This window comes from Chelon labrosus (assembly GCF_963514085.1).
Source record: "Chelon labrosus genome assembly, chromosome: 16".
Classification (NCBI taxonomy): domain Eukaryota; kingdom Metazoa; phylum Chordata; class Actinopteri; order Mugiliformes; family Mugilidae; genus Chelon; species Chelon labrosus.
In genome coordinates, this window is record NC_140349.1 from 10,408,400 (window position 1) to 10,480,488 (window position 72,089).

At 40.3% G+C, this 72,089-nt stretch overlaps 3 protein-coding genes across 7 annotated transcripts; 2 read left to right on the plus strand and 1 right to left on the minus strand.

Annotated features, from left to right (window-relative positions):
• The first annotated feature begins 6,899 nt into the window (after positions 1–6,899).
• Positions 6,900–11,031, plus strand: LOC311501037 (uncharacterized protein). Its single transcript, XM_084562689.1, has 2 exons — positions 6,900–6,940; positions 9,175–11,031. The coding sequence occupies exon 2, from the start codon at positions 9,209–9,211 to the stop codon at positions 10,733–10,735; it is 1,527 nt and encodes a 508-aa protein (XP_084418815.1). The 5' UTR covers positions 6,900–6,940; positions 9,175–9,208; the 3' UTR covers positions 10,736–11,031.
• A 2,933-nt stretch (positions 11,032–13,964) lies between these two features.
• Positions 13,965–21,631, plus strand: LOC311501627 (uncharacterized protein). 3 transcript variants are annotated; one of them, XM_084563571.1, is made up of 6 exons: positions 13,965–14,113; positions 14,864–15,697; positions 17,817–18,011; positions 18,109–18,176; positions 18,252–18,331; positions 20,197–21,631. In XM_084563571.1, the coding sequence occupies exons 2-6, from the start codon at positions 14,992–14,994 to the stop codon at positions 20,387–20,389; spliced, it is 1,242 nt and encodes a 413-aa protein (XP_084419697.1). In that variant the 5' UTR covers positions 13,965–14,113; positions 14,864–14,991; the 3' UTR covers positions 20,390–21,631. The 3 variants fall into 3 exon arrangements, with proteins under 3 accessions (XP_084419697.1, XP_084419695.1, XP_084419696.1); XM_084563569.1 differs by having other exon boundaries at positions 18,109–18,331; XM_084563570.1 differs by having other exon boundaries at positions 13,989–14,006; positions 18,109–18,331.
• A 6,134-nt stretch (positions 21,632–27,765) lies between these two features.
• On the minus strand, positions 27,766–53,970 carry LOC311501657 (myocyte-specific enhancer factor 2D homolog). 3 transcript variants are annotated; one of them, XM_084563613.1, is made up of 12 exons: positions 53,183–53,970; positions 45,129–45,507; positions 42,432–42,635; positions 41,653–41,790; positions 40,575–40,791; positions 39,817–39,873; positions 39,057–39,238; positions 34,777–34,906; positions 34,488–34,680; positions 32,458–32,526; positions 30,070–30,120; positions 27,766–29,554 (listed from the first exon to the last, which is right to left on the minus strand). In XM_084563613.1, the coding sequence occupies exons 2-12, from the start codon at positions 45,180–45,182 to the stop codon at positions 29,071–29,073; spliced, it is 1,779 nt and encodes a 592-aa protein (XP_084419739.1). In that variant the 5' UTR covers positions 45,183–45,507; positions 53,183–53,970; the 3' UTR covers positions 27,766–29,070. The 3 variants fall into 3 exon arrangements, with proteins under 3 accessions (XP_084419739.1, XP_084419740.1, XP_084419741.1); XM_084563614.1 differs by lacking the exon at positions 30,070–30,120; XM_084563615.1 differs by lacking the exons at positions 30,070–30,120; positions 32,458–32,526.
• Positions 53,971–72,089: the final 18,119 nt, after the last annotated feature.

Consider the following 72,089-nt stretch of genomic DNA (forward strand, 5'->3'; position numbering starts at 1 on the left):
CTATTCTTCAAACAGAGACGGAGAGCTGTAGCTGGTGTTTAAGCTCTCCTTTGTGCGTATTTATTCATCAGATCTCCAAAGCGAACCGTACGTGTGAATGCACTGCTCTCTGTAGTCATGGTAGATAATGACAGTGTGCCCAGACGTTAGTATCACTGTGTCCTGAAGCATGAGGCTGTATGTGAACTTGCTTACTGCCTCCGCCTCCTCCACCCCCCACCCCCCTCCTCTTCCCTCCCCCCCCACCCCTCCTCTGTCCCCTAGTGTGTCTGGCTAGTGGCTCAGACACCCAGTATCCGCATTGCGTTGCAGTGCTCCAGCGAGGAAGGGGGGGAAAAAAAAAAGAGCACATATCAGCAATCTCTGCCGAGCACTGCTCTTTTCTGTATGCACACAAAGAAACGACTCCCCGGCATGTTCCCACTCAAGAGGAAATAGGAAATTCAACCATCACTGTAGATCCGTTTGCAGTATGCTGTTTTATAAAAGGTGGTCAGATCACGTATTTGCTTTCATTACGTTTCATACCTGATTATTTTTTCCTATTAACACGGCTCTAGTTTTCACCTTACTTGCATAAATATTCAGTTTGAGCACTTTCTACTCATTTTTCATGACATTTTTATTAAAGCTAATTTCCAAGTTGAATCTAATTTTAGGAGATTTTTTGTTTAGGATGAAAAAGTTCACTTGTGTGATTTTTAACGGCGTCTTATCAGCGTTTATCATACGATAGTGGATATATTTGGGAATTTGTACAGCAGAGGCGGCTGGACTGATGTGTAAATTGTCCAGATAGCAGACTGTTAATGAAATATGGAAGACGAGGAGCTGTGTTGTGGTCAGAACGGCTTGGAGGTTAATCACCTTTGGGCTTGCTGTGGCTTTGATCCTCATGCTGTGTAAAATCCACAGCCTCCTCCATCCCCTCCACTTCTCTTCCCCCCACTCATTCCCTCCCTTCCTACACACACACACACGCACACACACACACACACTCTCATAGAGATGCATGTGTGCACATCAGTGCACGAGGACAAACGTTCGCACACTCCTCGCGCACATGCCCCTCCCTCCGAACACGTTGACTCCCTCTCCTCCAGATGCACGAGTGTAAAAGCGCAAGTTCAAACACACAAACACGGAGTAACAGACACCCACGTAGAGACACTTGGCATCATGCGAACGTAGACTAGACGGGACGTCACGCCTGGAAAAAAAAAAAAAAAAAAAATGTAAGGGGTTAGAGAGTGAGGGAGAGAGGGGCAGAGACGAGGAGGGAAGGATGAAAATGAGGGGAAGGGCTGAGGCTGAGCAGGGGGGGAGGCGGGGACAGAGTGATAGAGAGTGTTCAAGCAAGAGAAGAAGAAAGAGCGAAAGCTGGAGATACTGCATGCTTGCATAAGTGTCTGTGCGTGAATATGTTTGTGCGTGATGTATGTAGGTGACACAGATTTATGAAAGGAGGGGTCATAGCGCTGTTGGTGGCTGTTGGGGGTTGGGGGAAGTGGGGGTGTTGGTAGAGCACCAGATAATGGAATCAATGCAATTGTCTGTGTGTGTTTTCCTGTGTGTGTGGGGGTGTGTGTGTGTGTGTGGCGTACCTGCCTCATAGACATTGCCTGTTTGGACTCTAATCGCTGGGAGAATTAGTGATGTGACTTGGCAGAGGGAAACAGGCACAAAACAGAGCCAGGGACAGCGCCTGAGAGAGGGATAGAAGAAGAGGAGAGACAAAAAGAGGAGAGCGAGAGATGGAGGGGTAGCGAGAGGGGGAATAGCTTTTCTGTTCGCCGCCGCATACAGCGTTCAGAGACAAGGAAGACTGTGAAGATGGGGCAGGATAGGTTTTATCAAGCGCTGTTTTCTTTACCACTGGATTAATTGTTGTTTTTTTTTTTCTCTCAGGGGGAAAAAAGGATCAATAACTCATCGTAAGAGTGTGTTGTGCTATATGTATGTGTGTGTGCGCGCGTATCTGTTTTATGTACATGCACTTGTTGTATGCATGAGCACACGGACATGAGTACAAATGTGTGTGTGTGTTCATGTAAGGAACACCGGGCAAAGGCGAATGGTGAGTTCAGAACGACTTAAGCAGGCCGTCTAACAAATCGAGACAAGCTATTCAACTGACCACGTCCACCCGCCATCTTCCTTTCATTTGTGTCCACCTTCATGTTCATTCTATTTGATATAGATGCTTCACTCCATTCTCCCTCCAGCCTCTGGTTCACATCCTCCGTTCTTTGTCTCTCGTGCTGGTGAGAGCAACAGAGGAGCTCATGAAACTGGGGCAGAGCAAAATATCTCAAAGCGCAGAGACAAAGAGGAAACGGAGAGAGAGAGGCAGTGTAAAATCTCACACAGATAGCAAAAAGGCTTCATGATCCGGGTTCCTCGGTGGAGCTGCGTGTTTTGTCTGCATGTGTTTGCACCTGGCCAGGGACGGATTTTGTAAGTTGAGTACGTGTTCGGGATGGCTGACAGGCGATAAAGCTGTCATCTGGACAGACTTACATGTGATGCAGATGGAGATTTTCAGCTGTGCAGCAGTTGTTTGAACCCTGCCTCATATCCTTCACGTGTTTATCTGCAGTGTCAGGCTTGTGTGACATTTATTTTGTCTGGGGACGAGTAAATCAGTGTTACTCCCTCAAGGCTGAACATCTTTGTCATGGGGGAGTGATTGCATAATCCTATGAGATCACAAGGCCTTTAGGAAATATAAGACGACAGTGTTGTCTGCGGCTCCAGGCACAGCTGTCTGTGGATGTTACATGCATGTGCACATTGCACAAGCAAGGAGTTGTATGTGTGTGTGTGTGAGATGTATGACCGCTCCGTCGAAGCTTATCGCCGATACAGGCGGTGGCCACATGTACATCTAATCTACAAGTCCTGACTTGTACGTTAAATTTGAGGATGTTTCTCTGTCTGCATGTGTCTGTCTTCAAATGCTTTGTCTATCTGTCTGCCAGCAGGGGGCAGCTTGTTTAATGTCTCACTGCGCAGACCAGAACTGAATCACAGGCGCAGGCTATGTCAGGAGGAAAGACAGTGCAAGGGCCTGAAAATGAAAAGCGGATAAATAATGCTACGAAAGCGATATTTATACGTTGAACCGCTACATGTGCTCAAAGTTTGTCTCTTCCCCGCAGGATGTGATCCAGTCCAGGTTGTGGAGACGTGACGAGAAAATATTTCATGTCAGACCGCATCGGCATCGAGAACAGACAACGGTAATCACCCTAAGTGACGTATAAACTGTCTCCCATCTTAGCATGTATTTTTTGTTACTTTAAAAATGCTATGTATCAGTGGTTAATATATTTTGTTAATTTAAAGGTTTAACGTTTAAACTTAATTTCACTGAACAGTGTGAAAAAACCCAAACTGAAATACTTACGTAAATGTATCCTACGTCACCGATGTGTTAAAATGTTTAGTAATGTTAAAGACATGGTGAATTTAACTGTGGGCGAGGCGGGCCAAGCGGCTCACCAGCAGCCGATCCCTTTGGCGTGCGTCGTTGTCCCTGAGACCCTTAACCTGTGATGATATGAAAGGTCACAGGTGAGGTCCTTGGGAACAATGTTACATGCATTTACTACCAAGATGAAACATCACACAGTTGCGTGGTCATAGATCATAGATCAGGTTTTAAATCATGACGTTCAAAAAAAAAATTAGACATCGTCTCATATTTTTGGCTCCACAACCGAAATAAATGAGTGAGTCATCGAATAAGACATTTTGGACAGCATGTGCTCATCTGGAGAGAATTCCCCAAACTTTCCACACATCAGAGGAAGCCAAGAGGAGGCAATGCGGCTCTCTGGAGGGGGCAGTACCTTTTGGCCGGCTTTGTGCACTGAACACAGTCATGTTTCAATAAAAAGACAGCCAAGGGTCGTGACCCCGATATATGATTCACATGGGAATTTCAAATCTGCTCGCGGAGACGGAAAGTGACGCTCGGGAGACAATACTTTGACATCAGCAGCTGTCAGTTACAGACATTTTATAGCCCCTCGGAATAATTATTAAGTTATCATTAAGAAAACATATTGATGAGGAAAAACACATGTATGGCTACAACTAACAATAATTTATATTATTATTCAGATTGCTTGTTTTGTCCAATTGTCCAAAACTTAACTGATTTTCAACCGTTTTGTTCATTTTCTATTGATGGACACGATTTGTTGTTGCAGCTCTACAATCTGTAAATGAATAATTTGCACCTCGTTCTGGATGTGTTAAAGTTGAAAATAAAAATAAGTAAATAGTTAAAAACTTGTTGTATTGTTTTTGTTTGACATCATATAAATCCAATAAGGACACTGGAAAGGACTCATTTTATTTTTTTTTAAACGTAATCTGCCTTGCTGGTGCCTTGCTCGTGGCACACAAGCAGCGTGGGATTCATTTTCGGTCACCCACTCAAGAATTTAATACGAGATAAAGTGTAGCGTAGTAAAGATCAACATGTGATTTAAGGCTCCTGCAGAGAACACAATATAACTCCTCGGATGAATAAATAAAACTGACGTGGTCCTCTTTCAGGCTCTGGCGCTGACACTCAGCCAGGGTGGCTCAGTGTTCCCTGGCTCTCAGCCCCTCCGTGTGTTTGTGCATCCCAGGACAGTTGACATTGATTGTGCAGGAGACAGACTGAGACACATTAGTACCCAGCTCGCTCCTGCTGCTGAAAAACACATTAACTGGCTGCATTGGGAGCCCTGTCTGGTAACCATGGCAAAGCACACAGGCGGGGAGGAGGAGGAGGAGGAGGAGGAGTAGGAGGGCTGAGACGGGGCAGTGGGTTCAGTGCTCAGTCTCTCAGGGGTTGTCTTTCTCAAACACTCCCTTCCTTTCCTCCGGCCACGTCTGTCATTTTCTCTCAGCCTTGTTTAAACTGACAGTTGCTCTCCCCTCCTCACACACATCTAAACACATTTGCATATTTCTTTTTTCTTCTTATTGATCATTCAGCTCTTGCTCCATACTTTAGTTCCCTATCCAAATACCCCATGCAACATAATCTGCTACTCTCTAATTTGCCTTTTTCCCAGCCAATGCCTTTTTCTTCCTTGTCAGTATGATTCCTGTTTTATAATGAAATGCAGTAAAGACTAGAGGGAGTTAAACAAAGTGGAAACATGGGATGAACTCAGCCAAAAGGGACAGAGCTCTACAAAGACTATCTGAGGGAAAACTGAGGAGCTGATGCTTCTCCACGAACAGAATATGGAAGTAGTAATGCTCATCATGTAGACGGTATAGCAGGCCTTTTGTTGTTATTATCTCATCTATCATCGGCACTACCGTGGCCTCTTTTTCCTGTGTGGCATCAATAAAGTTTGACTTATAAATCATTCAGGCTCCCTTTAATAAATAAGCTCAGATCTGCCTTTTGTAGGTAGATTTATGGATTTATGGAAATTTCCAGCTTAGTCAGTGGTACACTGAGCTAACTAACAAATAACAACAATGAGTTTTTCCATGTGAGAGGAAATTGAGATAACAATAGTTTCACATAAAAAAAATCTCAATTCAGTTACAAAACGATGGACATGTTGATTTTTATGTATAAGTGCTAGCTGGGAAAACACATGACATATCTGCAATGCCAGTTTGTGAGCAATGTATAAAGACTATAATAAAGTTTACAAACGTTAGCATAAGCTTCAGGTCATTCCAGACGGACAAAGGTATGTAAATATTAAAAGGTCTGTTTAGTTACTTGTATTTGTAAGAGGATGGATGTTCAAAAGTTAAATTATCTTGCCACATATAATAACCCTTTTACATGTCACACATGTTTTTTTTTTTGTCCCTCCATTCCTCCTATCACCGTTACCCCAATAATTATTTACACTTAACAAATTGGTCTGTAGAGGGCAGGGCAGAGCTACAGTCACGGTGCTTGGCTGAGGTAGCTGCTCATTTACTAAAAATACTCACTAATTCTCACTTTAATTGAAATTAAATAACGGTAAATAATAAATACATTTTATATGCCTTGTCTGAGTGACACCGTTCATTTCACTGCTGTACATGCCAGAGGCAAATATTATAAATTAATGTAATTTATTTAACTGCACGGGGTAGATGCTGGTCTCTGTCTGATTAAATATGATTAATACATGATTAAATATTTAAAACAAGTCAGAATTATACACGGCAAACACTTAGTAACAGTGAATATGAGCCCAGTTCGTGGTGAGAAGATACACAAGTTTATATGTTGTATACACTCACTTGCCACTTCATTAGGTACAACTTCATAAAGGTAATCGTATACAGTATTTGTTTAAAATAACTGAGAGCTGTTGATTGAACTGTGTTTTCACATTGTAGTATTACTGAAATGTATTCAACACATGTTTCTATTATTTTTGCAACCCCCTTGTGGTCAGTGGGTGAGGCTAAATAACAGAAACGCTTTAAGACTTTAACACTTTTAGAGATTAATTCAAAGCTCAAAAGCACCACAAACTGCACCCAGTTGCTTTTTTCAACATAAACTGAACACTATGAAGCTAAGATTTACTGAAGGGCTGTTATATTATATTAGAAAACATTTATTTTCTCTAGTGTACCTAAAAAAGTGGCAAGTGAGCGTACTACAGACACTACAAACATCCACGAAATCGTACACGAGAATATAAATTGTATAAAGCACACTGAGGTAGAATAGTAGGATCCTTAATTAAGTCATTAAATTAAATATAAATTAAATGCGGTATTAAATAAATGCAGCTGGACACGTTAAACACACTAAATCTATACCTGGGTGGCAGCAGAGCAGGGCGGAACTGAAACTCCGCGCTCTAGTTTCTGTCAGAGCCCTCTGAACGGGACGGACGGCCGGAAGCGGTCGCAAATTTGAACAGCCATCACAGCAACAATAAACGCGCACTTTCACTTTACGGTATGTCCACTGAATCAACATTTTGTAAAAAATTAAGCTAAAATCGTGCAGAGGTTTTCGTTAAGGGGAGACGAGCACTCGGTTTGTTGCAGTGTTTAATCTGCCTCATGTCGTTAGCTACTATTTTCATCGGCGTCGATTTTGAAGCTGACTACTACCTGGAAAACAATCTGGTCCATAATCATAGCAATTGTTTAACAGCTTAATTGTAATTAAATATATTGCTCTTCAGTTACAGAGGAGAATGCATTGTGTACGTGCGGTTATTCCAGCAAGTTGCAGATGTTTACATGTGTAAATATCAGGTTTAAAACCACAACATGCTGTCATTTGCGTGCAGCAATATTAATTTTGCACGTTTAGAAGGACGCACAAGCTCCTGAGTGTTGAGTTGGTTCACTTTCCCGCCGTTATAAGATTGTTGTCCAGAAAATAGACATAGCCGTAAAAAAAACCCCCATCTCGTAAATACGACTCGCATCTTATTCACAGTATCTTAGTGGCGATTCGTGTTCCACCTTAAAAGTGGTATAACACACCTAGGGGGCGTTTTGGGGTAATTTTCAAGTTGACCTGTATATTAAAATGTGTTAGAAATAATCACAAAAATTACATTTGATTAACTTTGACTCTGTAAATAGTACTATATAGGTATAATAAGATATTAGTATCTCAACATTTTTAGGGTTAAGTCCATATGTACCCCTGGTTTGTGGTTTTTAACATTGTGGTTTTGGCACAAGCTCCGTACTTTAATGCATCTGTAATCATCTCGTGGTGTTTATACGTCTGTGTATGGTCTACGCAGATATAAATGATTTATTTGTTGTTGTTGTTTTTTTAATTAGTTGAAGCATGTAGATGGTGAACAAAAGAGGTCTGAGAATGGATCCCTGGGGTACACCACAAGACAGATTTTCAGATTAGATTCAAACCAGCTCTGTGTTGAGAAGTCCTGCCAACTTCACCAGCCTAGTGATATGTTGTGGTTGACAAGTGCTGAATGCAACACTGAGACTCTTGCGGTAGTCAAGAGAATGTCAGTCAAGACTTTTATGATTTTCAGTGTTGTGCTGTGGTTGAAATCCAGGCTGCAAATAATCAAAACAACAATTTAAGGCTAGAAATTTGTTGATTTGTTGAAAGACAAACTTTTAAATTATGTTACTAAAAAAAAAAAAAATAGAGGTTTGATACAGGCTTATGATTGATCACAGTGAACTTTTGGCTTGTGGGAAATTGAGACTGTATAAGTGTTGACTGTATTTTCAGAATACTGTATACTTGTGTCATTCGGTCAATTGTTACAAATAAGGGGTATGCACAATTATGTTTTTAACAGTGATGTTGGAATAGGACTACCTTGTGTTTTTGAACTGTCAGAATTACAAGTATGTGTTGTTGTAGGTGCCATAATGCCTCTGGAAATTAGGTTTTATATGAACTGCATTCAGCTTGTTTACACTTACTCTTTGTTTAAAAAAAAGTTTTTACCAACTCAGGCATTTTTTCTCAGTGCTTTTTATTAACAGTAATATTTCAGTTTTCTTTGGACTTTGTAAGACAGGAGAAGTAGAATAATATCAAGTAACCAAAAATAGCGATAATACATTTATGTGGCTGTACTGTTTTGAGAGGGTGTTAACAGGAAAATAATAATAATTATTCTGTATTTTAATATGCACTGAAAGTAACTTAATTTTTGAGAAAAAGAAGTTATAAATTGACGTTAATTTAATATAGTCTTTTACTTTTCATGGATTAATTTGATAGTGGTTACACACCACCCTCTGTAAGCGTTATGCCTCTTAAGGTGGACTGGAAAATTTCAATTAGAAGCTGTGAATAGGAACTGTCAACCTAAATATGTACACATAGGCATCACGTATATACACCATAACTATTTTAAAATACTAGAGAACAGGTTTATAAGATGTCATTTAACTCATAGTAAGAAATGCATTTCAACAAATTAAAGATCAATCAGAGGAAGAAATAAATATATTCAAGTGACTCTTCTTTATTATACTGAAAGTGCATTAGACAGGAAAACATATTATACATTTAAAAATAATTTCAAATAGAGAATCTGAAAATTAAAAACAAATTTTCTAGTTATGATTTTTATTATAGGTATTATACCCATATATATAACGGATATTATTGGGTGAAATGTAATCATTAAATGGTTGTTTAGCAAATATTAATTGTACTTTTATATTTTCAATAAACAGGTGCAACCGAGAGGCGCAAACCATACTTTTAAGTATGGATGAGGAAGTTAAGATGGCTGAGACAGAACAAGGGGATCCTGTGAGCATTGAAGGGGAGACCAGCACAGACATTTCCAACAACAGTCCAGTTAAAAGGGGCAGGGGGAGGCCGCAAGGCTCCAAGAAACTGAAGGTTTGTGTTACGGATGTAAACCTAATGGAGCTGGCTTCGGCTAATTCCAACGGTGGGTCCCCACCGCCCCACAGGGGAAGAGGGCGTCCAAAGCTCTCAGACACAAAACACACAGCGCAGCAAGGAGGTGACCATGCTGGCAACTCTGTGCAAACTCATAGAGGTAAAGGAAGGCCAAAAGGGTCCAAGAAACAGGCCAGTGCTGAGCACAGTCAAATGACAGAACATTCTCCTAGGAAAAGAGGCAGGCCAAAAAAATCTTCCAGCATAAGTATAGTTGACAGTGCTGCTGCCGGAGACTTACCAAACGGTGGCTCTAATGCTCCAAAAAGAGGGCGTCCTAAAGGATCAATAAAGCGCAAAGCAGAAACTTTAACAAGTGGGGAGGAGGACGAAGGCAGTTCTGTAACACCCAGAAAAAGAGGTCGACCAAAGGGCTCTCTCAATAAGAAATCCAGGATAGAGAGAGAGCTTGGCAGTGAGGGGGATGCAGAAGCTGACGGAAGCTTAAACGCACAGAGAAGGGGGAGAGGCCGGATCAGGAAGGTGGAGGTGAATAACTCTGGGGAGGCGACACAGGAATCTTCCAATGGCATTTCAAAAACACCTCGGAGAGGACGGGGAAGGCCAAGAAAAAATATTGAGCAGAAGAGCGGAGAACAACAACTTATTACAAGTGGCTCTCAGCCAGCTAAGCGGGGAAGAGGTCGACCTAAAGGCTCTTTGAACAAGAAACCAGCAGCGTATAAGGTGCACGGTAAGGTAGGCCGGCCTCGGAAAGTACTCGTCCTACCCACAAAAGGGAAGAAGCGTGGTAGACCACGACAACAACCGGCCAAAAGGGGAAGGCCAAGGAAGTATCCTCTGCCGTCGCCTGAGGAGCTAAAAAAGCCAAAAGTATGGAAACCTCTGGGGAGACCAAGGAAATACCCTCGCGTTGATCCTCCAGAGGGAGCCCCGCCAGCGCCTCGCAGAAGCCGCGGTCGACCTCGCAAGTCAGAGTCTAAGAAAGGCGCTCACTTACGCAAGACCATGCCTAGCTCTCCATCCACACCACGCAACCCTGAAGGACCTCCGAGAAAAAGGGGCCGCCCCCCAAGTACTGCAAAATCTGAAGGAGATGCACCGACACCGCGGAAAAGAGGCCGCCCTAAAGGGTCAGTCAACAAAAACAAAGCCAACCGGGAAACACAACTCGACAGCACACTCCCCAACCACTCAAAAGCAGCGGAGAGTAATTCACCTGCTGCCGGGGTGGAAAACAAAGCAGAGTCGGTAGAAAAAAACGTGGCGCACATCACAGAGACGGTGCCCGTTAAACGCGGAGACGAGACGGAAGAAACTCTCATCAGTCAGGATGTAAGCTTTGATGTTAGTAACCAGGCTTGATGAACAATCCCAGTCTGACCAAAAACATGCTGTAGTCATTGCTGTTTAAAACAACAATACATTCTTGTCAATAAAAAACATGTTTTAACATTTGTCAGTTGGCTAGCCTAGACATTCAGCAGTTCTTCTGTTTTCTGACTAACTTGTTCATGTTTTTACTGTGCTTTATTTTTATTTTTTTTATTTTTTAAATACTTAATTTCTGTCATCTGAATAAGCAGAAGTACTAATGATCTTTTTACTAGAACTGGCACGTGGAGGTAATTGTTATAGGCTGTTCCAGCTTTTATTCAGCTTTCAGATGTAGTGTTTGTCAGTTTAGTTGTTATAGTAAAATGATTGCTGGGAAATGACTTGGGGGGGGGGGGGGGGGGGGGGGAGGCCAAACAAACGTTGGAAAAGATGAGAGAGACGGAAACGGTTAAAAAGAAGCTTCTGTGCGTCAATGCACAGTGTGGTTATATGACTGGCAGATTGCATTAGAGGCCCCAAATCTCGTTTGACTGGATACGTTTTATGTTGATCCCCTTGAGTTGTCAGAATAAGAGTAAAGTTTTACATGAAGTGAAAGGGAAGTGTTTTTTTTTTTTTTTTAAACCCATATTTGGCATTTAGTAAAATCTGTTTGTGAAACAAGATTAAAATATGGATGGAATGTTTTTGTTTCTTTATTTTAAATTTGCTATAATTGACATTTTGAACACTGGTGTTGGTCTAATAATGCTGCCTTCATATTTGAACTAGGGAGCTTGTGGTTACAACATGGGAAGTGGTGTGAACACGGCTGCTAGGCAACCGTCGACGTCTAGAAGCCACTGAGGCTAACAGTTTATCATACTAACGGTCAGGTTACCTAATGTAGCTAATGCCGAGGCGTAATGAAAAGATGATGCCGTTTCAATGTCAACGTTTTTCTCGATCAAATTGTGAACTTACCGTTAACTTTCGTCACAACCGAAAATTTCTACTTTCTGTGAGGTTGCAAATACCACAAGGGTCGCTGTTCATATTCAGGTGAACACGGTACACGAGACCCTATTTGAAGGCAGCATATTTTATGATTTTATGTCAGTGTTGTGGTGACAGCATGTTTCCACTGACCTAAAGTGGCCAAAAAACATCAGTTATAGCAGGTTTAATGCAGAACGGTCTGTTGCATTACAAGAAATTTTACTCAGTGTTGGAATAACAACATATTTTTTAATGAAGGTAACGTCCCAAGAATTGATTTTTAGTCATTTGGGTTTTTCCAGATGTTGATGTGATTTTAATAATGTTTTTTTTTAATTTTTTTTTTTATGTAATTTATTTAACCTCTATTTAATCATCAAAACTGTATTGAGATTAAGAAAAACTCTTTTTTTAAGGTTAATCTTACTGGGACTCTAGTGAGTGTTTGTGAGGACAGTTTACAGGCTTTGGAGATAAATATTGTCTAAATGATGTCATGGTTTTTCTCCATGCCGTTTCACAGTTGATCGTGGCTTCATATTTGTTTTGCCTTAACTGCCAAAGCTTTGAATGTACCTTCCATTAAATTGACATGTTGTCCTGCACTGATCAGCCCCGCAACTCTTTTGTTAACTTCATTCCTCAAGAGGACAAAAAGCCTTCCTGCTTTACGTACCTTTCAGTTTGTTTGTTTTTTTTGTTTGCGCTATTAATAAGTTGCCGTCATTATTCTCTAAATGTTAAAGAGTGTAACTGTGAAGCCTTTTTTTTAATATAAATATATATTTTGGGACTCATGAGATTAAAATCAAGCAATTAGACAAGAATTTACTTGTTTTTGAGTAACTTGTATTAAGTGACATGACTTGTTCACCGTCATTACTGACAAATATATGAATGCCAAATTCTTTGAGTCACAGAGAAAGTGGCTTAAAGTTTAAACACCACCTTACATTTGACCTGGCTTTTTGAATTGAAATAATTTTAAGTGGACATTATTTTTGTGTGTGTTTCGAAAAAGAAACCAATAATTTGTTGAGATTATGGTCGAGTTGAAATAAAATCTTGCTGTTTTATTTCCCACGTGGTGGTGTGATGTTTTGATCTGTTTTCATTATTTACCCTCCAGGCAGTTTATAATGCTGTAGCTTGTAGTTGGTTAGTTGTCATTAGTGCATAGCAGCTCCACCCTCACCAGTCTTGTTTATGACGGCACTGATGCACAATGCGCATGAGTCACACTGGAGAGAGAGGTAAATTCAGACAGATGAATCACTACAGACTATAAAACCAACTACGTTAGGATCTATGAAGTAAAAACTAAAATTTTACATTTTTTATCACTTTTACATTTTCTCTCACAACTTTACATATTTAACATTTAGGACTATTTAACAGGATAGTTTGAAGGATGGTGACTGCCAAAACTGAAAAGAAATACATTAACATGATCTTAAATGCACCAAAAATAGTAACAATGGAGGTTTTAAGTAATATACAAAACATGACATAAATTGATATTTGTGTTTTAATCTGCTGTATTTATTTACCTTTGTATTATTATAATTGTCCATTTCATTTATAAACATTCATTACTTTATAAGTACTTTTGTATATTTCACATTTGCATTACTATGAATTTTCCAAAAAGTTATTTATTTACAATTTTTTCTTTTTATATATATATATTTTTTTTTTTTGCAGCTTTTCTGTTACATTGAACTTTTGACCTATTGAAAATAGAAAAATAAAGAGAAAATAAAATTAAATCAATTTGAAGGTAAATAAATACAAGCAAATAAATTAAAACAGAACGATCTATTTATGCCACATTTTAATGATTTATTAACACCTGTATTTAATTTTAATATTATTTTAGTGCATATAATGGTAAGTTAATTTATTTAGAAGTTTCTTTCAGTCTTTTCACTTTCACTTGACGGTTAGCTTAGCTTTCCTGATATGTAACATTAGCTTAAAAGAAGTTTACAAAATAAACACATTAAAAACAGTAAAAAATAAATAAATAAAAAATCATTATAGGATCATTTCTGACCTGTTAAATGTCACTTCCTGTTGCTTTGTGTCGTCGTTTCTGTCACGAGAACATCCAAAAGCAGCGACAACGTCTCTTATCTCCGACAGTTTAAAGATGGCGGCGTCACAGACCAACGTCTGTAACGTTCGCTTGACAGCTAAGGACTACAACGTGCGGTTGACGTCAGGTTCACATGCGGCGATGTTCTTTGGTACGCGGAAACACCAGCGGAGTGAGTGCTCCTCTTTTCTGGTTAATAGATCACCTGATCGCACCTGCCAGGTAACTTTTTTTCTTTTCTTCTCTTCGCTTCTGAGAAACGACTTAACTATTGACCAATACGCAAAGTTACGAGTTGTTTTCGGAGAATTGAGCGGACTAAAAACAAGGTACGTCGGTCGTTTATATTTTTGACTTTGCTGAAGTTGTTCGAGATTCAGTCGTGGACACGAAGTTGCTAAACGAGTTTTAGCTTTAACCCGAAACTAAGCTCCTCGGGGGGAACAGGCCTCAGTAGGTACACTACAGTAGCTTCCACCGTCACACCGTATATCATGAGGAAAAAAATAAATATTTAGACATTGTTTGCCACAAGCTGAAGTGTTATTGAAGTTTCCAGTAGCTTTAATCCAGGAAGTGGATCTTTAGGAATGTGTGAGTGGTATTTTTCAAAATACTGTGTTGATCAGAACAAAGATTCAGCACTTTAGTTGATAATAAAGCTAATTATTAGTTTTAAAGTTTGACTTTTCACACTAAGAAGTGTAGAAACAAGAAATAGAGCCATGTTGTTATCTCCTGCCAGTGAGCGGATACATCCAGGGTTTAGCCACAAAGTTTCCCATTCACTCTCTTGTTTGTTTTGGTATTTTGGGAATGTCATTCTTCACCAATCCCAGTGATTTATAGCAATCTTTGAATGGACTTTGCCTTGCTTATTTCTACACGCAAAACAAAGCTGCAGAAACTCAAACACGTTGTATACACTGTGTTGGGCCCGTGCAAGGACAGGACGAGCCTTGTAGGGCAACACACCCATGATAAACAGTGAACTTTGATTGATTTTCTTTCCTATCTTTTAAAGCTGTGTGTTGTTTCATACATTTTTTTTTTTTTGCCCCTTGCTCATTTCCTCACAGGGAAATCAACAAATGTGACCAAAGATGACTTGTAGTAGCTGGAGGAAGGCTCGCTAACAGTCAGACACTTTCAACACAACAGGCATTGACGGAAAACAAAGCGCGAACATTTACTTAAAAACTCGAGGATGTCTGGCCCGGGTGGTTTAAACACAGATTTAACTGAGGATGGGGCAGTTTCACCTGCTGCTTCAACAGCAGAGCCACAAGTGGTAAGTAAAAAGCAAGAAGAGGAGAACAGTGAAAAGGATGAAGAAGAGGAGAAGGAGAAGGTAGAGGAAGAAGAAGAGGAGGAGGAGGAGGAAATGAGCAAGTCTGCTCATCTGGAGCCGACCACTTTACCGTGGCCAGGAGACAAGAGGCCTCCGACGGACCACGACGATGGAGTCTGGTCAGAAAAGGATGTTTCAGAGGTTGACGAGAGGGACACGGGGATCAGCGGAGGCAGCCAGGATCTGTCAGAGGAGCGGAGCCAGACGGAGAGCGACAGGAAGGGCAAAGCCAAGTGGAGGGAAAGCATGCCCGAGGTCGAGAGGTGGAGGGACGACGAGATCGAGGTGCGTCGGCACGACAGAGGGGATGGCTCCCTCGCAGATGATGAGGAAGAAGAGGAGGAGGAGGAGGAGGAAGAAGAAGACGAGTCAAAGTGGATCTCAGAGAAAGCTGCTCTTGGTTTCACTCCACATGTCATGATAGTGAGTCCATCAGGCAAAGAAGCTCCTGAGGAGAGCCGGTCCTTCAGAGAGATGGAGGTGGAGATGGAGCCCCAGATGGAGCCTGACTCAGCCGTCCAGATTTACCCCGAGTGGACGGAGGAGGACGACGACAAGTTCTGTGAGTATCAAACTGGACTCAGGTTTATGAAGATGACAGTTTATTATCATTATTAATGATCATCATTATTAATTAATTAATAAAAAAAAAAAAGAAGAATATAACTGAGAAATCAAAAGACGGCCTTGATATTCTGTCAAACAGTGAGACAATTTAATTTAACTTTGCACAAGTTTTTAATTCCCTGCTGATTTATAAGTGAAACTCGCTCTGCAGTTTAAAGGTTTAAAATCTCAATTGTCATTTGCTTTCAAGTCTTAATATGGATTCACTGAACAGCAACAAAAAAAGCGCCACACAAACATGATAAAGTCCATAACTGCATAATAAGGTTTAAAGTAGCCTTAAGTATAGCTGAACCATTTATCATCACACTGTGTCCTTTTACGTGTCAACATCTGCAAAGCATAGATTTGATCGCACTGATGCCTGTTGCTACTCAACATAAGTTCAGTAAGTGCCAGATGCATAAATCTTATTAGTGTCTAACAGGAAACTAATTTTAGTTTCAAGTTAAACAGTTTGTAGCTGACAAATTTGGAGGTTATTTTCATGCAAGAAATAAAGTCTTTAATTTGTTCAGTGGTACAGTAATACAGGTCTGTGTCTGTTTAGGTTATTAAATTACACTAAACTTCAAAGAGATGTTCATTTATAACTTTGCTTTTAACTTTGTTGTGAAATAGTCTACCTATTAAAGTCTTAACATTGAGTTATAACTGTACATAAATATACACAAATAAATCTACATGTAGTGTATATAATAAAGCTGAAAGTACCGATGGTGCATTCAGGTGCCAGTGGAAAGCAAACTGTCTACAACTTAAAGGGGAACTACTGTTTTTTACAACCTGGACCTTATTTCTGGCATAAAATACGGTCGTTTACTCACCCATATAACTTTTGTGTAATTCATATTCCTTCAGGAGATATTTAGATCCGCATATATCCATATAGTGGGAGTGACTGGGGCACCGAAACGCAGCCTCTAAATAACGCATTATCTGCCGCGAAACTCGTTAATTTCACCAATATTTTGTTATCGTACGCTAGTGCTATTCCCCGTTTAGTCCGAAGTCTTCGATGATGTCTTCTGACCTGGATGATGTCATCTCTGAGCGCCGCGCGCACCCGCGACGGTCGGCTTGTTTACCTGTAATTTGCTACTGCTAGTTTTTTTGCAACATGGCTGAATATTTTTCCGACTCTGAGGTTCTGGACGAACCATAGCATCAATCTACAGACAGATGATGATAACAGGTAACTCCGGACTCAACGGGGAATGGCATTAGCGTATCATAACAAAATATTGGTGAAATGAACGAGTTTCACGGCAGATAATGCGTTATTTAGAGGCTGCGTTTCGGTGCCCCAATCACTCCCACTACATGTATGTGGATCTAAATATTTCCCGAAGGAATATGAATTACACAAAAGTTATATGGGTGAGTAAACGACCGTATTTTATTCCAGAAATAAGGTTCAGGTTGTAAAAAACAGTAGTTCCCCATTAAGTGCAGCAAGCGGCCAAATTGACACTCATTTAAATTTAAACGATTTCCTATCCTTCCTGACTTGGTGACTTCTTATTTTTCATCTGCTTTTATATCAAATTAGGGCAATATCAAGAAAAAGAAAAAACTGCTCTTAAATGACTGATCTTAAATCGTTTTGTTATTTTTCTTTTTTTTTTTGGAAGAAGAGAGGCTCATTATCTTTCTAAATCTGCTCTTTGTTCTGAGGAGTTTGTGACTCCAGACATTTAAGATTATTTAAGTGGATTTCTTGTTTAGTTTTCAGAGATACAGCAGATAAACAACTTTCATTTGATTATCTAACATGTTTGTTCTTATCCAGGTTCAAGTGTCTTCTGAAGCACGTTCTCGCTCAGTCAGAAAACGAGGCTGCTAATTTAACCTCGTAGGAAAACATGCAGATCTCTCTTCTCCTTAATCAGATATAATAACATATAATTATGTCTTGAGATGAATCACGCTGTGACTTCAGGGTCGCTTTTTTCTCTCTTTCTCCTCCGTGTCTCTACAAAAGAGTTAGAGATATCAGTGTTTCACACTTTAAAACTTTAAAAAATTAACAGTCTTTCTTTTTTCTTCTTCAGATGTATGTGATCATTTGTGCAGTGAAAAAGTTAGGCTGGTCTTAGCCACGGTGGCTGCAGGGCTTCTCTTCCCTCTGCTGGTGTGGGGAGGTTACGTTTTCCTTCCCTTTGATTCACCTGTGCTGAGGGGCACCCCCCTCAGGGTTTTGTACACGCTACGCTGCTCGTTCTTCGCCATCATCCCCATCATGCTCGGTGAGACCCTCGTGCGTTACGTTTATCATGCACTGAAGCATTTATGTGAAACAAAGCAACAACAATCCTGTGATTACGCCCCGTTGTCTGTGTGCAGGTATGGTGGTTCAGGGCCTGTCCCGGCTGCGTTACAGCGCCGTGAAGCCGCTCTACGAGAGTAAACAGGTGAACAGAGAGGTGGCCGTGCACTGGCACTACGTCAACGAATCCATGGCTCTCTTTCTCTTCTACTTCCTGCAGCTCGCCGTCATGTCAACCTACATCAGCCAGGACCTGATCAAGCTGGTGCCGCTGCTCACCATCGTATTTGTTTTCGGCAGGTACGTTCGCTTACTGTGCACTGGGTTTCGGTTGCAGAGGAGGAATTGTTTTCTCTGTACAGCTGGGCTTTGTAACAAGGAGGTCTATGGGGATTTAATCACTTTTGGAGGCAGCCTCAAGCGGCCATTTACACCTTTATCTAATGTGAACATTCAGACATCTGGATATTATCACAGCAACGTGCTCATCTACAATAAATAAACTGTAGACCAGCTAATCTGTGTTATTCTGGAAAGGTCAGCTTTATATGACAGGTTGTAGCTCCTCATAGCTTCCTAGCTAATAGTAGCTTTCACAGTTTCCTGACGAATACAGACTACTGCCACCTACTGGTCTAAAGATTCATGTCCTTTCACGCCGGTGCTGCACTCTTTGCGATGTGTTCAAGTGCAACTTTTTGCAGCTTAAGGCCTAATACGTGTTCAGAGTGATGCTTTATGCTAAGTATTCTGACATGCTAACATGCGCACAAACAATGCTAACGTTATGTACATTGATATGTTTGCGATATAGCAGAATCATCTAGTGTTTTAGCATGCTAACGTTTGCCAAATGGCACTAAACACAAACGTCTGAGGCTGCTGGGAATGTCTTTAGTATTTCAAGATCCTTTAATTGTTAAAAATTTGGCCATTTGACAGAAATTTAGAGAGTTATCAAACATATTAGATATCAGCTTGAGGAGGCAGCTGTAGCAAATGTGATTTCACTCAAAACTAGAAGAAACAGATAATTGAATTCAGTGTAATTCATCCTCTTGTGTGCCTGTACAATATTATCTTAATCCATCCCAATTTATCTGATATTTCTTTGTGGAACAACGTGTCATCTCTAGAGACGAACCTCACTCGTCTAAGCCCAGACTAAAACTGCAAACAGTTGAAGTCCCAAAGTCAACATGTTCAAACTCAAAGCCGTTACACATAACGACACCTCAAAACTGTTGAGTCAATCTTAAACAAAGCTGTAGAGAGGATATTTTTCAAGTCGTTGCTTGAGTCTGTACTTGGAGCATGCGGTCGAACTTTGACTCTAAATGTGCGCGGAGCAGATAAGAGACGAACGGATCGATATCCCAGACAGATACTGCACCGTTTCCTGTACCGTTTGTCTGTCCTCTGTTAAATGAACGAATGAGTCACGACTGAAAAACGTCAGGTTGCGCATTTCCTTTCCAAACTGTCTGTAATTAATTTCTGTCGGTAAGAAACTTGGTTCAGTCAGCATGCCTGGAAAACACAAACATTCCTCGTTGATTGAAGCCACATGAGTGGCCAGGAAGGATTAACCAGAGAAGATAAAGCTCCTAGAGTATGTTGTTGAAGAAACTATAGGTGAATGTTTAACTAATTGCACAATCTGTCACTTCCTGTTGTAAATCTAATATGTTAGACACATTTATATTACTCCTCTTCTTCCTCATAAACCGGGGACCTGTGTTGTCTGATCACTTGTGCAGTTGCAGGTCCATAAATGAGGTAGTCGGACATTTACAAACCAAACTCTTTTCTCTGGATGGTTTGCATATTAAGAGAAGGAACCACAGGGAGGCGAAAGATCGTTTACTGGGTCAACTGTAAAGACATTTGATTTTCAACATAACCAACAGCACTGAGATGATAATTAATATCCTATAACATTTTAACAAGATTTTAAAAGGTTGTACCAACGGCTCATCGTGTGATCACTGTGGGCTCTAAAAAAAACATCTATTGAGTTATTAATCCAGCTCTGAGTCATCAGGCACTTTGTAAAAAACGATGAAAAGCGTCTTAATTCTGCTGCTATAAAGAGAGAGTGGGCGTTTGGGCTGGTCAGACTTCCTGTCGGTAAACTTTCTTTTTGTTTTTCCCCGTGCTTTCAGACTCATCTACTGGCTCTGCCTCTCCCTGGGCAGCACCGTCAGGGGCTTCGGCTTTGGCTTCTCCTTCTTCCCCATCCTGGTGATGCTGGGCACCAACCTCTACTTCATATGCGCGTCGGTCGGAGCGGAGTCGGTGTTCGACGTGGCGCCGCCCGCCACTGATCCCCCGCCCAGGCTGCGCTGGTGGGGTTAGGGAGTGACGTCACAGGAGGAGGTGAGGAGCTGAAAGACCCGAAACGCCTTTTTCAAACCTGACGCCACGGAGGGGCTCGGTTCATTTCCATCTCCTTTAAAAGCCGTAAAACCCCGAGATTTCCGCTCTGGCCGCCGATATGTCGACACCCGCTGTTACCACGGTAACGGAAAGTGCGGTTTAATACCAGAGCGACTACTTTCTGGGAGGGATGCATCAGAGGAGGAACTTTACAGTGCAGCCAAACAAACTCAGGGGTTAATAATCTAAGAAGATCTGAGGAATAATTATCTAAAGATGGAAATTAATATTTTTTTTGTGATATTTTCTTTTGTCTGTTTCACCACTTATGTTTTTTAATGTGAAGCAGCTCCTAGAAGATGTACGTTTTATATCAGAAGTAACTAAAACCAGCTCTGATACGATGTAAACAGAAACGGTGAGATGGTTAGCAATGAGATAAAATTGCTCTGAATTATTTATGCCAACAATAAATATGACAGGAGACAGGATAGGGTATTTTTGAGTGTAAATAGTTTAGATGGCGACCACATCTTAAGGATTATGACTGTTTATATTCAATATTTTCTTTGACCTGCGCTCAAAGAAGAAGTCGACTGTACGAACCAGGTTGTGGGTGAATTAGTGAATTTGCTGTGTGATGAATTTTGCAGAAACGATATTTACTCCATGGTTTGATAGTGAGTTTACATTTCTTCTGTGCGTGCAAATTAAAACTACAGGCGTCCTCTGAGGATCGCCTCTTTTCACAACGTGTTTACCCGCTTAGTAAAACTTGTTTTCCATCAGACACTTTTTAAACTGCCTTCAACGTCTTTTTGCTCTGATGCCAAAGAGTCTGAGAGCATCCAGTGTTTGGATGTGATTCAGACGGACCTGAAACCTGAATAGTCAGATTTAAAATTTGATTTATTTTTTTTTTATTTTTTTATATGAGGTTGAATTATTAGTCGTTTTATAAACTCTCTCATTTTTATTTTTGTCGTCACACTACCAGTGCCAGTGGTAATCTTTGTATTTATACCTAAGACTGTATCTTTGTTTTATTGATCAAACGCTTTTCTTTGTTTAAAGCAACTGTAAGCTCCTGTTCTATTTTTAGAATCTATTTTCTTTCTGCTGAAGGATATTTTTTTCAGTCTATTACTGATGAGACTTTATAGAAAACATGATCAATATGTGGGACCTTGAATGAGTTCAATAAAGCTTCATTATGAGACATGCTTGTGCAGCTCCTGACTCAGATTTCCAGTGACTGAGGGCGTTGCGTGTTACCTTTTTATTGATGACCTGCCCAGACAGGACATAAAAATATATTCATATCTCGAGGCTCGAGTGACAAACGCGTGCTCCTGGTCTTGTGGTTGCACAGGCCAATAGAATAAAACCTGTAACAGCGTGTTACTGCTGATAAAGATCGACAAATACCAAAGAAATGTTGCATAACAATCAACTAAATTAGTGCGTCAGTTGTAACAGAGCTAAGGTCGATTAGTACAGAACATTTCTCTGTAATCTGCCTCCACCTTTTGTAAACGGTTTTCAATTTTATTAATTATTAACAGTCTCACAGACGCAAACAATAAAAACAACCTGAATTTTATTGCACGTTGGCATCTATCCTACTTTATATTCTCCCTGCCTGGTCATATCGGCCCATCCCCCTAGTTTGAGAACCACTGCATTAATTTAAGCTTATTTTTAGATGATCCTAAAATATATCTACACCCCACAATGTAAACATTGTGCCACCTACTCTTCCTGTCACAGACCTCTGGTATGAAACTATTAGCATGAAAGGAGCAAGCAGCACATATAAGAGTCAACTTTTAAGTCTTTTCTTTAGAAATGTTGTGTCTAAAACTCAGAAATTGTTCTTAATATAAGAAAACCTTACGTTCAAAGTCTCTTTAACAATTAATGTAGGTTTAAAATCAGACATTTGTCTCTTCTACTGAATAGATTACTACTTTCTTAATCTGCTTTTTCTCCTACGACCAGCAGGAGTTCTCGACCTGTCGAAAAAATAATAGAAAATCAATCCCATCATTAGCATCAAACGAGAAATGGGAAACCTGCACAGACATGAGATTTTGTTTGTGTCATTTGTTTACCGTCCCTGCATCAATCAAACATTTGCAACTCTCAGACCTGTCACGACCTGTGCAGGAATTCCAGTAAAAAGTTTCCACCTGCACAACAGATCAGATGAAACGAGTTCAGAGGCGCGACCTCAAACTTCCTGCTTCTGAATCAGCAACACGCACATGAATAAGACAAGTGTAACGTACACGCTGTGTTTTAGAAATGACCAGTGGAAACGTACAGCAACAAAATTTACAAGTACGACTCACAAATGTATTCAGACTAAATGTTTCCTCCACTAAAGATGAAGGCTTCACGTACAGCTCGTCACCTTCGTGTAAATTTGACGTACCCCTGCAAATTAAGGCCATTTGATGAAGTAGTTGAATTTATCAACTTCTGGTAGGAAACCATCTGCACGTATTTAAAAAAGGAAGCTCAGCAAAATATTTCCAGCTACAGACTGAACTGACTAAAACATCAGGCACGCTAACAAAGACATAATTTTGGAGGAGGTAGATTGTGGTGCCGTTAAACCGGATTGTGTTTCTGTTATTTAACCTAGCACACCGACTACAATAGAAACATGTGTCAGTACAAGACAACACAACTCAACAGTATTACAAGTTACAGCCTTCAAAATGAAAGCAAAGTTGAGTCAACAGCTGAACATTATAACCTTCATGAAGCTGAGATTTAGTGCTGGACTGTTGTACTGGAATGTATTCATCTACGCTGGTGTACCTAATGTTTTGACCTGTGGCCTCCACTTCATCTGCTGCTTTAGATCCATTTCTGGGAGACATAAACCCAAGAATGTGCTATCATCCGTTAGCCTGCTAGCACCTCATCGCCTCACTCCCTAATGAGTGAGGTGATGAAATACCTTTTTTCCAGATCCACTTTTGGTCGGATGAAGGGTTCAGGACGGGGTTAGCTTCCAATTTCCTGCCGGAGGAAACCCTGCTCATTTTTCATCTCTTCAAGGTTAACGTGTTAAAGTTCTGTAATGTTTTATATGTAAGAAAAACCTAATAAATACAACTACTTTAACACTAAAATGCTCCTTAGACATTAATTCATCAGTAAAACAATTCAAAATTATAATACGCCTGTAATTATTGTCATTATTAAGCGATCTGCCTCATGATTAGTCACATAAAATGGTTTAAATTCTGGTTCAAACACGAATATTCACTTTATTTACATAAAAATGTAACTTTAAAATACTGATATAATATAAAAACTAATAATTGTTGAACTGATAACATTTCTGCAAGTGTTTTTGACATTAAAGTACATATTCTGACTATTTCTGTATCATTTTGGGAAGTAAACTAAGGGATTTTCTTCCTTCGCTTTGATTAAATACTCTTTAATCTCAGTTGTTGTTGGTGCTGCTGCCGCTTACCTCGTCATCCTCGACCGTCGGGAGAGATCGGCTAAATTTAGTCGCCTAGTTATCGCCGAATGTGTGAGATGAAGCTCCGCCGCACCGTGTTTGTAACTGTGACAACAAGCTGAGGACGAGGAGAGACGGAAAACAAATGCACTGCCAACATGTTAATTACAGTTTCAGTAAATTTAGAAAGATCTCTTGGTATTTTACTGATTTTTTTTGTTTGTTTTTTGTTGTTTGGACACCGTAACCAGAAAACAAAAAGCACAGATTCAGTTTCATTTCACTCAGTTTGTCTATTTAATATATAAAATACGGTAAAACATACGCAAAAAGGATAAGGTTTCAAGGGACTTGGATACTTTGGTACAACAAACACTTTTTTTGTAAAAGCGGTATAGAATTTCAATAACATATCAGTGCATACTTTGTATATGAAAATATACACAAACTGTATATCATTCTCAAAAAAACAACAAAAAGAAATATTTTCTTTACAACAAAACCCAAAGCAGACCAGCTCAACACAATATATTAGCTATAAATTTCATCTTTAGTATTTCATATGCTACATTATTCCGAGTCGTTTTAAAACTCATTTGTGATGCATGTCCTTATCATTACCGTACGTAACATATGGTTTGTTGTTACCTGTATCCCATGCATTTACATTTTTCAAATTTCATGAATTACTAATTTCAGCTGTTTCCCGTTTTTATAAATATATTCTATATCTTAATTAAAATTGCAGCATTAACTGGTATTTCCTTCATTGCATTTGCTAATACCACAATAACTGATCGTGCAATTGTCAGCAAGTTGTTTCAAAAAAGGAAACCAGCACTATATGTTTATGATAAGGAAGGTAAAACAAGAGAGAGAGAGAGAGAGAGAGGAAATAAAAACTGTCGGCTATCCTACACAAAATAGCAATAAAATAAAAGCTCCATAATAATATCATTAGAATAATAATAGACAATGGAACTGTCACCAGCACAAATTAATCCAAAAATAGTGAGATTCTAAAAAACATTGTACACGACGAGTAACAGAGGGTGCAGGTTTTCATTTCTCATATAGATTGTCTCGTGACTACACTGCTAGATTGGACAGAGAACCTTTTTTTTTGTACATGAGCGAAAGCCAATCGGTGTGGTGTCACATTTCAGTCGACCATCGGCGCCCACAAAAACGCAAAAGAGATAGATTCAGGGGGGGAGGGAGAAAAAAAAAAGAAATGGAAGCGACCGTGTGGTGAGATCGTTAGTCAGGTGTTTGATATCATAGGAAATATGAAGCTGCAGCAGGTCAGCTAGCTGGAAAGCTCTGTCCAGAGTTAAATCTAAATTTAATTAATTAGCACGAAACATCGCCTTTGTTTTAACCGTACAACAAGTGAAGTGTAAAAACTAAAACTGTGATTTAATAGGGGAGTTAAGTGCCAGACTTTTTCATCAGCGTCTTCACGTGTTATTCCAAGATCTTTACCCGAGCTGTTAAAGATGCAAACACGTAATATCAACTGGCTAAATTAGCATCTTTTTTACAGTGTCACCTAATCAAGGGATTATCTCCTTTTAAATTAGCTCAATTGGGTGTTATCTTCCAACTTGAAGCAATGGTTTGCCAGCAGCTTGTTGGCAATCTAGCTCTTGATGCTAAGTGGAGATATCGTTACTGTCAGAAACTGATAAAGAAAGAAATAGAGTTGTAGAAATTCTGTAAAGTCAGAATATGTCGCTAGCTTTTTTATTTGCTTTAGTGGTGGACTGAAACTCTAATTAATTAGCATTTCCTTTTGCAGTTTTTAAATGCATAATTGTTCATAAATAACCATGCTCTGGTTAATTTAGCACATATGCAGCATTTAGCCATGAGCTTTTAAAGGTGCCAGTAGTTGGGCTGTGTTACCTTTGGACAGAGCTGAACCAGCTGTTCCACTAATCCCTGTTAAATCAACCAGACACTGTGTGAGAACCTTTGCATTTACCACACAAACATAAATTAGTACTGATCTACTAATCCCACTCCGAGTAAGGAAATGATTTAGCAACTTCCCCGTAATGTGTAACTATTCCTTTAAGGATCACGTTTACTCCAACACTAGATGTTAAAGGGGTCCTATGATGCCAATTTCCAGCTCCATATTCATATTCTGCTACTCTTCTAGAGTAGCTTTGCATAATTCAGGTAAGAAACTCAACTTAAACTGCCACTTACGCAGCTTTGCAATTGAGCCTGTGGCTGAGAACAGGTTAATTAGCTCCTGTCTCTTTAAGAACTCTTCCTCACTAAGAGCCCACTTCTGTCTGACTTGCAGGTTTTGCAGAAAACAACAACGGCCTTAACAACTAGTTGTTAATAACCAGTTATTCTTGCTCTTAACAAACAAACGTCCACAGCAACAAACATGGCAGCAGGACAGGATGCTCACTGTGTGATAAACTGTGATTATTTGTACGCTTGAGTGCTTTAAAAGCCTATAATGCTGCTCTAGCTGACTGTTTAGTAAAGATTTTCACATTAACAAACAAAAAAAGATAATAATTTGGCTTTGTTGGCGTGCTGCTAAGTACAAAATCAGGAAAAACTTCCAGAAAACGAGCATTCAGAGCCGTCCGAAGCCTGGGCTTTCGTCTCACGTGGATTACCTGTGCATGTGATTAACTCATGATTCACTTTAAATGTTAAGGAAAAGCACAATAGGTCCCCTTTAACAGTTTTAAACCGACTGAGAGAAGACACCTGTACTAACCTGGTGTGAACAGAGTGAAAAAGCTACCACCACCACACGGTCGTATGAATGGGGGACGGAAAGACGACTAGATCATAGAAACCAACAACAATAACAACAACAACAACCCTGCCTTTAGACGTGTCAGCCACCGTGAAGATGTCACACAGCGCGATGTTTTTTCCGGACACCGGCCACAAACCCCAAAGCACGCGTCAGACGCTGGTTTGCGGGCTGCGTCTAATTGCACCAAATGGCATCAGTTCGTTAAGCAGCAGCAGCAGTGGCAGCAGCGGCAGCAGCAGCGGCTGTCTCACCTACACTGATTTAAAAGTGTAAGTTTGTCTGAGTAGAAGATCAGCAGCAACTGTCACACCAGAAGAAAAAAAAAAAAGGTTTGTTTGTAGTCTATAAACACGCTCACGCACAGACTTGAAATGGTTCAGACGTAATCAATTTGTTCACAAAAAGATGCAACTAAGACACACCTGGGAGCCAACTTCCTGACTTAAATCTAAAACCGAACAAAGGCATGATCTTTGTCTGCTTAATGTGACACGATCCCGTCAATCTAAAGTGTATTTTACCTCTAGAGCTACACTACAAGTGAATGGCAGTGTCGTAATAATGAGTTTATGTCGTGTGTACAGTTTTACTTTGATCGTGTGTTTTTTTTTTTGTTTTGTTTTGTTTTTTTTTCAAACGTGTGGCAAGAAGAATATGTTGACACCACAACCAAGCAGGCCTCTGTGAGTGAGAGACGGAAAGTGCACACACCATCAACACTAGAATAAAATAGGTTTACTGAAACGAGTCCGCTCCGCCGGCACTACCTAAGTGCGGCGTAGCCCCTGCACCGTAGCTCGAAACATTATCAAATTCACACTCATATATGCAAACAGATCCACTGAGAATCAACACATTGCTTGTTTTTAGGGATACCTAGCAAAGTCTATGCAAATATATTCATATGTACATACACGTCGTCGAAGCCGAAAAGCTATTGTACTTTGTCGCCAACTGAAGCGGTAGAAATATAGAAAATGTCTTTTCCTTTCACTTTTTGAAACACGGCAAAGAGCTAAGGAGAGCTAGAGAGAGCTAAAGAGGACATCAAAGCTTCTGTATAAGGAGTGATAATTTTTTTTTTTTTTTTTTTTTTTTTTTTAATACAAAGTCAGATTTCCTACTTGTGGACGACTAACGGACCTTCAAAACAGATTTTTAAAATACCAACAGATAAAGAACACTTGGACTGAAAGAACCGAATACTTCCCTACTCAAAAAAAAAAAAAAAAAAAGCCATCAGAGGCTCAAAAAACTCTTACTTATGCATTAAACTGGATGGCATCTACTCCTGGTAATAAGCTGAGTGACTGGCTGGATTTCTGGTGCGACATATTCCATCCAAGTTCCAGAGGAGATGAGGTGAGAGGACGGGAGGAGCACCCGGCCTGTGAACAAAGTGGGCGGCCTTCACGAAGCCTGAAAAGCGTCGACAGTTTTCCCGACGTTTCCACAACGGTGCGAGTGATCATCAGCGTCGCCCGCGCTGTGTGCGAGAGGCATTTGGCATTTTTTAATATTTGATATTGGCACTCTGGCAAGGTGCTCAACTCCACAGCAGCAGAGTGCCACCTGAGGGGCTCGGGGTCTGCCTGGTTGCATGAGGTTGGTAACTGTGGATCCGTTGATTGCGGAGCTATCCTCACCTAGAAAAGACCCGGTTTTGAGTCGGTGCCGGGTCGATGCTCGGTCCTCAAACGTGTCCAGATTTAAGTTATTTCCAATAGTGCAGCTTGGAAGTGACTTACGGAAGAATGGACAGCACACAATCTGAATGACGTTGGATTGTGAGGAGCGGAAAGTGGCGAGTCGTGCCGCAGAAGTCCCATTAACGCTGACAAGCCACTGAGAACAATGTAAGAGCTCGATGTAAATACATGAAGGTGATCGGAAACCACGTGAAAGATAAATGTTTTTTTTTTTTTGTGTGTGTGTGTGTGGTTTCCTCAGATTGCAAAAAAAAGGTTGGATACTTCATTTTTACGAAAAGAAAACTCATTATACGGGAGTCCATTCAAGCAAGAAGGCTTTAAAAGTCTACTGTCCTTCTATTCAAGGGGCCTACCTGGGACAAAATATCCAGCTGAGCACTAAGCCATCCTCCCTCACTCACTCAGAGCGCGATCCCATAAAGATTTTTATTTATCTTTTTATGTTTTTATTTGGCAAAGCCTCGTAAAGTCTGGGTGACGCAGCTGAGTAGTATAACGTTGGACAGAGGCAGATGTGTGATGATAGTGTCACATGGCAGTGGGGTCGGGGTCGGGGCAGTGGGGGGTGGGGGGGACCAAGAATGCGTGTGGGTGCGTGTTGTGGGTGTTTTTTTACGAGTCACCAAAACCTCACTGTGGGTGCACTGAGGCGGTGCCGGTGCCTCTATGTGACCCAGGCGTCCAATCTCATGCGCTTGATGTTTCCTCCCTCCTGCTCCGGTTCGTTCGACGCCCTGAGGAGCTCGGCCGACGAGCCGAAGTCAGGTGGCACAGAACTTCTGGTGGGACCTGTAGCACCAGATGCGCTGCCGCCACCACCGCTGCCGCCTCCTCCACCTCCTCCTCCTCCACCACCACCACCAGTGGCGCCGGCGTCGTCGCGATCGCTGCCTTCGAACGAGCTGGCGTTGCTGCTTACGCTGTCTGCAGGAGAGCGGCCGGTCGGGGGCTCCAGGCACAGCAGGGAGCCGGGGTACTGCGGCGGAGCGGTCAAGATGGCTCCCCCCGAGGTCGAGGACGGCGTGCTTGAAGGAGGAGGACAAGGGGTGCTGCGATCCCGGCCGGGTGATACGGGCTCCGACTTGATGCTCACGCTGGAGTTTGTGTTGACGGTCAGCATGGCGCCTTGAGGTATGTGGGACACCGGCCTGAGAACGGGGTCACAGAGACAGGAAGAAAACGGAAGGAAGATAAGGGATAGAACAAAGAGGAACAGCAAAAAAAAAAACAAACAAATACACGTGATTAGCCACTTGACAAAAAGGCACATGAAGAACAGGAAGGTCACTCGCGCCAAGACAAAACCCCACATTACAAAGCACAGCACCAACAAGGAGAAAAGCCACACTCGATTATTCAAAAGTTCAATCAACTCTGAGCCTTTTAAAAGCAGAAGTAACACCGCCACTGCTCCCAAAAGATCCACACAGAACAGCCTAGGAAGCATGAAATGATTCGTGTGACAGGGTAGTGTGCAGTGAGTCAGCTATGGCGTGAAGAAGAAACTAATGATGAACAGAAAAATAATCTCGGGTTAGAGAACATGGCGGAAACCGGAACTACGTCTCTTTCCTGTTTGACTGCAGACAGCACCAGACATGCTTAGAGGGAGGCAGCCAAGAAGCGCACAGACACACAGGAAAAAGGAAGTGTGATACAGTACCGGCCCAACCACTCATCTCTACCCAAGAGCAGGTTGGACGGAGAGCCAACACTGTGGGAAGAAAACAAAATGTTGGAGCCCAAACCAAAGGAAACAGGTGGATTAGAAGTGTGAAGAAAGGTGTGAATCATTATTGCAGAAAAGTGTTTTTTCTTTTTTTTTTCCCCCCCAGCAACAGCAATAATGTCTTAGCAACAGAAACACAACAATAAAACCCAGACATAAAAATCTTGTTTTCTGATCTTTAAACATTGACGCTCTTTGTAGTCAGAGTACGGTGGCCTTTAAAGAACAAAAACACACTGCCTGGACAAAAAAATAAATAAAAAGTCGCCACCTGGATTTAACTAACCAAAGACGTACGAGCCTCCTATTTGATCATTACTGCATGGGTGATCATCTTTCAGCTGGCAACAAGTTATTTAACCCCAGCTGATGCAATGAGTAGCTTCTCATTTCTTAAACAACCATGTCTAAAGACACATCCTGTGGTCGTGGAAAAGATGTTAGTCTGTTCGAGAAGGGTCAAATCATTGGCATGCATCAAGGAGAGAAAACATCTAAGGAGATTGTAGAAACTACTAAAACTGGGTTAAGAACTGTCCAACGCATAATTTCCACACGTACAATGTGAAGGGAACTCAATGGTTTGGGAATGAACAGCTGTGTAGCCTTAAGAAAACCACTAATCAGTGAGGCTAACCAGAGACAAAAAGGCTTCAGTTTGCTAGGGAGCATAAAGATTGGACTCTGGAGCAATAGAAGAAGGTCATGTGGTCTGATGAGTCCAGATTTACCCTGTTCCAGAGTGATGGGGGCATCAGGGTAAGAAGAGAGGCAGATGAAGTGATGCAGCCATCATGCCTAGTGTCTACTGTTACAAGCCTGTGGGGGCAGTGCTATGATCTGGGGTTGCTGCAGTTGCTCAGGTCTAGGTTCAGCAACATTATGTGGCCAAAGAATGAGGTCAGCTGACTATACTGAATGACCAGGTTATTCCATCAATGGATGACAATGTCAGGATTCATGGGGCTCAGATTGTGAAAGAGTGGTTCAGGGAGCATGAGACATCATTTTCACACATGGATTGGCCACCACAGAGTCTAGACCTTAACCCCATTGAGAATCTTTGGGAAGTGCTGGAGAAGGCTTTGAGCGGTGGTCAGTCTCTCCCATCATTAATACAAGATCTTGGTGAAAAATTAATGCAATGATGGATGGAAATAAATCTTGCGACATTTTTTTTTTTTGGCCAGGCAGTGTATTTACAAAAGTAAATGCAAAAACGCGAATATAATTTCAGGTAAAACTAAAAAAAACACAAAGTGCAAAACACAACGAGTATGCAAATCATGTGGGAAAATTGCAAATGTGTTCTGACCTTTGCAATACTTGTTTATATTAACGTTTGTGCCTTTGTATTTGAATGTATTTGGTCCTTCGAGGCCACCGTACTTACTACAGACTACAGTACAAATGGGTTAAAGATAATTGTTCACCACAACAAAAAAGGCAAAAGTATTAAAACTCTGACATTATCAAATATATTTTAGCTACATTTACTTGTGCTACTTTCTATAAATTATACTGATTATATTCTAGATACAGTTAGGTCTAACAGCTCAGAGCTTAAATACATGGGAGTACACTATAATGAGGAGTGTACTCACTACAGTCAGGCACTATTTCATATATTTTGATTAAATCATGAATTAGTACAAAAGCAATTAAATGTCTAAGTGCTGCTCAAACCAGTAGCAACACTGAATATTAACTTATTTCGTCTACAATTGTAATAAAAACAAAAATAGTGATTAGTTTAATAAAATATAAAACATGTAGCTGCCACATCTATAAATTTACAATCTACAGATTCATTTAAGAGTGGAGTTTAAGAAAAGCTAAGTCTGTTGCCTGTAGTATATATTAAATGTTAATTTTCCCCGTTTATATTTACAAAACTAAAAATAGGTTGATAAAGTCATTAAAGACAGTTGTGGGTTAACATAAATATATAAATATTAATATAAATGCATCAACCTGCAGAGTTTGAGAAGCTAAAACTAAGTCTGTCATTAACAAATAATGCTTTTTATTTAAACCACACAAATTAATTTGTAGCTGAACGAATCTTATCTTAAATACATCTCTGAATATATTACTAATAAGTTACATTTTCCTGTTTTTATTAAAAAACCTGAAAATAGGTAGATAAAGTGTATTTTTAAGGCCAGTTGTGAGTTAATATAAATGCATCTATAGCATCATTTACTGAACGTAGTTTTGGTTTAAGGCAGAGCACCTTCAGATGCAAAGTGGACTACAAACCCCCCCTACAGACAAGGTCATGACATTTCACACAAGCACGCGCCAGTAGTGGCTGTTCACCTCAGATTGGCAGCCAGGCTGGAGACCTGGCTAGACAGCTCGCTGCTCTGTTTGTCCACGCCCCACATGCTGTGGACGAGAGGAGAGAACACACTTCAAGGATCTGGTGTTCACGCTACCACAACACGAACACCTGCGGCGCCGCGCTCACACACAGCCATCCACTAATCTGAGACAGACACTCCTGGGTGTTTGTCTTTAATAAATCTCGATGTAGGAAAAAAGTGAAAACATCGACCACATTTCCTCAGATCACATCACATTTGCTCGATACTTGTCGAATTCCTAGAAAATAAAATATTGTACACTATTACACAGAGGCTTTCACTTCCTCAAAGGCAAGTTTAGTTTTAATTGATTATCAGTCATGAACGTCTTTATAGGACTGAACATGTTTCTCCAAAATGTGTAGATTCACACACCAAAACTATGATTAAAGTTTTATTTCCACACTAGTCACTATTAGACATAATGTCACACAGAAGGAACTGTACAGCCTGTTGGTTGAAATGAGACAGTGAGTTCCTCATTTTAAAACACTGCTCAGTTTTTACTTGCTCTAACAGTTTCTCCTGTTCATACTGGCCATTAAGAGGCTCCTTCCTTGTGCAGTTTCACTGAAAGTAATGGACAAAAAAAAAAAATCACACCATATTTGTAGCATAAAACTTCCTCATTGTGTTTTCTTCTCGAGCTGCAGTGGAAGGACAACAACACACAAAAAAAAGAGGATTTTTACTGAAAGGACAAAGCTAAAATTGAACCTGCAAGTCCTTAACATTACAGCACCTTCAAATTAAAACATTCAGCATCATCTATCATCTAAATACCGGAGAGATTAACTATGTTTACACAGAACATTTTTCTTCAATCTGACTCAAATCCTTCTGATTACAGAATCCAAATGGATTTGATTTGATAAGATATGTGTTTACACGGCTCAAAACATCAGACTATAATGTTTTTTTAAATGTGCAAAGTGGTTCTGCTCGCTGCGCCACTAATAACATTCTGTAGATTATTAAGTTTTTAACAGCACTGCCCACATTCAGCTGTTTATCCTTTCAAACACGTTTTAACAACTCATTGTTTTAGTCCCTACTGTAAACCTGTCGTGTCACCTGATGTGTTCAGAAATAATGTATTTATTCCAAAGGGACTGATCAGTATTTACATGGTTTGTTGGGTGTTAATGTTTTCATACTGAATGACGGGACTCCTCTCGTCTCATGTTCTGATTTGGCTGCTATTATTAGATTTTCAGTGTCCATGTAAACGCAGTCACTTTCTTAAACTTAAAAGGTTGACTGTACTGAATAGAAACGTGTCCAACACGGTTTATTCTGAGGCGAAGAAGGAACATGTATAAACACATCTCAACTTAAGAGGTCGTGCAGTTTGCTGTGTCCTTATAAGCTGCTTCTTAAAAATGTTTTGGGGCAATGGTGAGTATTTTTTTTCTGAATTAGTTTTGGAATAAGTGGGAGTCAACACGGGCACACAAAAGCCTCCTTTACAGCCACAGAGGATTTCCAGTACATCTCACACATTTAGGCAGGAAAGCCACCAGATGTTCAGAGGTATTCCCATAAAAGTTGAGCAACGTGATATTCTGCCGACAGGGAGACTTGTGGGTCGAGAAAAAATATTTTGATTTGTACAATTCATCTGATATTACTCTTTTTTTTTTTTTTTTTCCCCTGAGACAATAAACCCCGTCTTCCCTACAAACAATGTTCCATACAGCTATGTGCATCCACGCCAGAGAAAACGGAGCTCAGACTGATGTTATGAAGAGGCTGAGATGGTGAGATGCTAGTGAGAAACTAGTTCACTAAAAGAAGGAAGTGAACAGCTTGCATATAAGGTCATGGTATGGATATCATGCAAGCTGACTGGGGAGGTCAGTAGCTCAGCATTAAAAGGTTATCAGCCGACTGAGAGCTGTCACATTTACTAGAACCTGAGGTGAGTAAGAAAAAATAAATAAATAAACGCAGCGAAGATGAGAAAATAAAGAAGAGACTTACACCAAGTTGCTGAGAGATGCGAGATTAAGTTGCTGCTGCTGCTGTTGCTGTGTTTGCTGCTGTTGTTGCTGTTGCTGCGGTTGCTGGGAAACGGCTTGCTGCTGTTGCCATGTGGACACGCTGGTGGGCAACAAGCCGCCAGGCGATGCCAGAGCGTGTAAAGCAGTGATGTCTGCGCTGGTCAGCTGATACTCTGAGAAAAAGGATAAAAGTCACAACAACAACAACTGTTATTGTTAAATTTTAAGAATCTATATTGCTGCTTGCTGAGTTGTTGTGTTTAGCTCACCTGTGTTGTACGCTGTGGGCATGGCAGAGAACGGCAGCCCCTGCGCCAGGAGGCTCGGCGTGGCCACAGAGACCACCGGTGTGGTGAGGGTTTGTGCCACCTGGGCTCCAGCTGCCAGCCGCTGGGCGTTCTGCGGGACAGGACCCACGACATGTTTATCACAGCCGACACGAGTAAACAACTTTTCACATGTGAGACAAAGCTCTGACGCACTTCAGAAATGTATACTCTGACATGCTTGGGAATGACGATGTGCACATGGCTGGAATCATAATGACGTTACCACATCAAGTAAATCTCAAAGTCGAAAATGGATTTACTAGCAGGACGTTCTTGATGACGGTGCATCAAAAACAGTTTCCTTGTTCTGAGTGAGCCATATATAGCAGAATTACATTAAAGGCAATTTAATCAACCCTCGGATGAGATTAGTTTATTTTTCTTATATAGCTACAAAAAAAAAAAAAAAGATTCTGGTTTAAAAACAAGAGTTGACATATCACATCTATTTATTGACTGACTAAAATCATATTATATTTTACTTTTATTCCTATATTGTATTTAGTAAACCTTTAAATGAAGGGAATTTTTATTTTAATTCCAATTATTCAGTTTTGTTTTTTTCATTTATTGCTTTACAAGGCCATTTCTTTAAACCAGGAAGTTATGATCATAAATTAGAAAACAAAAACATTCAGTCATTCATTCATTTTCTGTAACCGCTTGTTCTCTGGAGGGCCGCGGGGGGACTGGAGCCTATCCCAGATGTCACTGGGCGAGAGGCGCGGTACACCCTGGACAGGTCGCCAGACAGACAGACCATTTATACTCGCATGCACACCTACAGCCAGTTTAGAATCACCAGTTAACCTAATGAGCATGTCTTTGGACGGTGGGAGGAAGCCAGAGTACCCAGCGAGAACCCACGCAGACACAGGGAGAACACCACACCACTGTGCCGCCCCACAACAAAAAACAGCTCATCAGAATTAATTGTTGTAGATGAATTTTCCGTTTATCACCTTGCAAATTCAGCTGCAAGACATTTACTGTACCCTTTATTTTATATACCACTTTGCAAAATAAAACTTTCCAGTCTCACTACAGTAAATTACCACTGAGCCGTCACTAAATCAGATTAAAATGAGCGCTGGAAGTTTTCTGCCACTGTTCTGACGCAGATCTTGTTTGACATAATTTAATGAGCATGACTCGCCGGTGAAGGTGTTACAGTATCCTGCTCGAGTGCACCGCGCCGCGCTGAAGAATACTTTTTATGATTCAATCATTCACTCTCACGAGAGGCTAACTGGCGACTGTTTGTGCATCAAGTCAGCCATTCACATGAAAAGATATTCACCGGGCGTAACATTGATCCATGAAACTGCTGCCGTGAGATTTTAATATCGTACAAATGCTGAAAGACACAAATCTCTGAGGAAGCGTAGCCCTTCAGAGTCTGCTTCAGCTGAATTATATCACATATAAAAGCAACCTGAAGTTCTTTGTAAGAGAGAAATGAGGTCTACATATAAAAAGACCATGGATATATTAATTCTGCCGTGGAATTACTCTTCTGCACTATGAGGCTGTTCATACTGAGAGGAAACATTTGGCAAGAGTTATGACTTTAACGGTGAATTTACAGAGAGAGAGATAGAGAAGAGACAGACCGGGGAGAGGAGGCAGATTCAATTATCTGCCTTTGTGAAGAAGTGAGGAGGGGCAGCGGGGTGAGAGTGATGAAAATTAATCACTATCCTTTGGAAAATGAGAATCTTGCCTGTCAACTTTGAGTGCAATTGTAAAAGAGGGAGAATGACAACCGCCACCAGCAGCAGCAGAAGCAGCAGAAAGCCGTGGCCGTCATCTCTCCGAGTAAATTCAGCTTGATATAAAATTGATTTTTACCGGATAACAAGGTCCCTCACTCAGAAAGCTGGTTTTAATACATTTTTTAAATAATTTTTAATGAAGGTGTACTTTATAAGGATGTAACTCATAATTACTTTTAATTCTAAAATACATATATTGTTTGTCTATAAATTATGAAATAATAAAATTTGTTGTTTCATTCAAACAGTCCAGAAATCACAGATTCAATAAATGATTTAAATCCTCATATTTGAATAGATGAAACAAATCCTTCCAGTTTTTTAACTGATCAAATGATTAATTAATTGTTTCAGCATAAAGCGAGGGAAAAACCTTTGAGTGAAATGCCTTTAATGTAATGCCTGTTAGTTTCTACACATTTCTAGTTGACGCTTCATTCATTTTTTTTGGTGGATGGTGGAAATGAGTCTCGGTGAACGAGGAACATGCTCTGCAGCGATTCGCGCCACAATGCCAAGTGAGAAGACACCCATGCTTTAAGTGGCATCATAGAATGATGAAGTAGATGGGCCTGGTTTAAATCCGATCACTCACAGACAGTTCTGCGAAAGCACTGTAGATTTATTAATGAGGAGGTCCGGATTACTTTCTAGATTATCAGTAAGACTGTCTAAAATGCTGGAACAACACATCCATGAGCCCTGAACCACATGCAGTCAGGTGGGAACCACAAAACTGAAGACCATCCTGAGAAATGTCAGTGGAGCAAGAACAAAACAATGAGGAACTCCTGCAGAGTACTGCATCCATGCTAATAATGTGCGGACAGTCGATAGCCATCGACTCATGCGAGTGACTGACGTGGGGGAAAATCACCTCGTTTACCAATTCCAGCTCATCCTCTGTCTGCAAAGGGTGGTAACAAAGAGGGTTACAACAATAATGAAACTACAGGCTGTAGTTTGGCAGCTACTTCACTGATGCTAATGTGTTTTTCAGCAAAGTTTACAATGAAATAATTCTGTGTGGGCTGATTATTGGATGAGAGGTGGGTGGTACCATTACTCTCATCGATGGGATAATCGTTTTCACTGTTCTGGAGCTTTCAATCTCATCACACTGTCTTCTTGTGGACTTAAATACTGTTTCCAATGTCAAGAAATAACTTTCAATTTGAACTTATAAGCCATCATGGACCAGTATTTAAACATGTAATATTGTAAGGGGCGGTTAAACCAGAAAACATATATATTCCAAGTGGTTGTAAGGTGTAGTTTACCTTGTAGGGTTTCTATTGTTTAGCTGAATGTTTAGTAGAAACCACTGAGCCCCAGCTAAAGACACTGGAGCTAAAGTTATTAGTCTAGAATGGTGACGCTTTCTCTCACTTCATATTCATGTATCCTATTAGAGTGAATCTTAGAGGAAGAGAAAAGAAGAGTTAAATTAAAGGACGAAGGTCTGAGTCTGAGGGAGAGCTGTGGGTCAAGAAGAAAAGACAGGAGAATAGGTACAACCAAAACCTCCAGGAAATAAAGAGATGTGGAGAAGTTGTATTGTTTAGTAGCAGAACATGCAAATATTCTTTGTTCTTGAGACTGCAACAAGAGAAAATTTCTCTTACGGTTACTCTAGTCTACTCTGATGATTAAGGCTTTCAACCTTTGTATTTAGTAAATTAAAAGAAGGCTGAGGCTAAGGTGATTCTCTGTGGGCGTAGTCGCTTGAATGATAGCAGATAATAAAACACTGACTAGAGCGTCTTTTAAATGGCAAGAAGTCAACAGCTGTGAAAACTCCCAAGTGAAAGCTCCAGGACAGCTACTTAATGGACCTTGTCTGAGGAATGAACTTTCAGTCTCAAGTGAAACAATGCTTTAACTGACCTAAAACTGTTGGTGGTCAGCATACGCTGTCAAACATGGCTGCAAGAAACGTGGGTGCACGTCTGCTTTAAGACGTTATGAGAAATCTCATCAGTATGTCTGAGGGACTTGGCTGAATCATAGAGACTTTAGTAACCATGCCAAAGTAAATAATGAGATGGTGGACCTCAACTGTTTATGCTCTGACCTCAGGTCTTAACTAGAAACATAAAAATAAAAGGAAAGCAGCCCTCTAACAGACTGTTTATATTCAAATTCTTGAATTTCATTCAATACATCAAAATACAGTGTTTTTGTATAACTTTCCATCTCAGTCGTTGGCCAGTGAAGGAATACTTCTCTGGAATAAAATGAAAATAATTTCCATCTCCTCGTGTTCCTGAAGTAATCCGTTTCAGGTTATGGTATGTTTTTGCACAATCGCCTCAGGTAAGTCGACTTTTTAACAAAGGTGTCGAACAATTAGGCTACACAAAGTGCTGTTCTTCAAAAAAACAAAGGGTCAAAATGTTAACTAAATGGACCCAGAAAGCACAAGTTCGGCTCGGTTAAGCTCACCATCTGCATGAGGCTCTTTCCGCCCTGTGAGGTGATGACTCGAAGGTCTGGCTTGCGGCTGTTGACCATCTGGGGGCTGGGAGGTGGAGGTGGAGACTTGGCCGGAACTACTTTCCCCAGACTGTTGCCGTTGGAAACAGTGAGGAGGCCTGGGGAGGCCCTGGCGCTGGTGTATCCATTAGCTGCGGGGAGATGGAGGTGCGAATGGAGAGAAATCAATAGGAAAATCAAACAGGTGAATGCAGACTGTGGGGGTACAGACGGCGAGCGCCCCTCGAAGTTGCGTTACATAATCCTCCAAAGGTTTTGGTTTTCAAAGTCTTGTGCTATTTGGAGAGGTGATAATTTCAAGATGTGTCGATAGAATGAAGGTTTTTGTAAAGCAAATGTCATGTCGGTTAAAGAAAAACCCCCAAAACACTTTTCTGTAATTCTCTATAAAAGAAGTTTCACTTGGAATCTAAATGTCCGATAACAAGCGAAAAGAAAAACTAATTGACATGTGCCATAATGTCGAACAGTAAGGCTGACTGCATGTCCCAGAGGAAGCGCTGGGGATCCCATTTCTTTGCATTTCTGTTGATGTTCCTGGTGGCATCCCTTCAATGCCTCTATGGTACAATCACAGATGGTGCGGAGGAGAAATAAAATACTCCAGTACTGACCAGATAATAGAAGAACACTTGGCAGAGACAACGAAGAAGAAAAAACAACGGATGAAGCGCAGATTTTTTGGAACAAATATAAATAGTATACTCACGGACTGGGCTTGGACATCCTCCATTTGAATTATTCAGGTCGCCTCCAAGAAGAGCACCTGATGAGGAAGAACATTTATTAAAACAGAAATGTTGTGACTCAAGAACTAAAACAGCACTAAAAGCTTTTACAGTTTATCGAATACAGTCATTTTGATATAAATATTTTCTATAATTTCTGATAAAAGTAGAAGAATGCTGCAGTTTTAAAGAGACCGGTTTATACTGCAATAAAATGCTGCAGAACAGATACTAATGAATGAATGCTGTCATTTTAAAGTAGTAAATGTTTTACTGTAATCTGCAGAAATATAAATATTAAAAAATTGACAGTTTCTGTATCTTAAATGCCTTTTATTGTGCTGTCTTTGCTCATCTTCTAATTATGTTGGTTAAATGTTAACTCCACTTCTTCTGAACTTCTTATTTTGTTTATATACAGATATAAACTGTAAAAGTAAAAAGTGAAAGAATGAAAGAGGTGCAGCCAGTGTCACATAGAGCAAATTAGTCCAGGGGGTGAGTAACGAGCAATACTCCCTGAGGAATTCAGCTGCTCGTTATGAATAACGATGTGAAGCTACATACATGCAGCTCTCTACTGTAGTCTGTGATTATTCAACGACAGTGTGTAAGAGCTAAGAACAACAGATACAAACATACTAACGTCTTTACGGAGGCAAAAATGAGGAGAAAAAGAAACTAGAAAATATGCAACGACTCCGGTCTTGTCGCACGCCGAGGAAGATCACTCGCTCACCTGCACTGGCTGGTCGCTGTGGCAACCCAGGAGACACTGTGTTTCTCTGAAGAGCCGGTTGCTGTGGCGACAGGAGGTGGGTATCCGTGAGCGACGATGATGTTACATAGGAGGTAGTTACCAGCGCGTTGCCAGGATTACTGAATTGCAGTGTGCTCTGATTGGACGCCTGGACCGTGACCGGCATGGAGAACGTCTGGGGCGGAGCTGCTGACTGCTGCAAAACCACGAGTATTTCACTTTCAGTCTTTATGGTACAAATCAAATTTTGTGGGGGTTTTTGTTTTTTGCTGATAAAGCACACAACCAACTTCTGAGCCAGTTATTAATATGTGCGCATATGCGTGACGCAATCAGTGTCGGCCTACACGCATGAACCTGAAAACCTTCGCTGAAAGAACTGTAATGGAATAGTTATTTTCATTTTGATAAACTTAAAAGTTAGAAACATACTGTATTATACTACTGCAAATATATATACAAACAAATACCAAAAACAACTGGATTCAAAATATATTATTGACGCTCTCTTGTGGACGATTACGTCAAGAGACAGCTACTGACAAATCTGTTATAGTCTGTTAAAACAGACTTTGCATGCTCTTCTTCCATTTACCATTATTTATTTATTTATTTATTGCTGTTGTGTACTGTAGTTGACATTTTCATGTAAAAACAGAAAGAGATAGAGGTTTCTATCATCAGCATATAGCAGTAAAAGTTGAAGGCATTTAAAACAAGAGCAGTGTACAAAGAGTAAGAAGATCTAATAAAGTGTAGTATGATCGTTTCAGTGTCTCTTTAATTAACTACAATGTGTCTTTAGGATTACAGCCAGATTAAAAGTACCTGATGTACTGAAAAGGTCACAGAGAGTAAAAAAAAAAAAAAAAGTGTCAAACAACTAGTTAGAGGAACTTCGCACTAGTTGCAGTTTCCTGTAGGCACTCGAGGCAAAACAGAACAATAACAGATAAATGTTTGACCAGCGAGTAAAGAGGGAAGTAGAACAAACTGTAATGAGAAAATACTCAGCGTGAAATTTAAGAAGACCCAGTGTCAAGTTTAAATGACTTACTCCGTAGCGTTTGAAGAGAACATCCAGGTCCTCTGTGGTCTTGCGGTATTTATCATCATTAAGGGGACTTTGGTCAATTGAGTCTTCACCATCCGGCTCTGGACTGTCACAGCCGTTGAAACCTTTCTTTCTCAAAGTCTAAGAACGTGAATATAAGAGAATAAAGGCAGAAGTCGGTAAAAATCACAGAACCAATAAAGTAAAGTGTCAGTAAAAAAACACTTCTTGAACTCACAGTATGACTCATACATTTGTTATTTTTCTTATTTAAAATGTTTCTGCGGATTTAGTTGGAAGAAAATCAGAAATCACACTCTGACAAAATAGACTTAATAGCACCTGTGATCAAAGATTGAAACTACTGCGTCAATATTTTCTTTAATTATAACTTACTTTTCTTTTTGAGAATTAAATTCAGTGATGCGTCAACTGCACTTGTAACAAACACGGGGGTGTGGTTGGATTACGTTTGATCGCGCAAAGATAACATTTCAAGTTCTTTCTTTCACCGCTCCTATCAGGCCAACAATTGTGAACACATCTCGTTTTATTCTTGGTCAGCTGGACAAACAAAATAAAAGGAAACCTCTTGAGAATGTTCTCAGCTAATGAAAACAAATGGTGACTACATATTTACGTCCTCAAGTCTCACCAGTGTTTTCACTGGAACACATAATCCAGTAACTTGTGCTGCATATTTTTACAGATTACACAAAAGGTTTTACAGATCTTTTCTTACTCCCTTGAACTAAAAAACCCAGCCGGTGCAATGGATTCACCTCAATGATGTCTGCGTTGGTCCGACTCTCGTGCGGCTCGTTGTACTCCGTGTATTTGAGCAAGACCTTATCCATGTCAGTGCTGGCGTACTGGAACAGCTTGTTTGCATGGTTGAAGATGATCAGGGCAATCTCGCAGTCACACAATACACTCAGCTCGTAGGCTTTCTTCATCAAGCCAAACTTTCGCTTTGTAAAAGTCACCTGAGAGACAAGAAGGGAATAAGGAAATAAAAGTTTTTTATTTTTGCCACATCCAATCCCCTAAACTCCTCTCTCAGGGTCAACACACGGCTGTCGGTGAAACAGCAAAGGGATCCTCCATGTTTTTCCTTCACACATGGTTTCAGGTAGATCGACACAAAAAGAAATCTTATCTTTCAATTTCAAAATAAAATTGATAATTCAGGGAAAGAAAGAGCTGATCAGCTGTGAATGATAATCTAGCTTATTTCCCATTACTGACAAACACATTAGATAGGTTTAAGTAACACAACAATACTGTTTTGTGTGTTTTTCCAGAGCCCTTCTGCAACAATAACAATAATAAAGAGCCATCAATGCAACACTTGTCAGCATCAATGCTGAAGGGTCTCTGTTTTTGTTGCTCTTTGTGAGTCATAATTATTAGCACTACAATGAAATAGTAACCTTCAGACTCTTTGGTTCCTAAGCAATAAGCAGTCTACTCCTTTTCCCTTTCATTCAATCAATACAACCTTTTACGTGCGTCTGCTGTTTGTCGATATTTTTAGCTTCAGTTCTATGATTAACCTTCATTTTGTCAAGCTCATATCTGAAGACGTTCAAGAAAAAATAACAACTAAAAATAGGAAGAGACAGCTTTTTTTTTTTTGAGTTCCCACTGCCATCTTTGGATGTAGTTGTGCCACTGTGAATAAACTGTACATATCGTTCAATCTAAGGTCCAACTATGACATGCAGACTTTGCCTAGCGTGCCCTGACTCAGATCTTATCAGAATAGAGTCTGGTAGAGTAAGGTGACGTGTATGTACTATAACTATTACTCTTGTGTCCATCACCACACTAAGCAATGACAAGACAAACCAAATTATGCTGCAGCCAAATTCTACTAAATGTCTTAAAATGTCTTCCAGGTTTGACTGGGGTTCACTTGACCTATGATTAAATTAGTAAAATATTTACAGTCTGGTTGTCAGAGTTGTGAAGTAGTTAGAAACTAGAAGACATAAAACCTCTAAAGCACCTAAAACAGAGAGAAAAATAAACTAAAAATGCCACAATAGAGTAATTTTACCAAAAGACAAAACACAAATGATCTTGGAGCAGAGCTGCTGGTTGTGATTGGAAGATGTATCCACAAAAAAATCAACACTCTTTCACACTTTACAAATCTGAATTGTTTAAAAGACGTCTAGAAGAATGCGAGCAATGGGGAGGAAAAAAAAAAAACACACGAGGAAGACTGAGAGCATGAGGAAAAATATTCTGTGGTGCAATGAAAACATAATTGAAGTTTTCAGCTGTGATATGAGGCACTGTGTGTTTGTCAGAACTCCGGCACCATCGTCGCTGTGAAGTGGGGTGTCAGCCTCCTGCAGCAAAGACTTGTGACAAGAAAAGGAAATAACACATGAAACTGAAAAGGCACATTTTCAGGGGGAACAGACTGCTTCAGAAAACTTGAGACATTCCACTGCAGAAATGATGGATATTTGCAGCGGGACGGCGACACGGAGCACGAAGCCAGTTCATCAACAGAGCTACGGGGCCAAAGTCACGACCTGACTCCCATTCAGAGTCTGAGAATGACTTCCAGACAGGTGTTTTTCACTCATGTCTCAGTGTGGTAGTAAAAGACAGTAGACATCACAACAAAAAAAAAAAAAAACATCCATTCACCATTTTCTTATGATGTGTTGATTCTTGGTTTCTTTTAGTTTCCTATTCTGAGCCTTTTCATAATAATATTTTCACTAATTCTTTAGAAAACGGAAAAGCACATCTTACACTCAAAATAATACCACTGTGATCTGGACTCTGAGTCAAAAAATTGTTATAAATAACAAATAATAACAAAAGTGGAACTGTAACTGCAATGTAGAGGACATTTTGCAAAATTGGCTTACCAAGGAAAGATAATCTCGATTATTGATCCACTCTTTGCTTTCTTAAAATACCAATTAAATCTAAACTTCTACGCAAACTTGAGCTCACATGTTAATTAAAAAAAATTCAGTTACCGCTGAGGAAAATCGTGCATTATAACCAAAAGCTCCTCAACTGAGCTTATGACTAAAAAATAAAGATTTATTCCTCTTGATACTAAAATTTATTCGTTTTGGTTGTGTTAACATTGTTAAACAGTCGAACGATGGAGAAACAAGTCAAATCTGTGAGAATTTAAAGAGAAAACATGTGAGAAAGAAGTAAAAAGTTTAACGATTCAGATTCGTGAGATTGTTTGAGTATTAACGCCAAGAATAAAATATCTTCATGACACTTTTTCTACAAAATCCTTTAAAGTTTTGCAAATATTAAATGAACACAGACACTATTTACATTACAGAAAGTTCAACTTACTCATATGTTTGCAGGTTTTTTGATTTCTAATCAGTAGCTAAAAATAATTACAAATCTGACCAGACACTCAGCGAGTGCACTGAGCAGAATATTTAAAAGAATAAACATCACTTCAGTTAATATGGACCCACCTGCTTGTTCCTTTCGTCTGTGATCCGTTGGATCTGAATCTTTTTCCTACCCATGATGCTTGGGAGTTGTCAAGACAAATCTCGTAGTGAGTCAAGTGGAAAAGTGCCTCTCGAAAGATGAGAGAGGAAGTGCAGCCCAGAAACACTCAGACAGAGTCATGCATCCGAGGGCACGTGCACACACGCATCTCCCTGTCCAGGTGCGGTGGGGCAAGGCGGCCGACTCCTTCAGCGACGGGCACACAAGAGTGAGGAGCGAGCGCTGTGGAGACGTATGAGGTTGAAGTGGATGAGGTCCTCAGTACATTGTTTGCTCGACGGGGACCAAAGTGACAAACTTCCCTGCAGCTGCTCTGGTGAGGAGGACGTCACTCCTCTCCTGCGTGACAGAAAGAGACAAAAAAAAAGTTACTGAAATACACCAACAACCACAGATGAAATGGACAAGGGATATAATCTGACGTCACATTTGTTTAAAGCATCAATGGTGAAGCAAATGAAGATTTAAGACGACATACATAAACTAAATAAGCTAGTTCAACACCTCATCTTGAGTACCGTTAACATTTTATAACCTAAATAATGAATCCATTTAGAAGTTGAATCAATACTAAAACTAATTTTACTGCAGCTCGACTCAGGACTAAGCTCTTAAACATGTGAGTCATCAGAACATACAAAAAAAACAATCAGCATGTTTTTCCACACGCATGACGTTTCAGCCTTCCCTTTAGGGCCATTCAGTGCCAACACCGAGACAATCAACGTTGTATTGCTTTGAAAGAAAATTAGAGCAGATCTCAATGAAAAAGACGTCAATGAACAGGACTCAGTATGGGCACTCTGAGACCTCTAGTAGCTGATTCAACCCGGGCTCAGACAGGAGGCAGAAGAGGAGCGAGGTGTTAATTCTGGTTCGAGCAGTTAGTCTGGCTGTTCAGACCAAATGGTTACATGGTTAATGGCCATAATGTGAGCGCATTGAGATATGTTGGGGTGGCATATGTAAACAGCCCTCCAAGAGGGGGCAATCGTGATAAAAGGCTTCTCCAAAGAGAAACTTTTTGGATCTATTTCCTCAACACAATGTCGCCAGGGGGCTTAAATGAGGAATTTGACATAAAGCCTTTTCTTTAATGTATTTTCATGTAACATACAATGTAATTTGATTACTTTGTGAACATGGTGTTGGTCTTTTTTCTAAATCTACTCTTTGTTTATTGTGGTGAAACTGTATATGTACTTTTAACACTAATTGTCTTATGTGGTGACACATGTGTTACGAATGAGGTGATACTTAGGCCTTCAAGGCCTTGGTAATTAGTATGAATGGGCTCAGCTGATGAATGATCAGCTGAGCAGGTATATGCTCTAAATATATATATATATATATATATGCTTGAGCCACTGCTGTACACCATTTGCCTGAAGAAGACCCAGCCGGGTCGAAACGTTGCAACACAAATAAATATATGGGAGTTTTGAGTAGAGTGCGGGCATTTCATTCCTCTTTTGTGTTCAGACCAAATGCACATTTTCTTCACGCCAACCAACAACCTTGACTGTGCTTCTGTTACAAGGATGATCTGAAAAACAGACCAGACAAACTGCATGCAGGATGTCCGATCTGAACAGTGCAGCTGGTTAGTAGGCAAAAGTACAAGTCAAGGCTCGAAAAGACTTAAAAACCTGCCCAGAATTAGTGATTTGCAAATTTTACAAAATAAATTATTAAAACATTTTCATTAAAACCTCAAAATCTTTAAATTTGTTAACATCTGATATGGCATCGTTATAAAACTTAATTGTAGGCTGCATAGCATTGGCGGACTTTTTTTCTTTTGCTTGTACTCTGAGTCATGTTCAAGTATTATTACATTGGTCTATTACCATTTGTATGAGGGTCTGAGGGCCATTATGAAAATAATGACTGATGAAAAGGGAATCCTTGGGAGCGCCAATATATCTGAAGCAGTCCTTGAGAACCAGATGCGACTGAAACTAAAGAAACTGTCCTCTCTCCTCGACCGTACACGGGTGATCCCGCTTTGTTACAGGTCATTATTCATAGTCTTACAAATTAATTAACATGATCTACTGCAGCACTGATAAATATTTAGAAGCAAGAAACAGCACCGTGTCACTTTCACTTTGCTCGGTTGTGTTAAACTGTCGCGGAGACATTAACGCGCGTTATGTTGATGAGTTAAAATTCATTAACAGTAAAATATACAGCAGCACTTTATCCTACCTGCGGTGAGAGATTTTAATGCATCTACAGCCGTGATTTACCTTCACAGCTGGGTTGCACTGTTAGTCATATATTAACCACAGTTTTAGCGTCAACATTTTCATTAAACTCAGCCAGGTGCAATGCTGATGCTTTGCATTTAATATGGCAGGTGTGACTGTCGACTCATTGCTCAAACGACAGAAGATCTCCACATTTATGAATTTACTGCTTTTCTCTGTTATCTTTAGCTTTAGCTCTGATTATCAGAAAACAAGGAACATAATTGTTTCAGTATTTTTTTGGCACATAATAAATCAAAGTCAAATCAAAGCACCGCTGCTTGCCACGTACACCGATCAGGTATAACATTATGACCACTGACAGGAGAAGTAAATAACATTGACCATCTTGTGACAATACATTTCTGTGGATGTTGTTTAGACATCTACCAACCACCTAGACCAGACGAGGCACCCCCACCCCATAGCAATGACACTTGTAGCAGCCACCCCCAGCAGGATGCAGCCTGGCACAAGCACACACATTAAAATTGTCTAGGAACAACTTAAAAAAAACATGAAAAACAGCACAAGGTGTTGACCTGGCCTCCAACTTCACTGGATCCCAAACTGATCAAGTATCTGTGGGATGATCCTCAACCCAATGGCCCCACTAACAACATTCAGACACCACAGGACACCTTCAGAAGTCAATTCTCTGATGAGTCACAACTGTTTTGGAGGCACAGGGGAGACCTACACAATATTAGGAAGGTGGTCATAATGTTATGCCTGATTAGTGTATATATTTACAGGTACACAAGGAGTTAGTTCTCTGAATACCAACCACTGGTTGCATTATGATTGTACTATCCACGCACAGGCTTCTACACATGCATGGTGTCATTTAAGTTTTTGTGTAACTGAGTTTCACATCCTCAACGGAGCAAACCACACCTTTGAAAATGAGAACGAGAGACGGTGACCGCATAATAAATTCTAAACGGTCCTAATCCGACAACAAAACTATTTTTCACGTTTTTAAATCCCAACCAGCATTTTCTAAATAGAAAAAAAAAATTAAATAAAATAAAAAATCCATTCTGCTTCCTACACACGGTCTCTGCTCTGCAGCAGTTGTGTTAAGTTTTCCCTCCAGTCTTGACCCTCCACGTCCGTGTTTTCCTGTGGGATTGTTGTTAGGCCAGACGGAAAAAATGAAAACGCCACTGGAGTGCACATGTGGCCTCCACAAACCACATTTCAACACATGTCCAGCTTGAGAATTAATCAAAGGATGTTACGAACACAGCATGTAGGCTCACTTCTGATGGTAGCTGGAATGAATCACAGGTCCATTCGGGTCAATGTTTCGGCTGACATTTTTATTTATTCTTTACTTTCTTTGCATTTGTATTGCTGCCGCCTATCCTTCCACCTATTACAACTCTTCTGCTTGCTGGCTAACCGATTTTCTCTAGAGATGCACATATGCGATGCCCTGGATCTGCAACAACACCAATCTCGGCGAGCGGATCAGGTGTCATCCATACAGTGTGTTTTCACTCTCGCATTTATTCAGTCACTGCAGGCTATGACTCAGTTTTTTTTAGCACCAAAGCATCCCTGGGCTCCTGTAAACCTCAAAGAAAAATGACTCCAATGACTTCTGTTTAGCAGCGTACACCGACTTTTAGTTTTGATGTTGGTGTTCAACTGTTAGCTGGTTTCTGCAGAGTTGAGGTATCAGAAGCAGCATGACTAGTTTTCACACACTCTTTCACACAGTAAGATGTTGCAACTGACTGAGGCTGCCTGGGTAGTCTGTCAAAAGTGGTGTTATTGTGACAAGAGCTGCACCATGGCTGACACAAAGTTAGTTGAGCAACAAAAACTTCTTTGAGATTTGTGATTATCTTTTGATAATCACGAATAAGGAAAAAGAAATCTTTGCTGCTTCTCGTTATCACACTGATTAGTGAGTAACTGTGTTTGGGGCTTTTGGTCGGACAAAATTAAAGACGTTACTTTGGACCTTGAGTCGCTGTGATTGGCCATTTTTTCACAATTTTTTGATGTTTCATTGATCGACATCTTTTCTATATATTTTGTGCCAAACAAAGCAGAAAAGTGTGCATGAAACCTTTCCAGAGCCCAATGTGACACTTTAAAAATGTCTAATTTTGTCTGAAACCCAAATCTATTCACCTATTTTTGCTTCACTAATAATGTACCACTGATAAGCAACACAGTTAGCAATTAACTGATTAATTGGCTCACTGATTACATACACTAATATAGTTGTTATTAGCTCAAATAAACTTCTGTACAATATTTCCAGGTACCCCATGGCTGGATGAATGAAGTCTCCACATACATCTAGTTGGGAATCTCTGCTTCAGACAACCTGCTTAGACAATTCATTGGGTAAAATCTCTCTTATTTTCACTGTCATCATCATTAAAATCAAAATAACTTCTACAGGACAGAGCTCAAATAGCCTATAAAAGTATAAAAGTCTTAAAACCCCCGGGCTAGAATGTCGGCCCACCGTTAAACTGCTTTTAGGTGCAAACTTAATCAAATAACCCTCGAAAGGAAGATGGTAGTTCACGGATACAGTTGTGTACGTATTACCAGGTTTATGCTGTGCGTAAGTGGTGCTTTTTAAACATTTAATCTGCATTCACAGCAGGGATGAGCATCTTCATAGAGCCTTCATTAGCAGTAACTGTAAGGCACCGACTCTTAACAATTACCACAACACGACATGTGGAAATATCACACTGCTAGAGGGACAAATGATTTAAAGAAAACCTCTCCCCTACTGGCTCCACTAACTTTTCCCCTGTCAGGCTATACTATTATACTTTGATTAGTGGTGAATTGACCAGAAATGGGCTACACTGCAAGGCTTCTGTCAGGCCAAGCTCTCCCTGACTGCCCTCTGCATGGCTGCCCTCTCATTACTGTAATTGACACGTTCATCCCTTCTCTTCCCCCTTAAGGCGCTGATGGCTCAATTAGGAGCTGGCCGGAGGACTGATTGGACGCCAAGATAACGAGGTCGCTGCTTGGCTAAAACCGAGCACGGCGCCCAGCCAAGCCAAACTCGCACAGTGACAAACGTGAAGCCAGAGAGACAGAAAAGACCGTAGTTTACAAGTCAAGTCTCAACAAACATTGGAAGACACTTGGAAGAAGATGTAGAATAGTGGCAAACAAATGATTTTTCGGCTGCACCAGGTTTGCCTCGTTACCTTAAGAGGGTCGGCGTTCGGTCACTCGCATCGGTTATTTGCGTTATCTAAGAGATGGTTATGCAACCGTTGAATATTCTTCTGATGAAGAAGAGCACACTCAAGCTCAGGGTAGGTATCTGTCTGTTTTGGTGTAGTGCAATTAGTGGCAGTGACCTTTAGCGGATTACGCACTAGCCAATGAAATGTGCCAAAGCCCAGTGATAAATGGTTGGTGCCTCAAACTTTCAGCGGGGTTTGCCAGTCCACAGCTCTCAGACGAGGGTTTTAATGGCTCAATCTCGCTCGCCAAGGTGGACGCCGTTGATTTGCACCCACAGTACCGTGGCTATACATCAGCCTGCCACCTGTGTGAAGGCTGATGAATGTTGCCTATAAGAAATACATTCTGCATCCAACTCTTCCATTAGCAATTAATATGATTACTATTTTTGAGCGTTTTGAATAGAAAATAGAGAAAAACATCCATTATAATTGCCCAGAGTCCAAAGGGAAATCTTCAAAGTCCTTATTTTATTGAGATATGAACGTAAAAGTTGAAGATATTTAGTTTACCGTCACATATGACCAAGAAAATAAGAAGAAAATCCTCACATTTGAAGAGCTCTTTGTTGTATTTGCTTCAAAAATGCTTTGTGAATGAATCCACAAACCAGACAAGATTAATAAAAAATTTACCTGTTCAGAACTAAACACTTAAAAATGCAACTTTAAATAAACTGAAAATACCAAAGACATGTGGATAATGACCTCACCACCCTGGTAAAGTGTCTTGATAAGTCAAACTTACCAAAAAAAGCATTTATTGATGGCTGAGATTGAATAAGTTCTCAATAAATGCAATTTAATGAGGTGTTGTTGTGAGCCTTGCTCTTAACATGTTTGGATGGAAGATGTTGGCAATTATCGCTGGCTTTCTTGGCTTTTCAGAGAAATAAACCAACGTAGATGGATTCAGCTGGAATGAAAAATGCTCTATCTGTGTAAGGTAAATCTCACATTATCCTCTTTCTCTTGACATCAGTTATAAGTTGAGCATTTTTATTATGCACTGCACATGGCATAAAATAAATCTGGGCCAAAACGCCAACAACACCGACTGCCCGTCTGCCTTGCAAGGGTTTATTTATCTGACAAAAGAGACAAAAGTTTAAATTCCCAAACCACGAACGTCGCCAACAATTCACGACCTGAATGCCGTCCGAAGGTATTGTCGCTGTGGAGAAACTGTTTAATTCTGTTCATCTTGGAAACCTTTCCCTGCTTTGTCAGCTCAAATCCTGCCCGCAGAGACGTCAAGGTTCGATATAAATGTTATTCTAAGCATTTTAATAAAAGACTTTTGGCCCGCCAGTCTGTTGATCCTGCTGTGGGGCCAGTAGAGAAACAAATCTTGTGACAACCCAAACAATAAGGTGACACATTGAAAGCTTTTCATGCTCAACCGTACACTTTAGAATAAAGAAACTGAAGGTGAAGAAATGATTTGTGAAATGTGCCCCCCCCCCCGCCCGCGCTCACAATCACAGGGTCTGCACAACCTGCAGATGTTGATATGAATCCATCTGCAGGGATGCCTCACAGCGGTGGATCACCCTGTCAAAGTGGCCTACTTCTAGACCAGCAGCTTTGGTATCTACCCCGGTGAGGGAACAGAAAGTCACGGCTGCACAGGGGCAGCTACTGAACACACACATAGCTCCATGCTAAATCATAATCAGTGCCCTAATTTGACTGGGGTTGCTCTTAAGGTACAGTAAAAAAAAAAAAATACAGTAAATAGGGCCATGCAAATGTGAGCATGTTGTTAACATTTGTGTGCCATTTGCACAAAATCTTTGCTAGTCTCAGAGTAAACCAGAGTAGGAAAATATTACCATTTTTCCTCAGGCTATTGTTAATATTAAGCCTCCAAGAGCTGTAAAAATGCAGCTGGATGAACATCTTGGAACAATAGCTCTCTTATGAGTGGTTAAATCTGTTTTCTCCTCGTTAGAGACCATGTCAAATCTGGTATGTGGAGTCCACATGAGGTTAAAATGACATTTATTTATTTATTTATTTATTTTTTATAAAAAAAAAAACAAAGTGGGACTCAAAGCTGGATCCATGATGACAGATGGGAGTCTGGAGACTGAATAGGCCCAGTGACGGCAGACAGGTACCCTACAGGATCTAATCTGACATCTTGGAGGCTAACGACGTGTTTACAGATGTTAACAAGCAAAAAATGCACCCTTTTAGGAAATTATAACCCGATTTACAAAGCAAAAGACGAGCTAACGTTACTCTAACACAGGCCATTTCACAATTTTCTAGCTACGAGTCCGACCGACAGCCATTACATTCCTCTCTCCATATAACTCGGCTAGGCGAGCAGGGGTACGCACTACTTTTAATTACATTACGGATATTTTGCCTCTAAATGAGGACTGTGTCCGTGTGTGGTAAAAAGCAGAAATGTGCTGCTTATTATTTAGCCATATTTAAATCATAAAGCAAGCAGGTCTGCACCCGTGAGAGGAAAAAAGACGCAGGAAGGAAATGTATCACTCCACTTACCCTGAAATATTGCCGATAAACACCGAAAATAGGCCTGCCACCAACCGCTCCTGATGGGAACCGCGTTAATTAAGAAGCGTTAATTAATTGCACTGAAGCGACGTGTCTGTTTACACGAATCCGCGGCATTTTATTCCATTTAATGTTGAAGTAACTATACTGTCCACCCAGGCGACACAGCGTACCCAGTGTACGATCGACGTCATTGACATTAGCCCGTGATTGACACATGGGGCGTCCAATGAGGAGCTGACGTGCGAACTTCTCGTCCAATCACAGTTGAGTATCTCGTCAGTGGGCCGGGCAGCGAGAGAGGACATGACGGAGGTAACGGCCATGTTCTGCAATAGTGTTTGTATCCCTCCGCCTCAGTATTTACCTTTTGCATGATTTTGCATGTGGGTAAAATGTCACTGTAGCCCCACTGTGCCCTGCCTGCTTTCCATATGAGGACCCGCTAGGCCATTTGTTTTTTACGCCTGTAATCACCACAACTCTGTAAGCGACAAATAACCTAATGTTTAAGAAATGTGAAGGTTGTCAAAAAAAAAAAAAAAAAGGGGGGAAATTTTGAGTGTAGCGAGACGCTGATCGTCTAAATTGGTCTCCTTGGGCGTCTTTTATATCCGACGCTATGGCACCATGGTCTGATGAAATGTCCACCCGATTTTTTTTTTTCTTTTCCAGCCAGTCGCCTCCTGAACATTTGCATATTGTTAGGAGGCACGAACAGTGAAATGCGTAAAAGAACATGTGAATTAAACTGCAGTACAATTATATTAAATGTATATTATAGTGCAACACGCATATGAAGTAGGGCATACTATCATTTTACAGTCATGTGAAAGTCTGCTTTCACTTTACACGAGCTTAAAGAATACATGTACTCTTAATAATGTGCAAGCAAACCTCAGTAGTATACAAGATTATTTACAATCTATTACATGGCCAGACTAATGCACTGGAAGACCCTGCGGCCAAATGACCCATGTGGCCCTGTTCCAGTCCTCCAAGCTACCTTCGTCCTAAACTGGATTACAGTTCTGAGTCAATAAGACACAGATTTTTATAAACACTAGTTTATAGTGTACTTCAGAGATGCGTATTTCTGAATTAAACGTCTATTAATCAAATTGCCTGGGAGTAATTGCCAAACAATGCGTGTATCTTGGGGCTCATGCACATCAATAGCAAGTTTTCCCACTTGGTAATCCTGCCATGAATACAAAGCATCATTTACACTGCAATGGACTGCTGCAGTATGTATAACACTCAATAATGCAGGATTCGCGAATTGTTTGTTGTAGTGTATATGTTAAATTTGCTTCCATTTGTTGAGCTGCCACTGCTACCAAGAAAGAGGGTCAAACCGCTTGTATGTGTCAGTTTACTAGACATTCACGTCAATAAAATGCCTCAGTTATATGTGAAGTTTGTGACATAAACCCAGAATTCATCTGCGTTGTCTTTGTGTGCTGACACATACTCGATTATCATGCCCAGTTTCATTCAAGTGGGTTCTGGATACAGTAAGACACTTCAGCTTGTTAGCTTTCTGGCAGGCGTAGCCATCCATTTCTTTTCAATGAAAAATCTTGACAGGCTCTTTTAAAGGAGATTTTCACAACATGACATGCCAGGTGAAGAGAAACCTGCTGTTCTTGTTAAGTTGCCGTTGTTGTCTCCCTTTGTTTTTTGAAAATAGTGACACACTGTGGTACACTTCCCCAGATACACAAGTATTACTGTCCTGTAGGATAAGTTGGAGTACTGATTCGTTTCTGGATCTCTGAGTGGATGACGAAGGTATCTTTGTCGCTCTCTGCTACCTACTTCTGCTAGCCTACACATTTTAGCTGGATGGGAAGATTGATATTACTGTCATGTTTGTAGGTTAAACCTGCAGCTAGAAGCAGGAGGTAATTAGCTTAGCACAAAGACTGGAAACGGTGAAAAAGTTGCTCCTCCTTAAGGCCATAACAGGCCAAAACACTCCACCATTAACCAAAGTTGGGCAATCTTCGAGCGTCTGTGGGATTAGTTTTTTCTTTGTGTCCTGCACCTTTGGAACTGGTCGGACAAGTGTCGGTGGCTTTTCAGTCAACTGAGCATGTTGAATTGGCGGAAGGGCGAATTCATGAGAAAAGAAGACGAGACGACAAAAGCGTGCAAACAAAGTCAAGAGCGAACACAGAAAGCTTTTCTTCCATAAGCAAAATGGCAAAGCCTGACAATGGCAGTGCTATTTTCAGCTTATCAGACATGGTGAAGAGTCTATGGTGAGCTTGGTGTGAAAATGTTAACCAAATGCTTCTTTGTTTGTGGATTGTACCTCCATGGTTCACTTTCAATTTCTCTTTTTGTATAACAAATACAGACTACTAGTGCCTGCTGGTATTGAGAGCTATTGCCTAAAATATGCCTAACACACACCAACAATAAAAGCTCAAATATCAACACACTGTTTGACTCTTACAAAAAAAACAAAAAGGTGAGAGGAGGTCAGCAGGAGCTCATTTGCCCTGGAGTCTCAGTCATGGCAGTTTGCAATTACATGCAGTACGTACAGGAGGGAAACCAGTGGGCGAAGTTCATACTGCAACCGGATCGCATTTATGTGCGCGCAGATCTCTAAAGTGATTTTAAAAACATTTAATTTCTAGTAATGTGCTGCCCACATTTTCGCTCTTTCCTCTGCCTTTCTAGACAGACTCGTGTCCTAGTTAAAGAACATATGCTGTATCAAACCCAGTGCCGAGCACTACTGGGAATAGAGAGGCTGACAGAGATGAAGCGTATGACATCTTGGAAAAATGCCTCATCGGGGACATCTTGGATTAGAAACACACTATCAAAGGCTGGTTTGATTTGTTGGACTCACACTCAGAAACTACAAACAGGCATAGAGATGAGTCATATCTCACAAGAACCAGCACAGGTGTGGATGTTACTATGGATGAGGAGAATAGTGAAATGGATAGCACTGAAGGAATTAAATGTAAGTTTTGGGAAGTTCATAGACGTTATTTGAATGAAGTCCAGCAGTAAGGCTAAAGCACAATAGTATCCTGGGGCAGACACAAGAAATTAAATGAAGTGAAGGTTGCAAAAGGCAGCAGGAAGAAAACATTGAGCTGTCAAACTAATTGGCCTTGGGCTCCTAAAAAGAAACAATTGGACATCCGTTAAATGTCCCACACCATCCTGAAGAAAGCTTAGAGATTAACTGTGTGAACCTAATGTTTGCTGTGTTGGTTGTACATCAGTAGGGAGAGTATGTCAATCGCCAGGTTGGTGGTTTTATCCGAGTTAAAGAGTCCTTGAGCCCAAATCTCTTGTTCTAATTCAACTATTTTGCAGAAAAATCTCAGAGCACGGAGCTGGGAGTACTCACACAGCAATCGAGCAATCTCGTTCACATGAACAACCTGAACAAAGTGCAGCCTAACAAGCCAGTCTGCTATTTGACGAACGTGTCTTCATCCATATGACTGACTAAACCTGAGGGGGTCATCATATCCCATCTGTATGCCTGGAAATGTGCTTTGCCCTCACCATGGTAATGACAAAAACAAGCCAAAGTGCTCTCCGTGCAGGCCTACCCCACTCTGCTACCCACACACACTCCACGCTGCCTCCCACACACACACACACACACTCCACTCTGCCATCATGTTACTCTTTTATGATCCCATTTTATAATGGAGACCAGAGCTACTTGTCACTCTTACTACTCGCGAGTGTGTTCTCCAGCAGACTGAATTTCTGTTAAACCAGGTAAATTATTGATTTGTTCCCTTATTAACACATTATGTGTTGGTTACATTCAGAACAAGACTTGTCCTACACGCTAGCAGCTATGTTAGGATGCATTTAGAATATTAGAGACTGTATGCTCACAATGCTTTCAAGTTGATGTTTAGCAGGTACTGTATTACCATGTTAGTGTATCATGTTGGCTAACATTTACCGACTAGGACAAAGTACAGTTGAAGCTGAGGGGGGCTCCTCTATGTAGTTTTTGCAGGTATGTGGCCAGAATACTAAAAAATGTTGACCCAGTGATTAAGCTAGAGGAAAGATCAGATAGTTACCGACGTTTTTACAATTCCCTGTAAAGGAAGCATGCAATTGCAGAGTCTTTGCAGAGAACAAGCTGGGATTCTTTAATCTTTAACAACTGATTATTTCCATCACATGCAACAGTTGATTGTTGAACGCCAACATGTGTTTCATCGAAAGCTAAGGAAAAAACAGGATTAGGATTTATCGTTTCAGGACCATGAATATCTGCATAGAGTTTCATGGCAATCCATCCATAAGGTACCGTGATATTGCGGTTACACCAAAGTCAGGCATCACCGTCGCATTCATACCGTTTTATAACGTGTTAAAACATTTAAAAAAGCTTAAACTGCAAAAGGTTTATATACTGTATAAAGGTCCTATCCTAGGGGGTATTGGGTGAGAGACGGGGTTCACCCTGGACAAGTTGCCAGTCCACCATCAGGCCAACACAGATAGACACACAACCCTTCGAATGTCCTGTCCTTGGACCGTGGGAGGAAGGCGGAGGACCTGGAGAAAATGCACAGCATGCAAACTCCACACTGAAAGGTGGAAACATTTAAACCCTGCAACGCCGTGCTGTGAGATGACAGTGCTAATCACTGCACCACCGTGCTTCCATAAAATATTCAGTTTTCGTTTTAGATAGTTAATAGTGATCAATTCACTTTCCATAAAGAGGTCTAATGCATGCAATCACTGATCAAAACATTTTCCCAATAATTAATCATGTACCTGTATTAAAGAGAGTCTCGTGAAACGTGAATACATCGTGACCATTTTTGTTACCTCATAAGAAACTGCTTTGAAAAGTAATTTGACCAGGAAACATGTGATGAAGGCTTGGAAGCCAGTTTTACATGAAGATGCTCTCAGAGAAGGAGGCAGCTCGACACAATGCAGCACACATTTCAAATTTCCTTTCTGCCCCCGTATGCTTGTCTCAGTTCCTGGCAATGAGGCCCTGACAAATAACACCATTAGGAATATCTGAATATACGACCCCGTTGTATTACTGTGGGGACAAAGAGAGAAACCTCATAAGTCAGTTGAAAGTGATTCAACAGATATAGCAGCAGTGTTTGGACCAGACATCAATAAATACATATTCAGATGAAATGATACACCTCGACTGTTTTGCCTTCCTTGAAAAGGTTATGTTCACACCAGCATTACCATATTGGTAGTTTAGTTAAGACTTTCACTTTTTAGCTCGGCTCTTCCAAATTTTCTTGCAAACAACTTCCAGGTCTTCATGGTGGTCAGGAGGTCATGTGACCCCTTCTCAGTGGCTCTGTCTGAGGTTTCGTCCATTAATTAATTAATTTATTTTCTGATAAGGGTTTTTTTGGTGGGGATTTTTTTTTGCATCTGGATCGAGGGTTCGAGAACAGAGTCTGTACAGATTGTGACGCCCCTCCAGGAAAAATTTGTGATTTGTGATACGGGGCTGTGTAAATAAAAATGACTTGAGTGCACACACTATGGGAATTTCCTATAATACAGCCATTGTGGAGCCGTGCACGGAGGGACGCCTTGGGCTGCAAAAAAACTAAGGATCCCAACAGTGAGGCTGTTCAGCGTGTGATAAAGTGCATTAGTGTCCACATTAGCGTCCGTCATAAAAAGCTTTTTATCTCCCTATTGTATGAAGTGAAGAGTACACTGAAAAGAAAGAACTCTGTGTTTCTGACCTCAGGAGAGGTATGAGAGAGTGTACAAGGCAGTGACCCAAAAGCCACAGGTTTACTCTGATCAGTTTTAGTCGATATGTTTTAATTTATCACAGATGAATTGTTATTATACTCTATCCTGAGCTTGTTTGTTGTAAACTGTCTGTTTAGGCAAAGGTTATTATTCAATGATAGACTATCATTAAAGGCTGCAGAATATCTTCAGGATTTTCTTTTATAGTCAATTGATGATTCAGTATATAAAAGGCCATAAAATAGTGTACATGTCCATTATTATTTCCTGCAGATTAAGTTCTTTCTTTTTTATATTATGATAAATGATTACAGAACATTTAGTTTTCTATTATGTAAAACTGCTCATTTGAGATAATTGCTGGAATATGTTTCCAGAGCAGAGACAGAGTGTGGACTCTTGGCTCCAGTTTAACGTAATTTTATCAGTTGAGCAGGTAAAAAGATGTGGTTTCCAAGCGTGGCATTTGAATTTGGAAACTGTTAATAGAGCTGGACGTCCACAGAGGACAACAGAAGTGGATGATCTCTGTATCTTCCCCATGGATAAAGAAAAACCCCATCACTACATCTTGTCCAGTGAAGAAAATTCTCCAGGAAGTGGACAAACCAATAACCAAGTGTACCATTAATGTTTTATGGACTAAGGTGTGGTAATGTGGAAAGACATCAAGTTAAGCAACAAGAAGACAAAACAAGAAAAACTCTGTTGCTTCAATCTTCTGTAAAAACAAACAAATAAATAAATAAATGTGTGTGTTCCTGTTTCACCAGCTTTGAAACTGAGCGTGTTTTCCAGATGTTACAGCAAACATGCCACATGACGTCCTGCTAGTGAGAACAGTGAAAATATTCTGATGGGAGCTGTGATTTTGATTATAGTCTGCAGGAAGCAGTTTGCTCCCGAGGTTTACAGGCACCCTCTCATTAATGCTGTCTCACAGCCTGGATGTCAACGCAGACTGCTTTTGTTTATTTTTGGCCACATTTATAAAGTAACGATGACAGGGGGTGGTGGTGGGGGGGGACGCCGAACAAAGGAGCTGACGTACTGCTGCTCAGTGTCTGCAGTCATGGGTAGTCACAGTATCTGAAGGAAAAACCGAGGTCCACATTCCTCCAGTTCCAGCCCAGCTAATTTATTCTCCATATGTTAATTATTTCTGCTTTTATTCATTATTCGATTCTTCTCCGGTGATGGTTAAAAGCCACTTCAAAGCATCTTCCAAACTGCAGAGAATTAATATGTATTGGTGAGAATGTGCTAGATACCTGTGATAGATTTACATCTGCAAAAGCTGTTATCAGAATCAGCTTTCACAGCCCGCTGTGTGCAGTCTTCACCATGAACATCAACTCTTCCTCAAGCCACCAAACAGTCTCTAATCTCAGAAACACTGATAAACACAGTTCACCTGGTATAAGGTAGAAGCATCTGTGTGATTAATGGTGTTTAATCCTCATAGAGTCGCTGCTGTACCTTATTTGGCCTGTGGGGGCAGCAGATCATCATAAATCTATGGGCACATGTAATACACAAACCGTCCACATGATGGCAGCAGCAGAAAAGGAAAACCATGTTAACGGCACACCCGGTTAATAGTATATAGGCGCTTATATTATGTTTTCTCAGTAAAAAACATTTATAATCAATATTCAATTACAGGAATCTTATCTGTACACAAATAACTGAGTAATGATTACAGATTTTAAAAAGCGTATCCTCATCCGCATTGAATAATCCCTTAAATATCTAATTTTAATGAGATAGTGTGAGAAATTCGGTATCTACTTGTAATGGAAATAAATCTAAGACTTTTTCTGCTAATGTTTTGCAAATTTACCACAGCCAGTTGCATGTTATAAGGAAGAATGATACGTGGATTCCCCATCCCATCTGAGGACCGATGTGTTTGAGATTTAGCATGTAGCGCTCTCGGCAAATGATTTTGCACAGTTTACTAAAAAACAAATGCAATGTACTAGAAAAAAACTCTCGCTCTAAACGTTATCAAAGGACGATCAGCAAAAATAAAATAAAAATCGCTAAAGAAATTCAAATTTTCAATGTGGAATATGTTTCAGTCAGAAATGACCAAAGGAAAAAACATAGAGAAAAGGTGAAGGTGACCTTTTTTAACAGAGGTGCAGTTAACCGGGTTATATTCGCTATCATTTGCTATTATTATTAAAAAACAAAAACAAAACAAAAAAAACAACTTTATTTAGCTTTAGAGAGACTCTGAGATTAAAATATTTTCTTTACAACATCTTAATGGGGATTACAGCCACGTATATTATAATTTACAATGAAACCTAAAAACAATGAAATATACATCACGAATCAATCAGTCAATATCTGGGATTATTCATTCAGATACATTCAGATATCTACAGTCACACGTGTGTGCCTCCAAGTCATTTGAAATGTCCTCACATTCATTTTGTGAGGCTTCATAAGTTAATTTTGCAGCTGATCACAGAGCTGCAGACTTAAACGACAATTCAGTGCGAATTTAAGGGACTTAAAACTTCCCGTACTTTATTTGAAAGCTGTTTATCCGCAGGTAAAATGAAAGCACACTAAGAATAACCTTACAAATAAGAACATATAGCATTGGTTAATTCTTATTTATTAAAGTTTGGGGAAGAGAAATCAAAGCGATAAGGAAATCCAATTCAAAATAACAATCAAGCAAAGTAGGACTATATATTTCGAGATTTGGACGTAGTTTTAGAAGAAGATGAAATGCAAAAATTGAGAGTGAACAAAATATTTTTAAAGAGTCGATTGTAATACGTTTCGTGCACAGTCCTCGTTTGCAATAGCAAATTACGGTTTGGTCATTTGTTGAATTTCTTTCGTTTATTTTCACTGAATTGAACAATAAGTTTCTAATAACTCAAAAGTAAAACCATTAAGCTTTGATAAATAGACTAAAAACGCACAGCAGGTTTTCTCCAAATCATTATGTATCTTAGAACAAGATTTTTTAATACAGACAATAAAATGCGTCTGTATTTTCCTAAACCATTAAACCAATTGTTGCTAAGAAGAGCCCACATCGTGTGTGGAGGTTTAAAGTACACTCAGTGGTTAAATTATTCTCAAATATAGTCTCAAATGTGTTCAGCTCTAAACAAAAATCCTGTTGAATCTCAGTGAAACATTTCTCTTCATTCGTTAGTTTCTGTGTAAAGTTCATAGCCTACCTGTTGCGATAAAGAGAACCGTGTTGGTTTCACGGTAAATGGCTTTATGGCAAATTTCACAGTGACTCAGTGCGAGAAAGCAAATTAGACTTATTACATTTTAGGTAATGTGGGTCATGATAGTCTGGATTCTAAAAAATAGTTTTATTTATTCCACTTAACACGTTTTTATCTGCAGAGGCTTTCCTGCTCCAAACACTCGCATCATGTCTGTTAAAATGTCAAAAATGTTGAATTTATTACTCATTCAAACTCAGTCATGTTGAATCCCCCTGAGACACTAGCTGTCCTGACTAAGACTATAAATTTATTTATAGTCATCTTTTCAGTATCTCTACAGGACACAATTATTACAGTTACCCTTTCATTCAAACGCACAATCAGGTTATACAGCTGTTGACTAGAGAGTGAGTTTATTTTGTGCTCTACATTCAGTATTTAACACCATCCACAAGCCAGAAACTTTACAGCAATATTCATTTCTAACAAATGTTCAAGGGAGAATGTGAGGATTAATCAGTCAGTCTCTTTCAGTCTAGAATACTTTAATAAAACCTTGTTGATTTGTTTCATTTCACTAGTCTGTATAAACCTGTTATTTCACCAGAATCATTTTTATAGCCTGTTTTTCACTTTGTCTGTTGTGGACCCTATGAACATTGATGATGGTGTGAAAATCATAAAATGTAAATCAGCTTAATTGGGTGTGCATATATGTGCACACGCATGGTATATGTTCTCTGCATTTGCACACAGAGTGGTGAGCACACCAGCAAACAACAATCTTTCAATATACTATCAAAAAAAAAAACGTGAGTAGTCATGAGGAGGTGAGCATGTTCAAGATCACAGGCAGAAAAATAACAGATTAATCTTGCTTTGCTTTCCTTTCGGGAACAGTCGGCTATGAAGGTGCACAAAAAATGAAGGATTTAACTTCTTGGTTTGGTTTTCTTGCAGTGCAGGAGATTTCAGTCAGTAGCTGGAAATCAGACAAAATCTGAGATACAAACTCTTGGTCTTGCTGAGATGCAAACTTTTGCAGGTTTGAGTTTCTGGAGATGTAAACTATAAACTTAATATCATCAGACATCTTAGAGAAATCATAAATCCCTGCTGCAAGAGGTTGTAACTATTTTTAGATGTCTTGTGATGCAGGAGAGTTCACCCAGTAACAAGAAATTACTCTTCCCAAATAAATAAATAAATGTGAGAATCCTTTGAGTTATCCAGATGACTTGAGAAGCAGTACTGGAGCTATACAAAAACAATATCCATGACACTCAGTTTTACATACAGTACAATTTTAAATTCAGTACAATTTTAAATTCAACAGAAAACCTGGAAAAATAAAAAATAAAAATCACCTCTAAGAAGAGGTTAGATGTCCTGGATTGAATGAGAGGTCAGTGATTCATCACTCTTCCTTATCCACATGACTTGAGAAGGAGTATTGTGGAGGTTTGAGTTTCTGGCGCTGTGAATGCTCTCCAAGCATGATTCAAAATTTGAATTTAAATTCAACACATATTACACATGCCAATTATTTTTCATTCTTTCTGTTTTTTTGAATTGTCCTGAAACACAAGAATGTCTTAAGTAAATTCTCTGCTGCATCTTACAAATCTTCTGACCCCAGAAGGTTATGAAGAGCTGGTGGTCCTTTTAGAGCACCAGTTGAATTCAGGGAAACATCCAAACTGCTTCCCACTGAGACAGAAGAGACACTAATGTCAGATCATTTATAGGACGTTTTACACTGACCTGCTGAGCACCAGCACCAGTCCTTCTTATTCTTCACGGGTTTACACGTTTGTAAACAACTCCAAATACTTGCATTTTAAAATAACTCTAGTAATTCTGCAAGATGACTTTAACCTCCTAAGTACCCCCCGCTTTCATTTAATATACAGCACCACGTCTCATTAAGCTCCCATTCAAATCACCGGATCCCAATTTGAATATTGGCGCGACGTCGGGGTGAAAGGGTGCCAGCTCTGAGTCCGCGCAAAAACATGGGCACAAACACACACATACACTGGGTACCTGTGGTCAATAAACAAATATGATATACACAGTAGAAACAAGGGAGGCATTAAACTCGACGTTTGTCCTTTAAGGTGCTCGTCTGCGTGCGTAAAAGCTGGTTTCGTGGCCACGTACGCCGCCGCTCTGCTCACTGAAGCGCTTATACGGCGTCTGGGCTGGCAGCAGTAAAACAATGGAGTGATGGTGAGGGTGGTTTACTGCTGTCGGAAGGTCTGAGACAGACTCTGACCCAGCAGCCAAAAGACTGTCTGCTTCTCACGGCCTTGCAAGAGGAAACGAACCAAAAGGAGAATATATAATATACAGTTTTTCACGAGTTTTCTAAAGAAACTTGCAGAAAAAAAAAAGATATATTTTCCTCACATATAGCACAGGGATAGATTTAGCACAACTCACTTGACCCATATATTTATCCTCATAAAGATATATATATATTTGCTGGATGTTTGCACATATCAGTTTTAAACTCTCCTTTAGACTATATCTAATAATAATAGCCTTTAATGGTTTTAAGATTGTGCGGTCCCCATCAAGACATATTTTTATCAGCTCATAAGCAGGATTTACTAATGTGAAGGTCTTCATCTATTTCCCATTATATGCCACTTACAGACCAAGACTGTAGGTTTGACTGCTATAGTCCTACTACAAAACACTGACAATATGATCTGCTTAAATTTAACTACTCATCTCTGTAACTGTGCCTGAAATAATCCCCATGTAAGGCCACTGTAAGAGTATAATGCTTCTTATATCAGAAATAATATGAGACCAACTTTTTTTCTATAAAAAGTGAGTAGTAACCGGGAGGAAATTCATCGAGACACAAGCAACTTCCAGCTAGGAAGATTCACCAGAGACCAAATGCAGCATTGAAGCACCGTTACAGGCGCTCGGTTTACATTTCTTCCAGTGCAGAAGTCAGTCAGCAACCGAAAACGTATCACTCTTCCTCAAAATCAGAGAGAATAGCTATGAGTTATCCACACGATTGAGAGGCAAAAGGGTGAATTTGTCAAGCTGGGAAGGTAGTTTCAGTGAAGCTTTGTTAAAAACTCAAATACATCTGGGAGGAATCGCAAATCCTAGTGCCATGTTGTCCAGTTTCAGACTCTCCTGCAAAGTGTTTTCTCTTCTTTACTGTTACTACTTGTGTAAGCTCCCTGCTGCATATTTGACATCAAAATATTCTTGCTTTTTCTGATAATAGCCAACTTTTGGATATGTAGAATAAGTGCTTTAGCCTCTGAACGCTCACATACTGACCTAATCTGCTGTAGGACTACACTGTCTGGACATTTTGTATAGCCTAGGTAACCTGGATATTTTGCAGTCTAGACAAAGTTAACTGATGTATATGTAGTATTTTATAGACTACACTTTTGCATCTTAGAGAAGGGACCACTGATTGATTTTCTTCAGCCCATCCCAATAAAGCCTCAAAGAATAGATTTCAAAACCTTCCAAGGGCAAATGGGTCATTTTGGGCTCTAACAATAACCGTGACTGGACTTGGACTGATGGTTAAGTCTCTTTTAAAGTGTCGGTTCCCAGGGTGTCAAGCTGCGGCTCAAATCCGTGGACAAACTGTACATTTGGAGAAGTCCGTTCCGCCGACTGTAGCCTATAAAAAAAAAACGGGGTTAATGTTGACTTTTAAACGCCGTAAAGTATCATAAATCTGCGCGTTAGTTTTCAGGCTCTATAGGCGCATCGGCGCTAACAATGGTCTCCTGGCAACGAGGCGCGCGCAGGTGTCGCGTTGGGAGCGCGCCTCGCTGCGCTGCGGAGGACTTGTTGGTGGATGGGGTCTGTGTCGATAATAAAGCTAAATTATTTCCGCGCAGCTCGGTAAATGTGTCTGGATCTGGTTCCCAGGCGCACAGCAGAGTGTAAAAAAAAAAAAAACACTCGTCTGTCGTTACAACCTCCCACAGCAGCATCGGTCCTCCAGCCACCAGGGAGGAAACTAAAAAAAAACATCCGCAGCCTGGAGAGGAGCTTTTACTTGGAGCTGCTGTAGTAGTAGTAGTAGTAGTAGTAGTAGTAGTGAAAATGCTCTACAACACAATTAGATTCAAGAATTTAGACCTATACTACTTTCTACAACGGCACCAATTATCCTTTGGAGAGTAGGCCTAACTAATGACTTTATTAATGATGAATGATTCACTAAAGGTTTAGTGCGGTCTAGACAGGCCAACGCGAGCGAGTTAACTTTATTTATGCAAATGTCGAGGACGTCTAGGCTGCCCGTATACAGACATATTGAGAGCCTATACAATAAGGTTTGAGAGGATCCGCGTCTCTCAAAAGATTTCTGGAGTGATTATCATGATAATTAGCCAAGCCAGAGCGCCTCTCAAGTCTGTCTACAAGTTTAAGCTGCAGACGGCCAGGCATCTTTGAAATAACTCCACACTGCTCGAGAAGCCAACATCAGAGACATGAGTTTCCACATAGTTATATATCACGTTTTTTTCCTTCTGGCCTTTAGCAATGGGTACTTAATGTCTCTGTACTGGCCTGCGATCAACTTTACAACATACAAGAGCCTCCAAGTATCCCAATATAAGAAATAGACCCATAGATGCTTAGAATAGCAGGCACCTGATGTTTAAGATGCGGATGTAAACCATTTATATTATAAACACAGCTGCATTGCTTGTAGTACAACACATATAATTTAAGTTATCCTACAATATATCTTCATTAGAATTGGAGACGTTCCAACATATATACATTTGCAGGGATATGCAAAGATATTATGGCATCAGCGTGCAAAAAATCATGCGGAAACACACGCGCACGCTGCGTGCCACAGCCTCTATAGGAATTAGAGGATGTTGGGTGGATGGATGAGTGATGGTGCCACCATGCACTTCTACATGCGTCTGTTGGGGGGCGTGAGAGGCGCAGCCTGCCATAGGTCCGTATTATAATTACATCGTCCGTCTTGCATAATATCAAAAATCTCAGAGGGTGGGAACATTGTTACCTCACTGATTCACAAGGGGGAGGGACTTGGACGGCGTATATGATTTTGGACAAATGAGATGTGAAACCATTTGGAGACGACGGCGGTGGAGATGTAGCAACCCGGGCGGGCAGCCCCAACTCCCCTGTTTGCTGCGGGGAGGACGGGGGCTGTGGATGTGGAGGACGGCGTGCGAGGAAGAAAAAAAAAAACAAAAAACAAGAAGACCCGTTAGATTTAAAAAAAAAAATGGACGGGGCCGGTGGGACGTCACGATGCGCCGTCGCCACAAAGCTGAGTACGCCGCTCATGAACGCGCTCATTTGGCTCCCAGCATGCCGCACGTCCGGAGGGACCAGCGGTTTCCAGGAGCTCATCTAAACCCAGCGCATCTAAACCCAGCGCAACCAACCCCGCTGCACCCGTGGAGGAGAAAGTAAGAACCGTGTTTTGTATTTCAAGTGATTTTGTGGCACACCGAGTCTGACTTTAAACAAAAAGCTGCAGGAGCGACGCAACACAGAGCGTTCAGTGTGGCGAGCTTAGGCGCGTTTAGGGTATAACACTGTATCATGTGTTTAACCCCATTGTGAATTAAATGGGGGTTTGTAGGCCCAGTGGAGGATTCAGACTAAACCTATTCTACGTGTTCTTCCACTGAGGCTTGTTCTGTTTCCAGACCAAGATGCATGAATGTTGCGCAGAAGCATCATCTAGGATAAAGGCTCATGTGATGGCAGCAGCACAGACGTGTAGTTTCACTTGTGGCTGCCAACACTTTTGTTTGGCACCAGATAACACATTAATGGAGTCAGCCTACAGGAGTTGTAGTAGTGGCTTTTTTTCTGTCACAGGTTAATCACATGTAATCTACCATCTCCCACAAAGACCAGTTGGATAGTTTTCAGTCAGCTTTATTGCTGTTAATGTTGTGCGCCAAAATTAAGTGTTGGCATCTTTCTGTGAAACCTCCATCTCTTTTCTCCCCTTACGACTATTTAGCCCACATTCAACTCAAAGATGACTCCCAGAAAACACTTAATACAATAGATTCTTTATAATAAATAGTGGCTTGGCAGCACATTAGCATTTACTAATGCCAAAGAAGCAGTGTTAATCTTTGATGAGGAGCTGACCCCGGATAAGCCATATGTTCAGCTGTTATTGTCCCAAGTCTTACATAAGTTCATGCTGCACCATTTTATCGAGTCCCGGGGAGACATTAACATACACCTCTTCCACTTCTATAAAGGACCCTCACGGTGGGTTTCATGCATTACAATTACAATGTTGGTTTTGAGGTGAAACGCCGGCCTGTGTCGGAGTGGCCTCGGGGCGGTGCAGCCTTTCACAGCGCAGTGTTGTGTGTGTTCGGCCTCTTTGCTGTCAATAGATTACGCGCTGAAAAGGCTAAGCAGGAGGGGAAAGCATGTTATAAAAAAAAAAAAAAAAAAAGCAAAGGTGATTATTGTACATGAACTCGGCTTCCTGCAGTCTGGGATTATAGCTACAGTACGGTGCGTGGAGAGCTCTTACATAAGGCCTGCTTAATCTGTGTGAGAGGGAACCAGACCTCATTCTTACGCTTATAGTTTTTTTTTTTTAATATAATTTCATCAAAGTAATTACTTTACATTTGTACAACACTGGGTATTTAACACTGAAAGCATTCATGGAAGCTATGCCAAATTGTTGGTAATAGGGACGCCTCAGATAAGTTATATTTGTCAACCTTTTCCTTAGTCATTTGAAGATTTATACAGAAACAGTTTGCAATAGAAACACACTTTACGCACGCAAGGCTCCACTTATTGTATTTCGCGTCACCGCTGAGGCACCGAACTGCACATCTCACTGGACACAGGCCAGATGACGCATGATCAGTGGGGTCCTCTCACAGTGTGAAGACGTTAACCGGGACTGTAACATGTGCTCTTAACGTGGCTCTGCACTTACACTGAACAGGTGCATCCAGGTAGGTGAGAGAGGCAGCTGAGCCTGTGCTGTAATCTTTAATGGGGACCTATACGCGAGTCTTGCAGCAGCACCTCCGGAGCATCGCTGGTGCAGAGTCAGTGGAGCTGCAGGTGCAAACTGGGCTAGTTTCGGGGGCTGTCGGTTACCTAGAAGGCAGCTTTCCCACGCAGGGTGCTTTCCAGGGATTTTCCTGAGAGAGGGAGAGACTCTCGTGTCACTACTTCAGTATACCTTTGCCTTTATTGATAATTTAAGACGTTTTATGCGCATCCTGAAGTAACTGTTTCTCTTTTTTCTATAGATTGACACTTGGAAACATCGATGATGAAGATCAAGTCTTTCTCCAACTTCCAGGTGAATATGAACGCTTCCACTTTTATTTAACACGACGAGTCTGCATTAACTTCATCCGGATTACACTTCTAATTTTAAGAGAATTAGAAAACATAGATCAAGTCAGAGACATCATTGTCTCCTTTTCACATTCACTTACACTAAAAATAAAACGGCAGCAAATCGCAGTGTAATAAAATCTGTTAGGATCTTTCTTGTGGACGCTCAAAAATGTTTCACCATTTACGTCCAATCAATCTATTAAACGAGAATACATTTCACTGTACTGCTGCCAAGTTGCCCTGAGCACAGTTTTGTAATACGTAATGTGTAATTTCCCTGCAGGGACTTGAGAGTCAGTGATAACTACACTCAGTTTGGACGCAAATGTCTTTTTGTTGACTATTTTTAATCTTTGCATTGTACATAGATCCAATATCCAGATTAAAAAAGTGAAAAAATACAGTTTTTAATTTAAAATGGACTCGTATAAGCACTTAATGCAGCCTGCAGTTCCGTTAAATCTGGAAAATCCCAAATTAGCATGTTATAAAATAATACAAATACAAAAAACAATAAAAACTGTTTAGATAATATCAATAAAATTAAATTGACTCTAACAGCAACATACACATTTCCATAATGTCAAACGAACTCATGCATTTTGTCCTTTGTGGCAGCTGCAGACATCCTGCTCAGATTTCATTCACCTGAAGAAAATATTACATTTTCTTTTTCAATTTAAAACACAAAAAAAACGAGAGTTAACCTAGTATTCAGTTAATTGAACACAACTGTACTAGTCGACCTCTACGCAGCAACACACACCGAAAAGATCAACAGATACAGAGACGGCGGATAAAAAGGGGGCGTCCATTTTAAACGCATCGAAACGCCTTGAAGCCTTTAAAATAAACTCGGCGGTGTGCTGATAAATGCAGCAATAAATAGTGATAAAGGAGTTTAGCTGTGAATGGAAACCTCGAAGTCGTGTTAAAACGTGAGTCACGGCCTTTAAACGTGAAGTGATCTCCTCTAATGGATGTCTCTGGCAAAAATCCAGAAAGCCAGTGTGTTAACTCAGCCTCCTCTGATTTACGGGAGAGCTTTCAGAATAAAACAAAAAAACAGCTGCATTATAAAATGTTAAACATGTTTAATTTATATATATTTTATTTAATTAGTTTAAAAAAAAAAGTTTCTGCAAACATCCTGCAGCAGCTGCTTTGTGTGAGGATGGCCTATTTTCACCGTGTTGTAAGAAAGAGCGTCTTCTAGATAATGGCATGCTGGGGTGTGTGTGTTGGGGATGTGTGTTGGTGTGTGTGTGTGTGTGTGTGTGTGTGTGTGTGTGTTAATTAGCCATCACACCTCGCTGCTAACGCATTAATTGAAAGCCAGCCATGACGTCATCCCCATCGCTAAAAGCCAATTAAAAAAAACAACAAAGAGGTTTTTTTTTTTCATTTAAAAACCGGAAGTAGTGTTGTTGTTTTTTTGTTTAAAGATATTTAATTTTTAAGAAACACACCGTAATATTTAGCTAAGTTATCTGCTATGAATATCTTAGTATTTTCTCGAAATTATGTGTGAACGTTTTAAAATAATATTACACTACATATACAACATTATCTTCTAATAGTAAAACTAATAGGAGTTTAAAGTTAAAGCCTTCTAAATGTGAACTAAATTAATAAAATAAATGCAAATTTGATCTTTTCCAGTCTTACAATACTTTCACATTTCCTGACAAAGATATTAACTTTTTGCTCCCCCATTACATTAGCTGCAACACTTTTTATATTTGTTACTGCTAAACAATATGTGAAAGTTTATGTTAATAATATTTGAATAACGTTCAGGGCAAAAACAGAGGCACATTTTAAGATTTTAAAAACCTGAAATAAAACCCAAGTGCATTGTTTAAGGACTTATTTGTCTAACCTATACGGTTACATTAATCACAGTTAGGACTTACTGAATATCTTTGTACAGCTTTGTATTGTAATCGTTTCTCTGCTGCTGTAAAACGAAATGCATTTGTTAAATTTTCTGGGGGATTTCCCTTTCGCACCTTTTTTCCTCTGTAATATTTCCTTTACAGGAGTGTTTGTGTGAATTATTCCCCTCGGTGCTATTTTATATGCGGCCTCCGACGCCCTCATAAAGATTTTTATTGTGGTTGTCTTTAGTTGACTCGGCTGTAATGCTTTGTTCTGAGTTCCTATAAGAACCCGTTCACATTTCAGTCGTATAAAAAACACTTAATAGCTTGGAAAATGTGTTTTCCCTGCAGTATCCCCTGCGAGTCTTTAGTCATGCTTGCGTTTCATATCATTTCACTGAGGTGTTTTTAACACCATATGATCAATCATCTGTATTAACACTCCAGATATATGATTATTATTATTACTTCCACCTCTGTGCAAAACAGTAGGCAGCGTAAATTAGCTTCGTCATGATGAATTAGCCCTTTACGCATTCTCCCTTGTCACTGTTTGTCCTTACAGGTGTATCAGAGGTTGTGTGTGTGTGTGTGTGTGTATTGCTGGTCGAAAGCTCGCAGGCCTGAGGGGTTGTCTGT

Excerpts from the sequence above, each read along its gene's own strand:
- LOC311501037 (XM_084562689.1), top strand. The coding sequence starts at position 9,209 with ATGGATGAGGAAGTTAAGATGGCTGAGACAGAACAAGGGGATCCTGTG.
- LOC311501627 (XM_084563569.1), top strand. The coding sequence starts at position 14,992 with ATGTCTGGCCCGGGTGGTTTAAACACAGATTTAACTGAGGATGGGGCA. Across the intron at positions 15,698-17,816 it reads GGAGGACGACGACAAGTTCT|ATGTATGTGATCATTTGTGC; the intron begins GTGAGTATCAAA and ends TTTCTTCTTCAG. Across the intron at positions 18,332-20,196 it reads ATCGTATTTGTTTTCGGCAG|ACTCATCTACTGGCTCTGCC; the intron begins GTACGTTCGCTT and ends CCGTGCTTTCAG.
- LOC311501657 (XM_084563613.1), bottom strand. The coding sequence starts at position 45,182 with ATGGGTAGGAAAAAGATTCAGATCCAACGGATCACAGACGAAAGGAAC. Across the intron at positions 34,907-39,056 it reads GAAAGAGCCTCATGCAGATG|AACGCCCAGCGGCTGGCAGC; the intron begins GTGAGCTTAACC and ends CCTGTCCCGCAG. Across the intron at positions 34,681-34,776 it reads GCCCACAGCGTACAACACAG|AGTATCAGCTGACCAGCGCA; the intron begins GTGAGCTAAACA and ends CCTTTTTCTCAG.